The sequence below is a fragment of the Hyla sarda genome, chromosome 2 (assembly GCF_029499605.1).
Source record: "Hyla sarda isolate aHylSar1 chromosome 2, aHylSar1.hap1, whole genome shotgun sequence".
In the NCBI taxonomy this organism is placed as follows: domain Eukaryota; kingdom Metazoa; phylum Chordata; class Amphibia; order Anura; family Hylidae; genus Hyla; species Hyla sarda.
Window position 1 is genome coordinate 393538594 of NC_079190.1, and position 72089 is coordinate 393610682.

At 44.3% G+C, this 72089-nt stretch overlaps 1 protein-coding gene and 1 long non-coding RNA gene across 4 annotated transcripts; one reads left to right on the plus strand and one right to left on the minus strand.

Moving 5' to 3' along the window:
* Positions 1-490: 490 nt before the first annotated feature.
* PRPF8 (pre-mRNA processing factor 8) lies at positions 491-33771 on the minus strand. Of its 2 annotated transcripts, none has more exons than XM_056558686.1 (43): positions 33623-33771; positions 27783-27896; positions 25975-26143; positions 25690-25854; positions 24251-24469; positions 23634-23846; positions 23428-23553; positions 23239-23344; positions 20024-20214; positions 19788-19907; positions 19503-19692; positions 19173-19292; positions 18905-19039; positions 18566-18695; positions 17827-18023; positions 17522-17728; positions 17208-17371; positions 16988-17114; positions 16552-16744; positions 10922-11109; positions 10530-10768; positions 10299-10445; positions 9984-10194; positions 9783-9899; positions 9305-9552; positions 9039-9218; positions 8464-8599; positions 8211-8380; positions 7811-7940; positions 7580-7726; positions 7309-7469; positions 6675-6866; positions 6333-6570; positions 6106-6234; positions 5811-5924; positions 5538-5711; positions 4922-5115; positions 4405-4644; positions 2902-3043; positions 2206-2346; positions 1978-2117; positions 963-1165; positions 491-865 (listed from the first exon to the last, which is right to left on the minus strand). In XM_056558686.1, exons 2-43 carry the CDS (start codon positions 27883-27885, stop codon positions 711-713), a joined length of 7011 nt encoding a protein of 2336 aa, XP_056414661.1. In that variant the 5' UTR covers positions 27886-27896; positions 33623-33771; the 3' UTR covers positions 491-710. The 2 variants fall into 2 exon arrangements, with proteins under 2 accessions (XP_056414661.1, XP_056414662.1); XM_056558687.1 differs by lacking the exon at positions 33623-33771 and adding an exon at positions 33253-33275.
* Positions 33772-33798: 27 nt separating this feature from the next.
* On the plus strand, positions 33799-50392 carry LOC130356760 (uncharacterized). 2 transcript variants are annotated; one of them, XR_008888980.1, is made up of 6 exons: positions 33799-33819; positions 38357-38473; positions 42069-42158; positions 44906-45001; positions 49514-50032; positions 50126-50392. It is a non-coding gene; the product is annotated as an uncharacterized LOC130356760 (long non-coding RNA). The 2 variants fall into 2 exon arrangements; XR_008888981.1 differs by lacking the exons at positions 33799-33819; positions 38357-38473 and having other exon boundaries at positions 41893-42158; positions 44915-45001.
* The last annotated feature ends 21697 nt before the right edge of the window (positions 50393-72089 follow it).

Below are 72089 nucleotides of genomic sequence, written 5' to 3' on the forward strand. Positions count from 1 at the left end.
CAGTTTTTGCTTAGTGTTTTACCTCCTAGTGGTAGGAGTAGATCAGGGCAGGGGTCGCCCTTAATAGGGCAGGTTCCCCGATGGTCCCTGAGCGAGAAGGGATAGCACCACTATATTGAGTCTCAGGGCCTTCTAAAGCACATTATAACCTTCAAAGAACTGTAAGTAAGAATTAAGTGAATCGCCTTCTGTATCACATACTTTAACAAAAAAAGGGTGAAAATCCATTAAAATTTATAAAGATGAGCACAAAACTTTTAGTTCTATGTTGTTAGTATACAATGACATTGTATCTAAAGATATTGATACAGAATTCCAGTACTGTGTGCATCATTATGATTTGATATTGTAAAATTACATAACCGAATTCCAGGATTCCAACGTAATAGTGCCACATGCACTGACTTTTACCATCTGTATGGGGTGTAAAAAGGAACATAATGAAACTTATTTAAAAAAAAAAAAAACTTTTATTAAATCAATACGGTGAACTACATTTCACAACAATTTCCTAAGGTCTTGACAATTAAGGGGTCCATACACATTCTACAAAGTTGCAGCCAAGCTATATAACAAAGACTCAATTGTAGAAGCAAATAGACAAATAGCTGCAAGACTGAAACTGAAGGTGTAGAATTCTGAGCATGTGCATAAAAAGTCCCATGTTGAATATCAACAGCCATCAAGTTATGAGGTATATCATGTACTGACTATGCGTACAGGTCTTCACGGTCAGCAGAGTATACCTCCCCTTCCTGCAACAAGGCGAAATTCAAGAAGTGCGAGGGGCGATGAACTTCATGGTAAAATTCCTTGGGGTTAGCAAGCTGTAGTTCATACTTCATGTTGGGATCGTGTCTCACACCTAGGTGTTAAGAGACAAGAGATGAAATAAAGCAAGAACACTCAGATCATATACTTCTACATACACCTTCACTTTATTCACAAGTACAAAAACTCACCCATGAAGTTGTAGTTCCAGGATGCCTGTGCTGGTACCATGAAGAAACCAAGGAAACGATCAGACAGAAGCATCTGCACTCTTTCATAGTGAGAAGGTAGATAGCCTTTGGGGTTGTTCCCTTTATCAGTATTCTGCCTCCCCCACTCATACCCACTGGGTGTAAGTTTGTAAGCTGTTAGAGTGCAGGATCCAGGAGTGAAGCTGACGACACAAAATAATCATGTCAGACATGAAAAACCATTTCCTGGACATCCTACAGGTGCACACAATGGGTAAACATCCATTACACTGTTTGGTGGATGGCTATCCTTTATATGTGGGGTGATATTGCTCATTGGCAATGGATTAATTGTTTAATGGTTCATTATCGCTACTAACAGTTTTTCTATCTCAGGAAGGGGTTAAAGGGGTACTCCGCCCCTTGACATCTAAGCCCCTATCCAAAGGATAGGGTATAAGATGTATGATCGCGGGGGTCCTGCCGCTGGGGACCCCTGCAATCTTGGCTGCGGCACCCCAGACATCCGGTGCATGGAGAGAACTTCACTCGGTGACGGATGTCTGGCGATCTCCCTGCTGCCCCTGGCATTAGTTTAGAGCGTTGGGTGCAGTGCCGGAGGCTCGTGATGTCACGGTCACGCCCCCTCCCATAGACTTGCATAGAGGGTGCGGCCGTGACGTCATGAGCCATCATGAGTGGGCCCGGCCGTGACGTCATGAGCCTTTGGCGCTGCACCGACTCTCTAAACGAACGCCGGCTGCAGCAGGGAAATTACAGTGGTCCTTTGGATAGGGGATAAGATGTCTAGGGGCGGAGTATCCCATTAAGGATGTTAACCCAATGTGTGCTGCCTACGCACATCCAGCAAGCAAAAGTTTCAAGTAAAAAGTAATTTCCGTTAAAATAGAAAGAAAAAAAAAAAAAGAAGAAAATTCAGCTGCAAAAGGAACAAGAAACTATTTTCCCACACAAAACCTGAATAATATTGTAGAAGAAATTTGCAGCTATGTACCTGCATGTTATAATTATAGTTTTCTCTCCATCCCAGGCTGGATTGTCTGCCATGACTTTAGCATGAGTGGTGACATCTTGTGGTGACAGCTGAGGAGACTCATTTGGCTGTGTGTGAACCCATCCTAACGGCTCCATTTCCTGAAAGAAAAAGTAATTTAAAATATTCCATTAAGTAACCATACCTACAGCACTACACAACACAACACACCCTGCACCTTAAAATTACCTTAAGATACTCATGTTGAGGCAGCTGACTCGGCAAATGAACAGTCTGGTGAGTTCCCCACTGTGGCACCATGACAATGCAGCGGATTTCCTTCACTTGGGGGTTATCAGGTGGGCTCACCCCATAGAGATAGCCAGCAATCTAAGAAATACAAGGTCACAACGAAGTTCCACATTAGAAAACAATAGAGTTAAAATAGACCTTACCATCATCCCTACTGTTAAAACAAAGTGTAGATCAAAGAATGACAGACTGTAGCTGTAGTAGTCATCTATTTCAAGCAAAACCAAAATTCCTATATTTGTGTAACTTTGAACCACAAGGACATTATCAGTTACTCAGCAGTTAAACTTAAGCATAAAACGGGTCTTAAACATTACACAAGAATAGAGTCTTACACATACACAAGTTCTCTCTTTTGGATTACGTCATAATCCAAATGTGCAATATAAAAACTGGAGAGATTCTGCCCATAGCAACTGATCACAACCATCACTTAACCAGACCTTGTTAAGACAGCTGAGCGGTGACTGGTTGTTACGGGCAAAATCTCTCCAGTATTCCTCTCGTACATTTTAATAGATCAAGGCCAAGGTCTTTTAAATAACGTTAAAGACAGCAGCACATTTCCATATACCCTGAAAGACTTAAGTGAAAGGAAGTCCCTCACTTTTCTATATCAGTGGTAAAACTTACCTGAGCTCGCAGGTCAGAAATGCAGATGAATTTCTTCAACACATTCTTGGGCAAGATGTAAGTGTAACCAGTCTCCTTGATATCATCAGATGACACATAGATGTGGTTGGTTCGGAGGTGGAGGTTCGCAGCAGATATTGCTCTGGAAACACAAAATCATCATAAGAAAACCATAGATCAAATGTCACCACTGATGACATGCCCCATATTTTGGCAGGGAAGTGCCTCAATTCACCAAAGGTTTATTGTTTCTAAAAATACCATAAGCCCTGTTATGGAGCAAATCTCAAATCTTAGAAGGGGGGGAACCATTTACAATCTGTGATTTGTTCCATAATAGGGCTTCTGGCATTCAAAAATCAGATTCATATGCAATAATGTGCTCTAACCAGAACACGTGACCCAAGAGAGACAGCATAAAATCAGGGCTTGACAAATGCCAGGTGCCGGTTCGACTAGGCATTTTGTCGTGTGGCCTAGGTTTTAGTCAGCTTTTTCCAATAAGGACTGTACATTAAAAGACAAGAACAAACTGTTTTGCATCTCTGTGTTCCTGTGCTGATCCCCCATTTTTGCCTGCATTAGTCACTGCGGGGGTTACCTTGGCAGCGGACATAAGGTGTCCATCGCAGCCATTCCGTGGCCTCAGCAGTAAGTAGGCTCACATCAGCGCCAAGGCTGCTGATCAGCGGCAGCAGTCACATGACAGTGAATGGCCAACCCAATACATTAGATGATTAATACGGCTGGGTTCACACCACGTTTTTCAAATACGGTTACCGTATACGGTTTTCCGCTAAAAAACGTATGGCAAAAACCGTATGCAACCTTATACAACCATATGACTCCAAATTAAAACGTATACGGTTTTTCCCCGTACGGTTCTATCCGTTTGCATCAGTTTTTGCCTACAGTTTTGCTATTTTTTGGGAATTAGTTTTCCAGCAATTTAATAAAGTTACTATTGTTCTATTGAAATTCCAATCTGCGCATGTGTCAACTCCAAAAGCGGATTAGAAAAACTGTGTGCAACCGTATTCTGAAATTCGGTGTACGGTTCTCATAGACAACAATGTTAAAAGAACCGCATACGGTTTTCCAACCGGAGGCAAAAACGTGGTCGACAGCATTTTTGCCTACGGTTGAAAAATCAGCAAAACCGGATGCAACCGTACACAATATTTGGAATACGGTTTCCAATGCATGCTCTATGCATACGGTTTTGGATACGGTCGTATACGTTTTTTGCGGAAAACCGTATACGGTTACCGTATTTGAAAAACGTGGTGTGAACCCAGCCTACCAGAGGCAGAACAGAGGATCAGCGAATGGTGGGGAAGTAAAATGGTCCCTCCCCAAAAATGAGGGCACAGGGGAGATTAGGGGACAGAAATGACTTACACATGGAGATATGAGGGAACACTAATGACTGCTCATAGGACATCACATAATTTCCCATTGAAAGATGTATGGCATCTTGGCACCAAACCTTTATTGGTTTACCTGACACGCCACTCTGTCTTAGAAGAAAATGTCTGGGTCTCGTAGTTGCTGGTAGTGGAGGTGATGATTTCATCTCCATGCTTGTTGACTGTACGAGTCTGAGTTGCGGTGAGCTGAGATTGTTCTTTCGTCTGCTTCTCAATCTCTGCAATCTGTTGCCTCTGTTGTGATGGGGCAGATATTTCCATACCCAATATGATATCTCTGATTTCAGACTGTGTTAAAGATGCCACATTGACACTAAAGAGAGAAAAGGGACGCATTTTGGTTAAATTAGATTAAAAAAATAGACTCAAGTAGTTCATTATTTGTTTGTCTTATAATCAAGTATAATTTAAAAAGGTTCCCTTTTGATTTACCCAAACAAAGTGAATGATGAAGTTTTCTTGTAATGTCTTTCTAAATTTGGATATAAACTTTGTAGCTTACCTATGACTGTGGGAGTGCAGATTTAGAACCTTCTTATGTCTTAGATAAGGAGTAAGTAGTAATATGCGATTAAAAGTAATATTCTTACTTGTTTTTCTTGCCATAGTCTGCCAAGATCAGATCCTTTAGTTGAACCTCCACCTTAATCCATTCCTCATCGGTTAGTGTGGGCCAGATATGGTGAGGCTCAGTAATGGTAGTCTTGTCTGGCTTTAGGATCACCTTTGCACGGTCATTATTCACATGCAGGGCTCTGAGAATCAGAATCAATCGAGAGAATGCCTGCAGAACAAGAGGCAAAAATCAGATTGCTGTGGAAATGTATACCTAATCTACAATATACATACAGTATATACTCAAGTATAAGAGTTTTTCAGCACGATTCTTCGTGCTGAATACGCCCCTCTCGGCTTATACTCGAGTGAACTCTCCGCCTGTCAATTCCTTCTCAGTGGTCTTCAACCTGCGGACCTCCAGATGTTTCAAAACTAAAACACCCAGCATGCCCAGATGGCTGCCCGGGCATGCTGGGTGTTGTAGTTTTGAAACCTCTGGAGGTCCGCAGGTTGAAGACCACTGTGGTCGGCTTATACTCGAGTATATACGGAAACAGAATGTTGCTCTGCCACAATATAATTTTGTTTCCAATTACAAATTGACATGTCAGTCAATTTAATATAGGCCAACAAAGTACTCCTTTGTACCGTGTATGATGAGATAGTCTTCAGCCAATCATCATAGAGATTGAAAAGAACCATTTGTGGCTCTGTGGCCTTCAAAATCAGGTCTCCAAATTTCTCCACTTTCAGACAAGCCTGGAAAGGCAACTGCAGCTCAGATCCTTTGATGACAATGTTAGGGAAGTCCAATAAATGTACCTAGTGGGGAACAAACATCACAAGCAAACAAATAGTTAAAGCCATTTACAATATAGATTGGGGCAAAAATGTAGCTGCTTTACGAATAAAACTTTTTACCTCAAGAGGATCCAACATGCCCTTTCTGGTAACAATAATCTGTTTAGGCTGCTCCTCTACAGGCAAGGAACGAATCAAAGCAGCAACTTCTTCTGCAGTTTTCCATTTGGCCAACTACAAAGGAGAACAGTAACACAATTTTAGATTGTCATTGTTATAGAATTGGCCCTTAAGGGGAAGTGTTATTATATAGTGACAAAACCTTAAAGTAAAACAGAAAGACAAAAATAAAAAAGTGAATAAAGGAAGAGGGCCCCTTTTATGGTGTTTACTAGTTTACCATTTTGTAACATACCTGACCCAATCGCTTTTGTCCTGCCCATACCGATGTGTGGATAATTTTTAGGAAAAGCTGCCCTGTCCTTGGGTTAAATATGAAAATTGCTCCATTGATCGGTTTTGTTGTCAAGTTGCCTTCAAAGGTCTAGAACAGAATATAAAAAATGAAATTAAAAGAAAACCCTTCCATTGTTAGACTATAAAATAACTAAAAACCTTGACAAGTCAAAAACCTTGACATACCTTATGAATGGTTACTCTGTACACATTAGTATCATCCACAAACCAGATGATCTGATTGGAGAAGAGTTCACCATAGTTCTGGGAAGACAAGTATGGCTCAGTCGGCTCAGAAGAATACAACTGCAATCCCTTACGGATGCGTTCACGCAGCACATATAAGGCAGGGTTGGCTTTCATAATCTTGGCCATTGCTTGCTGTATCAAAGGCTTCCCTCCAGGGAACCAGTTTCCATAAGCACTAGCAATACAAAGAACATATTACTCTAAAATACAGCTAAAAGTTATAGTTTGTGTACAATCTTTAAAGAATAAAAAAATTAAAATGGTCAGAGAGATTGTTACCTATGGAGGTTATAGGCCAGGTCTATGGCAATCAGGACACCAGTGGGTGATGGGTAAATACTCATGTTATCAGTAGTGTAGTCCAAGAACTTTGCTCTCGCATATCGCTCGATATCATGAGAATCATAGTCCCCCCACCTCAACTGTATATCAATCCAGTACTTCTGTGTTGTGGTGCTGTCCATGACATCCCTGCAAGAGTAAACAAAAAGGTTTAAAAGGGAGTAGGCTTGTAATTCAAATGAGGTCAAAAACGTTTAAAAGGATTGTACAGGATCAGAAAAACATGGCTACTTTCGTTTAGAGCATTGGGTGCAGGCTTGTGATGTCACGGCCATGCCCCCTCAATGCAAGTCTAAGGAAGGGGGCGTGATGGCTGTCACACCCCCTCCTATAGACTTGCATTGAGGGGGCGTGGCCGTGACGCCACGATCCTCCGATGCTGCACCTGATGCTCGAAACAAACACCGGGTGCAGCAGGGAGATTGCAGGTGTCCCACAGGGGTTAAGATGTCTAGGGGTGGAGTACCCCTTTAAGTAAATGAAGTACCACGCAACCTGTGGTCAGGTATGAGCGTGCGTTTTTTTTTTGGGTATAAGAAAAAAAAATTATACAAATTAAGAAAATACATACTTTGAATCAGCAAGCAGAGATGGTCGGGACACATTCCACTTGTAGGAAGCAAAGAGCAAAATGTCTGCACAAGATGAGTTCATCTTATAAGACTTCCTAGGGTGGATTGTTTCTTTCTGGACAGTTTCAATTTCCAGAGCATCAAGCTCCTGATCAAACACCTAAAATACAATAGTAATTAATAAGGTCAGAATACTTGATGTGGTAACATTCCCAATAAAGCGTTAACCGGAATTATAGAAGAAAGCGTAAGTGCGAGTCTAACACATACCTGACACAGATCCATGACAATGCTTTCATGGATCTTCTGCCACAAGTGGGCTCTGAATATCTGAATCAGTGAGATCTTTAGTGTTGGAATCTTGCCATGCATGAAAATGCCAGTCAAATCCAATTGCACCTGGAATCCAACATATACCTAGAAAGCAGAAATTAACCATTAGTAAAACATTGAAAAGGTTATAGGTACCTAGACTTGCTAGCTTTGATGTTCTCAACATACATTGGCTCTGTTGATTGTGGGCGACCACCAAAGAGTAAATCTTCTGTTGGGGATCTGATTCAGACCAGACCGCTGAGCATTGGTCAGTTTCTTCCACTTCATGGACTCTTCAAAACCACTAGCTTTTTCCCTGGTAACAAGTATGACAAAATATTAGATGTCATAGAAATGTTTTCTCTATACACAACATTAAAAATTGACAGACTGGCAATTTGCATATTCACAATTTGTGTAAAGTAGTCTACCACAATGATAGATCAGATATTATTGAAGAGTAACTAAATACTTCTCTAGGAGACAATGCATGAAATGGCGCCTTAGTACTGAATCAAAAAATATTTCCTGTGGATCTGCATTCAGAAACTTAAAATATGTTATAAGAAAATTAAGAATTTCCTACCAGAAGAGACCCTCCCATGTAGGGAAGTAAGTGCCTTTGAATAATGTATGCTCCAGGATGCCTTCCACTCCTCCAAGGGCCTGGATCATGTCTGTACGGTAGTTGTTCAGATTCCAAAGTTTTCCATCATGTCTTTGATGTGTCCACCAGAAGGGGTTTTGTTTCAATACCTGGTAACCAAAGAAATATGGTAAAAACACGAGCACCAAGAGCAGCCAAACTCATTACATCTTACTTCATTATGCCAAATTACCTGGTATTGTTTGAAATCTGTACGGACTCTCCAGCCCTTGTCATAAGCCAAAGTGTGTCTGTCTTTCTGGAAGAGCGTGTTGATACGTGGGATACCTCTATCCCATGAATCCTCCAAGTCTTCCAGGGTAAGTCGTCTGAAATAAAAGGACATTTCTCAGCTTAAGCACACAACTATTCACTCTTGTGAGCAGATTCTTAAGTGTGGCCTATGAGATGTAGCTTGATACTGAGAACAAAGATCTATGCCACTTGCTGTATTTAAATGAATTATCCAGAATATTTTTTTTTGCTTGTTTCAAAAACAGCACAACACACCTGTAGTATTACACCTTGGCTCCTTTTACTTCAGTGGAACGGAGCTGCAATACCACACACAAACTGAGGACAGATGTGGTGCTGTTTCTTGGAGAAATCAGCTGTTTTTCTAATCCTGGATAAGCTCTTTAAGACTCAGCAACTACAGTGTTGAGACTGTGCCCATTGCAAACCCAGAGGCCATTGGAAATGTAGACAAGTGTCTTATTTAATAAACTGAAACCACAAAACCTAAGCCTATGGGAAATTATAAAGTACCTGTTCTGAGCAATAGCTTCCTGTCTCTTCAGAGCATATTCAGCCCAAACTCTTTGGGAATCAATAAACTCACTCTCCCATGGCTGGATGTAGCGATACAAGTTGGGAATCAGCTGGTCCTCTTCATGACTCATACCAGAGCGGAAATGGGTGATTCCAACATCAGTCTGTTTTGACCACCTGTAAAGAAATAGATGTCAGTTAAATGGCTACATAGCTTGAAGCAGAATAATAAGATATTTATGAGCTACTTATAACTTCATTACCTGAGGTCAGATTGTGGGATAAGCACATGCCCCATAGACAACATCCCTAAACCACCGAGCTCTTTGGGTGTGTAGAAGACCACAGGTGGGAAACGACTTGGCATTTTGGAGTTCAGACCAATCTTAATTCTGGTTTGAATTTTGTTCTCACATTTCACCAGCAGATCAAGCAACTCCTGGGTATTTACCACAGCCTCACGGAAATAAGTCATGAGACCAATCAGTGCAGTGTTCCACTTGTTCACAATCTAGAGAAAGACATTGCAGTTATTAGCAAAATAGGTACTTCATTTTGTAATTCTACTTTTAGAACGTTGGATGGTTGCCTCGGCACCCTTATCGTTCAGCAGCATTTGTGTCTCTCTCTGCATCCAATGTCAGATCAGGAACACCATCTTTAAGCTACATAGTAGAACTTATTTTTTCCCTAATCACAAGTACAGTAAGTGTGCAATATTTTATACAAATTAAAACTAACCTTGGTAAATGTGGTTGAACCTGAGGCCATGAGAATTTGACGAACTCTGTTATGGAATCTCTGCATAGATTCATCATCCACCCGCAAGAAACACTGGGCAGTTCGTTCTTTGGTCACCTACAAAGGCAAATCCTCAGTAACCTTGTTCTTAGAACAAATCAACAAAGTCTACTCATTCCTAATGAGAACTTTTTTGCATACCTCATTCTGCAGATTCCAGACACCATCTTTATGAGTGAATTCCTCATAGCTTGTACGACACTTGGGGAGAATTCGGCATTCAAAGCCACACATATTGAACAACAGATTGGGATTGTCTTTGCTGTACACAGACACAAAGCTGTTTTCCCATTGTACAGTTGTGACAGAACGAGGTAGGCGGTTTTTAATGTCCCAGAACACAGCACGACCACTAGAAGAAATCATCCAAGGTTTGGTGAATAAGTTGCAGTGGAACAAGGGAGGTGGGTGAAAAAAAAACTGCAGGGTATACTAAACGTTACACACAAAACTTACAGATTGACATCATGCTTCATGAGCCGCATCCTTGCATCTCTTGGCCAGCATTTCTTATTATTGTAGCCAACAATGTTCTCGTTGTTGGGATCAGGATGCTCTGTAAGGTATCTCTGAATGAGATCTCTGGCCTCATCGGCAGAAAATCTAGGAGCAAAGAACAGGATATACACTTAAGGTCCAGATATTGTACTGAGCTAGTTAAAAACACTAGCCAACTTTCACACTTACCGGAAAAATATATGAATACGATCAATGTATCTGCAGTACAAGCGGATAGGATGAGCACTTTCTGTAGCCACATCTTGGAAGCTAAGGAAGTCATTTGGCATCTGAGGTGGACCAGCCATCTCACTGGCTCTGTGCAAACCCAGAACTAACAGGTCCATCACCAACCCATAGTATTGCACAATGAAAGACGCAAATTGCAAGCCACGAATTATGCCATATGAGTTTGTGTGATTCATGTCCTGCGCAAAAAACAAACATTTAAAAGGTTAGTACTTCAAACATGTACCATGTATATTTCACCCAAATCTGGTTTGAGCAAAATGACCATAAAAAAAAAATTACATTACATGTCTTTTATAATATGAAATAAAATCTCAAAATTCAATACTTACTTTGTAGTTGATCACCACGTTATTTTTTGCCGTCATGTAATCAGCAATATTGTGATCCACAATGAGACGCAGCAAACGATTCAGCAATGTCAAGTCAATCTTTTCATACATCTTTTCAAACCGTGACTCCAACATCACATTGCATTCTCCTTCAGTGGTGTCCCACACATCCTGCAGGTTGTTGATACCTACAATGAAAAGCAAAAGCCATAACTTATAAGAATGAACTAAAAAAGGAGATTTTTTTGTACTCACTATAAAATCTCTCTCATAGCCTTCATTGAGGGACACCTATAGTGATGGGTATATGCTCTTGCCACTAGGAGGTGCTAACACTAGGGAAAAAAAAGTTGGCTCCTCCCTGGCAGGATACACCTGCCCCCACTGGAAGTGAGGTGATCAGTTTTGTCACAAAGCAGTAGGAGAAGGCAACAAAGAACCCTAGAAAAGAATCCCAGATAAAAAAATCCAATAACCGAAACTGAATATCCTGACCAAAAAAAAAAAATAAAAAAAAAATGAAGAAATAGGTGGGTGCAATGTCACCCAATGAAGGCTACAAGAAAGATTTTATGGCGAGTACAAAAAATAAAAAAAAAAAAACACACAATCTCCTTTGCTCGGGGTCTCTTCATTGGGGACACTATACCAATGGGACGTACCAAAGCAGTCCCCTAGGGTGGGAAGAACAACCACTAGAGAAAGGGAAGCAGTCCAGAGACTGAACCCACTCATCCGTAAGGCCTGCGGTCCATGGAGAGGATGCTAAAGAAAGGGACCGTGTTTTGTAGAGAGTCTAAACCTATGTCACATAGAGAGACAAGAAAAGGGTCTACTAGGAAGCCAGATGGGCCATCCTGGAAGGAAGCAGGAAAACAACTCCAAGGAACACAGAACCAGACAGAGAGCTAGCCCAGCTGGAAAACAAAAATGGAGAAGGGCACAACAAGAAAGAGCCCCATTCAGAGTCAACCGATTCAAGAGAACGTCAACATGGTAATAAGAAGGTAATAATGGCCAAAAAAGGAGCGGAACGTCCAGAAAGGGGCATCCCAGGACACCGGAACCTGGAGATTCCTGGGTCACCTGGAAGACTGACACGGAAGAATAAACAGCCAAAAAAAAGGAGAGGAAGACCCCGAAAAAGGAGCATCCCGGAGTGGCTGACATGGGAAAAAGTAGGTTCCTGAGTCTCCTGGAAGACTTACACCTGAAGAGTAAGCCAGATACCCAACCTATATAGTGGGAAGAGAGATGGCTCCATCTAAGCAGTAGAAAGAGCCCAGAAAAATAATCCCCCTTGTGGAGGGGAAAAGAGGGATGGTCGGGATGAAACTCAGGCACTGACCATGCCAAACCCCGATTCCCATTCCCCCATAGAAGGGAAATTGTCAAGTGCGGCAGGCACTGTAAAAGCAGGGGAAAGCCATCCTACAGCAACGGCAGTGTACTGGGCGGACACAGCCCCCAGGAACTCAGAGAACATATCGAAGAGCCAAGTTGTGTCCCCAGAGGGATCGTTATCCTGGACACTGGCTGGGCAAGATGCAAAGACGTGACTACAAATGCAAGGAAGCAGCACACACCCAGCAACCAACAGCATTGAGTGGAACACCCCAACGAAGTTAAAGCCTTGGGCCCGATGGGCGCCAACGGAGCCAGTCTGGTCATGTGTAAGGCAACAGAGCAGACACCTGAGCCACCCCGAACAGGAATCCAAGAAGATACCTGGAGGCATAAGGGGAGCGCTGAACTGATAACGCCCCACCAGGCACCAAGCCAGAACAGAGGTGTTCAACTGTTGCAGACCTGTTGACACCAAAACTAGAGTTGGCCCGAGGCACACCCACCGACAGAAAGAAGGTGGGCACTACACGTGCAGCGGGACACAGACATGGATACCTCACGATAGTGGGGGGTACAAAGACTGCAAACACGAAAGAAACCACAGACATCCAAAAGTCTGGCAGCATGGAAGACCGGCTTAGCACCCAACGGTGTGTCACAACCATGCCCCTAGCAGCCAACGTGGAACTCTTAGAAAGGGGAACAGAGTGCTGTTGTTGCTTTGAAAGGCCATGGAACCTGTAGGAAACTGTGTGTAGCCACACACCAGAACTGCAGCCGCAGATGCAAGAGATGGAGGTATGTGGGACAGGAAACAAGCAGACACAGTCTGATTGGCATAACAGGAGCAATGAATCCACCAAGACACTTTATGGAACTTCACATGGAAAGAAAGTCACCGGGCTGCAGTCGCTGGAGCGGTAGGAAAGGGGGAGGTGATCTGGTGGATTAGAAACCATGTAGACACAGTCTGGCTATATGGCATAGGGACCATGGCCCCACCGGGTCCTGCAATCAGAGCCACACATTGAAAGTGGACACCAGCCCTCAGCTATGAGAGCGGTAGGCATGTAGAGAGGGACCTGGTAAAGCAAGGAACCCTGCTGACCATTATGTGGTGAATTGTAAGGCCCAAGGAGCAACATGGGGTTACTCACTCGGAACTACAAATCGGCAGTGGGTTACCTGAACTTCCGTTCTCAGAGTGGAAAATGTATGGTAAATGACCTGACATAGCAGCAAATAATGCAGACAACCATCTGGCTGACTGGTAAAGGATTCTTGAACGCACAGGATCACTCCTTCGAACCCTCCCACAGAAAGTGGGGTACTGGAGTGCAGCCGAGCTAACGGGTGACCTGGCGGTGCCGGAGACCCAGCAGACGAAGTCTGGCTGACTGGCATCAGTCCTGTGTAACTGCGGGGACACACATCCAGATTCCTCACACAGGCAGTGAGGTACGGTAACCTGGCCATGCCCGCAGCAACCTTGAGATGGGAGACCAACGGGGCACCCACAGTGCAGACAACAGTCTGGCTGAACAAGTACACTTCCAGGCGCTGAGGAAAAGGGGGCAACAGCCAGAAAGGCGATCACTGTACCCCTGTCGCATGTGGGAGGGAGGGGAGGCGTTGGAGCTATGGATAGTATCCCCACCGACCTCAGAACGGGGGAGGCTGAGGAGTCGTGAATGGTACCCCCATCACCCCATATAGGGTCCTATAGGGTCCGTAGGACGCGCTGGGTCACACCTTCGTACACCTCACACATCAGTGAGGAACCGGAACTCCAGCCGCAGATACATCAGCTATGTGATGAATGACAGGCAGCAGAGGAAACCATGCAGACCACTGTCTGGCTTACTGGTATGGGTCCATAGTACACAACGGGTCACTCGTGTGGATACTTCGCACTAGCAGTGGAATACCGGAATCCAGCCGCGGATGCAGGAGTTGCGAGATGAGTGACAGGCGAGACTACTGTCCGGCATATTGATATCAAGTCCAGTCCCTGCCCACGAAAGGACCCTTCCACAGAGACCTTGCACTGGACGTGGGGATCCGGAGAACTAACCGCAGATGCGGCAGCCTGTGAAGGAGGGAATCATATAGTATGACACGCCAAGAACACCCCCTTGATGGGTGATCAGCGGACATGACAGAGGGGGAACTGCGAAAGCAACTAGAGCTGTCCGCCAGGCATTCGGCCAGTGCCATCCATGGTAGGGGGGCCATATCTTGTCCCATACGAGGTGACGGAAGCAAATAAATCAGCCACCATATGCCCTAGAAGGAACCCAGCAGATATTAAAGTGAGCAGGACAGATATTACAGGCCCGTAATAGTTAATGGATATCACAAGAGGGACCCATAGAAATTGAGGGCACAATTCAAAGAATTACCACAGAAGGGCACCTGAGTGACAGCAGTGGAGAGGAACTTTATTTAAGTTAACTAAATATGGCAGGGAGGAAGCGTGGAGAGCAGGTTGCCCCCGAGTAGCTTCTGCCCGCAGGAACCCCTCTGCATGAAGGGCTAGTCCCAGTAATGGCAGCGGGATGAAACTGCACGCTATAGAAAGCGCCTGCTATGCTGCTGCACAGCCCTGAGGGGACAAGAGTGGACCGGCTGGAGGAGCTTCCGCCGTGCTGCTGCTATGGGAGCAGCTAACTCAGCCACTCCATCAACAGAGTGCCGCTCTGGGAGAAGCACCAAGGTAAAAGGGAAGGACCCTTACAGCACAAGAACCTGGGGAGAAGGCGCATCCTGACCTCCCAGTTCGTGCGCTGGCTCAGGGGGAGAAGAAGGGCAGAGCTACATGCCGCCAATGCCCCCAGGACTCCCACTGGCTGAGCACCCCAGGAGCGTAGACCCGGGCAAGAGGTGAGGCGGTGGTGGCTCCCAGCATATGCTAGGAGCTAGGGGAGAGCCGTCGGGTCTGCGGCAGACCAGTTGGCATGCATGTGGCTCCGGCGCTGGCTAAAAGCGCGTAGCTGCAGCAAGAGAAGTGCTGGGACCGCCAGAAAATAGAACCTTGCCAAGAGCTGGGGATGCAGCAGAAGCTGCATAAATATAAGTGTTAACCCCTCACTGCCCGGACCCCTACCTTAGTCCCCATAAACAGGGCTGCTCGTTCGTCAGGGGTGGGGGTGCGGGTCGGGGGGAGTTTACTGTAATGGGGGGCATACTCACCTCAGTTGCCACATACTCACCCCTTGACGGCATCGGCCACGCTGCATTATACCAAACTAAGATAGTGGGGCGAGCAGGGGCAGTGGGGGACCCGGACCCAGGGTAGGCCGTTGGCGATAAGGGGCTGACGGCCCATACTCTTATGTTCCGTGCCCCTTTGTCGCATATGGGGGAACAGGTAGCGCCATGCTCCTGAACCCAAACCTGAAAAATGGAAACAAAAGGGAGATAAGAACCTAACTAAACAGCCCTTACCAGAAAATAATTTTTAAAAAGGAGCTCCCAGACCTGTGTCTTGCCGCCGACCCCTGAGGAAGTCGCCTTGGGAGCGACTGAACACGTGGGGTCTCTTGTGGCCCCATCCTCTTGCCGAGATCCTTTTACCTCGTCTTTTCCTCCAGTTTAAGATGCTTGTTTTCCATATTTGTATTCGCAAGTATACAGGGATTATGCTTTTGCTCATTTATAGCTATATATGTTGATATACTTAGATGTAATATTTTGTATAACTGTATAGCTTGTGTATTCTATTATTAACAATATTATGATTTTGATGGAGTGATATAACATCCATCAGGGAAGGACGGGTGTCTATACCTGGGAGAGGGGGTTCATGGCCCCTCCCTAGGGTTGTGTTTGGGCTAACATTTTTCAGCCCACAATTTTTAATTGGTTTTATTGTCTTTCCTCCCTACTTTCTGTGTAGTTGTCTACTAAGGCTATATCTTATTTTATAAAGAATTGTCATATTAATATTACACATTGGTGTGCTGATACATCTTTCAGTGTTCCCCTTTTTTCTGTTTGATGCATGTTGTCTGGTACACTGATCAGCACCCATACTAGTACTTTGATTGAGCCCCCATTCTTCTTTGCTTACTTATTGTCTCCTACTGACACTAGCTAAAACTGATTACCTCACTTCCAGTGGACGGGTATGTCCCACCAAGTAGGACCAGACTTTATTTTCCTAGTGTCAGCGCCTCCTAGTGGCAAGAGCATATACCCATCAGTATAGGTGTCCCCCAATGAAGAGCGACCGAGAAAGTTAATTTTACAGAATAGTTTAAACACACTAGCCTTTATCATACCTTGGCACCATTTGTACACCAGCAATGGAGGTGGTTCTGTGTCTGCAGGTTTGATCCAAGGAGGGAAGAGCCGTCTTTTGTCAGCTTCATACCAGAGATACTGATCCAGGTAAGCATCCGTGATCTTCTCAAGAGGCTCCACATCATAAACAGGAACCAAGTGGCTATAAAGATCCATAAATTCAATCCCCACCTAGAAAGAACACACTGGGTTTCAATTATGTTAAAAAAAGGATTCACTGCTGCAAAAGCACCAACTGGATGTTGTCTAGCACAGTAAGTGTGAATGTCCAGAAGTCAGAATAGAACCCGGACGTTCTCTGTAAACTCTAAAGTACTCAATTGTTTGAGTATTTGTTGTCCTGGGCAAATATACAACTTCAGGTTTTATGCTAGTATTCATTTGTGTGTCTAAGAATATTAAATTGTCCATTACCTCTTTGAATGCTCTTTGAGTGAGTAAGTGACGCTTGATCCTGGACAATGCTTCATGAGGATTGTCATAGGCCTGTTCAATTAAGCCCAACTCTTCTCTCTGGGATTGATTTAGACGGGACTTCACACTAACATGGAACAAAACAGTTATGAGATCTTAAACATAATCTATTACATATAAGAACATGTATTTTTTTTTTTATCTTTATATGGTCATTTACCTGTATGCCTCCTTCAGTCTCTCCAGGGCCAGGATGAGTAGTTTGGTATCATGCTTGTATGAGAGAGGGGGGAATGGAATAGGAGAAAACCGCCTGCTCTCTAGCCAGTGGACTGTGGTGGTGTACACAGCTACAGCCTCTTCTGCAGTGATGTATGGGCCATCCTACAAACCAGAACAATTAGCAAAAAGAAAAAAAAAAGTACAAACATTGATAAATTCCCTCTTTGTGTAAATACATTTTTTACCCCAGCTTGCCTAAACACAGGGTAAAACCAAAATGATAAATTCCACCCATTCAGGGCAAGTGCTCACCTTTAGGTAGTTGTGCTGCCTTTCTTGCTCTGCTTTTAGGTAAAGCCGTGTCAATCGGCCAAGGTTCTTTTTGCAAACTGTTTTGTCCACAGTTGCCCCACGGCGAATGCGCTCTCTGTTGTAATGGGCAGTATTAGTCCACCAGTCAGCTTTGGCCTTCACATAACGCAGAATCATATTCTCAATAGGTGTAGGCAGACCTGGAACCTAACAAAGTGTCACAGCAAAATAAAGTGTTTTTAAAATGATAAACTAATTGGGAAAAAAGCATAGGGAAAGATCTACATTAACTATTTTGCACTCACTTTCCAAGGAATGTTTGCTTTCCAGCATCTCCAAGCTTCACTCAAGTGCTGCAAGATGGTCCTAGCCTTGTTGTGTTTGATGCCTTCTGGCATCATGTCCAGGATATCATGCATGACAGCCGCTCTGAGTTCCAGATCAAAATGAGACTCTACTCTTTGTTTTGTCACAGTTTTTGCTACCCCTTTGGAATGACGACCTGAAAGAAGACCACCAGAAAAAAGTAAAAAATAAATAAAAACAAATCAAGCTGCTGCTTTTAAACAACGACAAATAGGACTCCCACCTAAATTTATAATCCACTACATTGACTAGATACTTCACAGAACTGGGCCAGACTAATGCCAGATCTCTCTTAAAACATACTGAACCATTCTTGTTTTGTCTTAGAGGGCTCGTCCAACCAATAACACTATCAAAAACTGTGTTTGCTTCATAATGGAGTGGCGCACTACCACTATATTCACTGTCTATGGCACTGCTAGAGATAGCCGAACACTGTACAGCCAAAAAACACTGTAAAGCCAAAAAAAAAATAAATAAAAAAAAAAACAGGGGTCCCAGCAGTTCGATCCCCCATGATAACACACTTATCCCCTATCTTGTTGATTTGGGTGGTGTGCTATTAGTTGGACAATCTTTTCATTTATTTGTGACCTTTAACGTCAGAGAATAGAACAATCAAATTCCTGAATGCTTGCAATTAGTTTGTCACTGATCCTAGGTAGCCTAATGACTTGCCTTCAAATTGTCTGGCCAGCAGATTTCCAAGCCATCTTTCCAGCAATGGGGTAATACCACGCATGAAGAACAGCCAGACTCTCCAGCCTGCTGCCCAAAAGCCACAACCAGGTCCTTTACCAACAGGGCCCTAAACAAACAAACAAAAATAAAAATAAAAATTAGAAAGCAATTAGAGTAAATGTTTTTTTTTTTTTTTTGTTTTTTTTTTTAAAAACAAGTCTGCTGGAGACAAATATATATATATTATATATACATACACACATACACACACATATATATACACACACAAACACATATATAATTTATTATTTTTTTAAACTTAAGTGCAGTACTCACTGTATTGAACCTGTAGTAGATGAGATGCTTCAAGTCTTTGCACATTCGGATTTGTCTCATGAGTTTATACTTGTATCTGTACATTCCAGTCAGTTGTCCAACATGGGCAAAGATGTACTGTAAACCATCTGAGAGCTGTTAACAGAAAACAAAATTAATTTCTAATCTACAATATGCTAGTTAAGGTATGTTACCTGAAGCCATTGCCAATTCAAATGGACAGCTACACAACTTGAAGTGCACAAGTGAAAATATATTACACATTTACCTGGAAAGCGTCTACATTTCCCAACCTGTACTGCACATGGCTGTCCACAACCAGTTTGGTCAGACGCAGAACTTCTCGGCACAAGTGGAACGCATTGCCAAACCGAGACTTCTTACGTTCCTAAATAGAATAACCAATAGAATTAAAACAATCCCCTGAGACTAATTAATAACTAATATATAATCTGTATAAAAAAAAAAAAAAAAAAAAAAGCCTTCTGACCAACAGTTTATAAAGCTTCAATTTCTAAATTATATGTACACAAATTATACTGCAGAGTTTTGGTTTCTAAAACTAATAAGTTCATCAGGTTACATACTGAGAACTTACTTTTGTGGTGAGTGTTTTCACAGGTTTCAGATTGAAATTGTAGTCCAAATGAAGATAATTAAGGTTCTTTCTGTGTATCAAAAGGTTTAACATGTTGTAGCCCTGTCGGCAGACCTGCAGACCAACTTCCACCCAGTCTAGTTTTGTTGACTGGAAGAACTTTGTGGCTTTGAATGAACGGAAGAGATATCTGAAAATACAATGTGTGTTAGTATTATATATTTATAAAATAAAAAACAAATTTGCTTAAACTATTAAAGCACATTAAGAAATCAATTGATATACCTCTTCTTCTGTGCTTTGGGTGGCCTGTGTTTGAGAGCGTTGAGAACATAATATTTCAGGAGTTTTTGGTAAGACACCCTAACTTTAACTGGCTGACCTGCAGGACAGTGCTCACGATACCTAACGATTAAAAAAAAAAAAAAGTAAATAAATGTATTTACACTTGCTGTAACATACTAGGTGCAATATTTTTGTTAGAACTTGAATTCAAGTCCTACACTAGATACATCACTTACCAATTCTTTACAAGCGGTATGTCAACAGCCCGCCTGGTTCTACCAGACCTGAGATTGAAAGGACGAGGAGCCCAAAGTAAAGCAATGCCATTGGCTGTATTGTCAGAATATAGAGGTGTTTCTTTGAGGAATGGCTCGACATATTCTGGCAGCTCAAACTCTTCATCATCATCTGGTAAAGGCTCTTGGCTCTAAGGAGACAAAAATATACACATCTGCGTATTTGCACATTGGTGGGGGTGCGTCGGAGAAAATAAAAATACATAACTGAAAGCCACAAAGCAAAAAGGTAAAGGCTTTTGGAGACAAGTAGACAGTAGAGCACTGGCTTGCCTTGTGGATTTGAACTTGTGCAACACAAACTAAAGCCCAGGTCTATCAGTCTGCCTGAAACCAAAACTGAAACAAATTCCAAAAACTGCAGCAAAATTCTGTACCCTCTAAACACAGCAATCTGCCGAAATTCAAGCGCCTGCGATTGCCCTCTTACGGTCGAGAGGTGTCTCAGTGATCCCGTACTTGGACGACCTCCTGGTCAAGGCCCCAACCAGAACCAAGAATCGGGAGAGCCTCCGTCTCACCCTTCAAACCTTGTTTCTTTTCGGTTGGATGGTCAATCAGGACAAGTCCAACCTAACTCCCACTCAGTCTAAAATTTTTCCTATTACCAAAAAACAGCTGCCACTGAAAACAAGATGCACTCCACTAAATTTACAACAATATCTTTATTGGTACAAAACAACAGATCAAGTTTACAAAAATATTAAAACCATTAAAAAGGCTCCTTAAGAGCCACAACACAGCCTCAGAGCAGGGCCATGACCCCCTGCTCCGGGTGAATGACCCTGTCCTACTGAAGATGTGATACTAATAAATGGTGTCGGCTCTATGTGGCTACACAATAAACATCACAATAATGTAACATAAAAACATGAAAAAACATTCTATCTAGGATGCAATGATAGCCTGTGATACTGCCCTATTGCCAGTATACAATATCACACGTGAGATGTACTCCACACGGGCCAACGACACAGATGCTGTGACAGAGGACGGGGTCACTGAACCCCACGTGTTCCGTCGCAAAGCTTACAGGCCATCCTCTGACTTTTCTTCAGGGAGTGGCCCACGTGGCCCCTCCTTTCAGGTTCCCTACACCACCTTAACTTAGTTCTTGGTACCCTGCAGGGTACTCCCTTCAAACCACTCAGGGATATTCCTCTTTGCCTCCTTTCCTGGAAGGTGACGTTCCTTATCGCTATTACCTCTATTAGGAGTTTCAGAGCTGGAGCTCTCTCCTGCCGTTCTCCCTTCATGATCATACACTAGGACAAAGTTGTCTTTCATCCGGTTCCATCCTTCTTACCAAAGGTTGTTTCTGCTTTTCATCTTAATAAAGACATCGTCCTTCCGTCCGGCTCCATCTCATACCAAGGAACGTTTGCTCCACAAACTGGATGTGGTGAGGGCTGTTCGAACCCCTCAGTCACTTCTGGTCTGGAAGGTCACCGTGAAGGACAACCCGCTTCTAAGGCCACCATTTCTCGGTGGATCCGATCTGCTATTTCAGAAAGGGAAGACTCCTCCCTTCAGGGTTTCGGCTCATTCCACTCGTTCTGTCGGGGCATCCTGGGCTCTCCGCAACAAGGCTTCGGCCTCACAGGTTTGTAGAGCGGCCACTTGGTCGTCTTTGCACACCTTCACAAAGTTCTACCAGGTTCATACTTTTGCATCTGCTGATGCTAGTCTGGGACGCAAAGTGTTGCAAGCGGCTGTGGTCCAGCCTTCCACCTGACTGTTTTACTTTGCCCACCTTAGGGACTGCTTTGGTAGGTCCCATAGTCTGTGTCCCCCAATGGAGCCGATAGAGAAAAGGAGATTTTTGCACTTACCGTAAGATCTCTCTCGGAGGATCCATTGGGAGACACAGCACCCGCCCTTATTTTCTCTGGTGTTCCTGGTTCAGTTATCTGTCCGAGGGTGTGCTCAGTTAATTTTTATTCCGTGGTTTCCTCGGACAGTTCATGGTTTTCTGACCTGTCGGGTACTCTCCTACTGCTCTGGGACTAAAAGTAATTAGCTCAGGTGCCTGTAGGCGGGTATACCCTGATGGGAGGGGCAGACTTTTCTTGTTGCCTGAGTCAAGCCTCCTAGTGACAGCAGCATATACCCATGATCTGTGTTCCCCAATGGATCCTTCGAGAAAGAGATTTTACGGTAAGTACAAAAACATTTTTTCTCTTCAGTTGTCGCACAATGATAGGTTTTTGTTTCGCCATAGATTTTTGGGTAAAATGACTGATGTCATTATAAAGTAGAATTTGTGGCGCAAAAAATAAGCCATCATATGGATTTTTAGGTGAAAAATGGAAAGGGTTGTGATTTTTAAAAAGTAAGGAGGAAAAACCCTTAAGGGGAGGGAGGGATATTATATTATATACACACATACACATATACAGTGACCCCCCCCCCCCCCCCCCCCGACCTACGATGCCCCCGACATATGATCAAATCGACATACGATGGCCTCTCAGAGGCCATCACATGTCGGTGTCCGCATCGACATACGATGCTTTTTTATGTCGGGGCCATCGCATTAAGTGCTATCCGGCAGCGCCAAATGCTTAAGCTGCTGCCGGATAGCAACTTAATGTTCCTCGTGTGGTGCGGTAAGTATTACTTACCCCTCCACGATGCTCCGGGGTGCCCTTCGGGTCCAGCACTGGTCCTCCGGTGTCTTCTCGGCCCTTTCCGGTGACGTCAATACGCTGTTGCGCACGCCGTCCCGTCATCCAATTGGAACTGCGTACGCAGCGGCGTAATGACGTCGCTACGCAGGCCCAGTAAGGCCTTGCGGAAGACCTGAGAAGACCAGGAGAGCCCAGCGGAGGCCCGGGGTCAGCATTGGGAGCAGCGGGGACACCATCGGGAGTGGCGGGACGCGGTCTGGAGCGACAGGGACAGGTGAGTACAGCTTCCTACACTTTACATTGCACGAATCCCTCAACATACGATGGATTCGACAAACGATGGCTCGTTTGGAACGAATTACCATCGTATGTTGAGGGACCACTGTATGTATGTATGAATAGATATATATGAATAGAACAAAGTAAATTAATTTTACTAACATAGGTGGCATGTTAAAAACTGAAAAAACAAAAATCAAAATGACTTGATAAGCATCAAAAACATGTATATTTGAGGTAGCTTACCTTTACAGAGTGCCTGTGTGAGATAGGGTTTATCAGGGGATCAAAGTAAAATGCTGGAAGGTCAGGATCCTCTGTTTTAATGAAAACCACATTCGGAGTGTGGTACCTGTATGATGCCAAAAGAACAAGGTCAGCGGCTTTTGCTTATCATGCAATACAACTTCACAATACACATGGATGGAGTCTTACCATGTCAAATGCACATGATGAGGAAGATTGTTGTACAGATAGGGGAATGCAATCTTATACTCTGTGCGAATTGGCTGGCGAATAATGATCTTATTGATGTCATTGAATTCATTCCAGTCTTCATCCCTGACAGTTAAGAACATAACCAGTCAATTAAACAGAAAGGCAAAGTACTAAATGATAAATAAACCAAAGCTTTCACTTACTGCAAGTTAATGTCTCTAACCAAAGGCTCAAATTTGGGCCCACCAGGAATAGCCATATTTAATGCCTTGGATGTAAAGAAGGCTTTTAAGTCAAATAGGTAAAAGTAGTTGTCATCTACTAGATCTGTGAGCAGCTGATTGGCAAGTCGGTACAGTGTAGACATCATTGGAAGAGTGAACTGCCAGCGCTGGTATGTTGTACCATTGACAAATCTGAGGAAAACAAAATAAGTTTATGAAATGAAAGTTTTCCATCAGCTTTCATTTAAGGGAGTAGTCTACCTTAGACACATGTATCCCTATGCAAAGGATAGGTGACAAGTGTCAGATCGAGGTGAACCCCCCCCCCCCCCCCCCCCCGCGCAATCTCATGCCCAGCTCTCCTCCTGCTCAGAGCTGTGTCAACGAGAGCCAGAGATATCCGAGTACAGCAATTTGGCTCTCCCACAGATGGGAGGGTGTGTGCCAACTGGGGAGCCAAGCAGAAGATGGCGGGGAGAGGGGGGAGGTTTCCCAGCGGTCAGACACCACGCAATCTGACACTTACCTCCTATCCTTTGAATAGGGGATAAGCTTTAGTAAGCTGGATAACCTCTTAAACAAGTAGTAGTTCTTACTTTCTGTTATCCCTTAGTGGCTGGTGATCATAGAACCAGTCTATGACTGAAGCATCTTCCTCATTGTCCAGCTCTAGCTGAATAGCTTCCAGGGGCTCCACATCAAGAATGTTATCAGCATAATCCAGCGGTGGCTCCTCATCATCAAAAGGAGGAAACCTCATTCTCTTGAAGTGCCGTCTGTCTCTCTTTTCTCGCCTCATCATAATCCACATTGACCTAGAAGATAACAAAAGAAATATTAACCTTTAGCATAGGATACACAAAAAAAATGCAAGGGTAGGGTACCACGTGGCAGATTCACAGCAGATTTTCTAGGCAAAAATGTGCATTGTTTGCAATTGTAGCAAAGTCTGAGCCACATGCTACGGAATACATACATAATTTGTTGGAGTTTTGCATAATTTGCTGTAGATATACAGAATAAAATAAATCACATTTTGGGATTTGATATACATTGACAAAGTTAACTAAAGGCATATGTGAAAAATCCACAGCGTGTTGCCAAACCCTAACCAGGATACCATATGTTTCTAGAGAATAAAGCTTTGAACTAACATATACAGGGTACATAATTGCGAGTTGCGAGATGTCAAAGATGAAAGCAGACACTGTTGTGCTACAGGGAAAAAAAGTTATTTTCTTACATCATTCAGATTATTCAAATGAACGTAACCTACTGCACTGTCAAGTAATTCTAATATATTGTATGTTAAGACAGGAAACTCATACACTATAGACTTCAGTGCATTCCTGCTAGTGACAAGCTTGCAACAACATCTCTTGACCCGTCTTAAAGGGGTATTCCAGGCAAAACCTTTTTTTTATATATATCAACTGGCTCCGGAAAGTTAAACAGATTTGTAAATTACTTCTATTAAAAAATCTTAATCCTTCCAATAGTTATTAGCTTCTGAAGTTTTCTGTCTAACTGCTCAATGATGATGTCACGTCCCGGGAGCTGTGCATGATGGGAAAATATCCCCATAGGAACTGCACAGCTCTCGGGACGTGAGTCATCAGAGAGCAGTTAGACAGAAAACAACAACTCAACTTCAGAAGCTAATAACTATTGGAAGGATTAAGATTTTTTAATCGAAGTAATTTAAAAATCTGTTTAACTTGATGTATAAAAAAAAAAAATAATGTTTTGGCCTGGAATACCCCTTTAAAAAAAAAAGGTAATTCATCCATACACTCTGAGCCAGCATTTCCCAACCAGGGTGCCTTCAACTGTTAAACTACAACTCCCAGCATGTCTGGACAGCTGTTGGCTATCCGGGCATGCTGGGAGTTGTAGTTTTGCAAAAGCTGGGGGCCCTCTGGTTAAATCTAAACATACAAGAACACAGTAATATAATGTAGCTTGTAGTGTGTCCACTCATTACTATTATTTCCAAGCACACAGAAGTATTGTTCAAGTCATAACAGTTTCTTACCCCCATTGTGCTATGTAGACAGGCTCAATAACCCAAGGAATCTCATTGACAAATGAAATGGCTCCTGTGATATGATACAGCACTGGCACATCTCTAATCTGCTCCCATGGCATGGGCATATTTTCCAGCAGTTTTAGCACCGCATGAGGCATGTACTTCAAAGCTCTAAAAAATAAACAGTGTATCCAACATTATTACAATGCAAGAAGCAAGTAACCTGGTCTATAGTTTTTTGTTTTTTTTTATCCAAAAAGCCATACATCCCATAATTCTCTATGTGCTTACCCAAGATAGACTCTCTTATCGTGCCGGAATTTTCTGTTGGTCATGTCGCCATGGTCACGGATAATTTTCCGAACATGTTCAGGAGGCATGTCTTCTTTCTGAGCATCCACAAAGCCAAATTTCCTTTTTTCTGCATAACGTTTGGCCTGGAGCTGCTGCCATTTCCGGGCTATAGAATTACATTAGAGAAGAAACAAAATGATTAATCCCTTAAGGACCAGAGCATTTTTTGCACATCTGACCACTGTCACTTTAAAGGGGCACTCCGGTGAATTTTTTTATTTTTTTTTAATATATAATCAACTGGTGCCAGAAAGTTAAACAGATCTGTAAATTACTTCTATTAAAGAATCTTAATCATTCCAGTACTTATTAGCTGAATACTACAGTGGAAATTATTTTCCGTTTGAAACACAGTGCTCTCTGCTGACATCTCTGTCCATTTTATGAACTGTCCAGGGTAAAAGGAAATACTCATAGCAAACATATGCTGCTCTGGACAGTTCCTAAAATGGAGAGAGATGTCAGCAGAGAGCACTGTGCTCGTGATGTCAGCAGACAGCTCTGTGTTTCAAAAAAAAAAAAAAAAAAAAAGACTTTCCGCTGTAGTATTCAGCAGCTAATAAGTACAGGAAGGATTAAGATTTTTTTAATAGAAGTAATTTACAAATCAGTTTAACTTTCTGGCACCAGTTGATTTAAAAAAAAACAAAAAAAAAAAACAGTTTTTCACCGGAGTACCCCTTTAAGCTTTAATAACTCTGGGATGAATTTGATTCAGAGAAAGTTTTTTCGTAACATATTCTACTTTAACATAAAGGTACATTTTTGTCGATACTTGCATCATTTCTTGGTGAAAAATGCCAAAATGGCAGGAAAAATGTGAAAATTTAGCATTTTTCTAAATTTGAAGCTCTCTGCTTGTAAGGAAAGTAGACATTCCAAATAAATTTTATATTGATTCACATATACAATATGTCTACTTTATGTTGGCATCATAAAGTTGACATGTTTTTACTTTTGGAAGATGGGCATGCTGGGACTTTTAGTTATGCAACCGCTGGAGGCACACTGCTACAACCCCCATGCCCTTCGTTATCCGTGCATGCTGGGGATTGTAGTTATGCAACAGCTGGAGGCATAGAAAAATGTGCCTCAGCTGTTGCATAACTACCACCCCAAGCATGCACAAACTACCAAAGGGCATGCTGGGAGTTGTAGCTGTGCCTTCTGCTGTTGCATAACAACAACTCCCAGCATGCCTTTTTGTGCATGCTGGGAGTTGTTGGTAGGCAACAGCAGGAGGCCAGCCAGCGGCCTCCTGCTGCGCTCTGTCACTCCTGCATCAGGTGAGGACTCCCATCACCTGCTCTCACCCTCCGGAACAGGGGTGGAGCGGGTTCCATTAGGGACACCCCCAAAGCAGGCGTCCTGATTGGTTGACTGGTAACGGCCGACGAATCAAGACAATCGTGAGATGGCACCAGTGCCATCTCACTCCTGCTGCTAAAGGATGATAGGTGCCTTCTTGGAAAGCACCTATCACCCATTTTTTCTGGGTCACCGGGGACCCGATTGACCTAGAATTGCCGATCTAAATTGACACACATGGTTCTCAGGACCCCCCCAGGGGTTTGCACGGGGTGCCTGCTGAATGATTTCTTAAGGGGTTGAGAAGAACAATGTCCTTAAGGGGTTGAGGAGAACAAAAAAAAAAAAAAAAAAAAAAAAAAAAAAAAACTTTTTAAGCATATCTTTCTCCCCTCAGCAGACCCAAACAGTACAACAGTTTAACAATTACTGCCCACCTTTCTCCTGCAGCTTCTCTTCTGACATGTAATCGGGTGCTAGGGGAGGGGGGCCACCAGGCATTGGGGGCACCCCTGGCCTATATGGAAACACCCCAGCCATGGTGTTTCAAGCTGAAAAACAAAAAGGCAAAGTTGAAATAAGCAGAGACTCTACTCCATACATAGAATAATGAGTAAAAACCACAACACAAAATGTAGAATTTAGAAATTCATCCACACAAATAATCTGAACTGGACAAACAATAAAAATCTGGGTGCATGAGTCAAGCAACAAAGTTTTAAGGGCACATCTGCTGTAACCAATATTTTCCAGCCCTGAAATGGGTTCACATTTAAATGAGGCTCAAAAGCCCAGGAGCGTACCCAAGCAAGGTAAAAGCCCAGGAGCGTACCCAAGCAAGGTAAAAGCCCAGGAGCGTACCCAAGCAAGGTAAAAGCCCAGGAGCGTACCCAAGCAAGGTAAAAGCCCAGGAGCGTACCCAAGCAAGGTAAAAGCCCAGGAGCGTACCCAAGCAAGGTAAAAGCCCAGGAGCGTACCCAAGCAAGGTAAAAGCCCAGGAGCGTACCCAAGCAAGGTAAAAGCCCAGGAGCGTACCCAAGCAAGGTAAAAGCCCAGGAGCGTACCCAAGCAAGGTAAAAGCCCAGGAGTGTACCCAAGCAAGGTAAAAGCCGCTTCTGAATCCACCTATCCCATTTGACTGACACTAGATAAACAAGGACAGGGACTGGACTTACATGGGCTCTTGCTGTGCTGGGAAACATCCTCTGGGCTTTGAGCCTCCTTTGCATAATGAAAAAAAAATCTTATATCTCAGCACTGAGTGTAGAGATAAAAATAAGGCGTTCCTGGAATCCTGAAGAATAGTCCTTTCTAGCAATGGGCTTATTTACACCACTATTTTCTTGCTGACAGGTCCACTTTAAGCAAACCAGCAGTATTTTATTATCCAGATTGCGGTGTCAAAAGGGATATCAGACAGATTAGCGATATCTGGCATTAGACGCGGGTCCCGGCTGCTGGGACTCCCCACGTATGAAGCGTACTCAGCAGCTGAACATGCTTTATACACTGGTAGTGGGACTAGGGTGTTCATGTATGCCTGATGTCACCAAGGGGCTGAGTTATTTAAAATTGGGAAAAAGCAGAGCAGACCTGTAGAGCACGGGGCATGATTTGAATAAAAAAGCAGCATAAAAAAAAAAAGTCTCAGCTGTGTTGTAATTTTTCAAAAAAACATATTCCCCGAAACAAAAACAAAAAAATTATTAAAGACCAGCCTGATTACAGCAACACCAGATTTGTATAGTTTGTCATGTATTACTAATTTTAAAAAATTCGGAACTTTTTCAAAATTTTTGTAGTTTCCCCTTTTTGACCCCTGCAGCTTTTTTAAAAAACATTTTTTTTTCGCATACCAGGCTGTATGAGGGCTCCTTTTTTGCCATAATCTGCTTTTTGTATTGGTACCATTTTGGTATTGATCCGATTTCTTTAATTGCTTTTTAACTTTTTTTTTCTGGGATATTATAAAAATTGCAAATCTGTGGTTTGTTTTTTTTTTTTTACATTTATGTAATTTACCATATGGGATACATAATGTTATATTTTAATAGTTTGTACAATTACGCATGCAGCGATAATAAATATGTTTATTATTATGTTTACATGTTTTTATATAGGAAAAGGGGGTGATATGAACTTTTAACATGGAAGGGGTTAATGTGTGTCTTTTAAACTTATTAAAACTTTTTTTTTTTTTTTTTTTTTTACACTTTATTAGACTTTTAGGAGGAATCATTAGATTCATCATACAGATCAATAGAGTTCTATTGAACTCCATTGATCTGTGTGCTCTGTAATCTACCCCACCAGGGACCATTCACATGTCCATTTAGACGCCGCTGTCAGCTTCGACAGCGGCGATTTAAAGGGTTAATAGCCAGCCGCGGCGATCGCCGCATGCTGGCTATTAGCGGCAGCCCCACCGGCTACTGAAAACAGCCGGGGACGGCAGAGTATGGAGTGGGCACGAGTCGGGAGGCGGTTCCATACAGACTGCTGAGCGCCGCCGCTCTTGTCAGGTCCGGCCCTGCTTGCCAGAAGCCAGGCTAAGGGCCGGAAAAATTCACCTGCTCAGCGCCCGGAACTGCGTGTCCCGGGCGTCGGGTGATAGGAATTCCACATCCCTGAACTCCACTTGAGCAGCCTATAATTATTGAAAGCATTAAGATTTTTTAATAGAAGTAATTTACTCTGTTTAACTCTCTGGAGCCAGTTGATATAAAAAAAAAATATATACATATATTTTTTCCCCCCTGGAATACCCCTTTAAGCAGGCAGTCTAGGCACATTTAAAAATAGAAAGAAAAATAAATTAAATACAAACTAAGGCTCCTTTCACACTGAGTATTCATCAGTTATTAAACATCCATTTTCTGTGTAAAAACCGATGTATAATAACAGATGCCAACGGCTGAATAACGTCCATCAAAATAACAGCATATTCATCAGTTTAGACCCGTTATAACATCTTTCACGTACAGCTGTTTTAACACCTCTGCCTACAGACTACAGCTAATCCCATTATGGAACAGACTTCTTTCCATGATGGGAGTAGTAATTCCCTGTTTGCGGGAGTCTGTCAGTGGCTGGGGAGGCTACATTAGTGTTTGTACTACTACCCCCATCATGGAACAGAGTCTGTTCCATGATGGGGGTTGTAGTACAGGGGCTGAGGGATTGATCACACCAGGTTTTACTTCTGAGACCCGATGCGATCAGAAGTTAGAAAGCAGGGGAGCAGGCGGCATGCTCCACAACCCTGTGATGTATCTTGTGTTTTTACTTTAATTTTAAATCCCCCGCAGGTTTTTAAAATGAACATTGTGAGTGGCAGAGGGGGCCATATGTATATTAAAAGCTCTAACACTTCTAATATGACCCCCGCATTTATAAATATATACCCCCCACCGGCGCATTTATAATGTGCGCCCCCTCCCCCGCAATGCATTTGCCATATTATGCCACTGCAGCGCTATATGTGAAAAGTATATCTATCAGCAGCCGACCGGATGATGCTAAAACAATACTTTTCATACATAGCGCTGCAGGGGCATATGTATATAGAAGTGCTGGGGGGGGTTTAGATACCGTATTTATCGGGGTATACCACGCACCGGCCTATAACACGCACCCTCATTTTACCAAGGATATTTGGGTAAAAAAAGTTTTTTACCCAAATATCCATGGTAAAATGAGGGTGCGTGTGTGCGCGTGTATACCCCGATATACCCCCAGGAAAGGCAGGGGGAGAGAGGCCATCGCTGCCCACTTCTCTCCCCCTGCCTTTCCTGGGGTCTAGAGCGCTGCTGTCGGCCCTTTTCACCCCCTGGTTATCGGCGCCGCTGCCCGTTCTGTCCCCCTGACTATCGGTGCCGATAGCCAGGGGAAGAGAAGCGGCGCCGACAGCCAGGGGGAGAGAGAAGGGGCAGAGGCACCCATTGCCTCCCCCCATCCCCGGTGGCATAATTACCTGAGTCGGGTCCGCGCTGCTTCAGGCCTCCGTCGTGCGTCCCCGGCGTCGTTGCTGTGCTATGCACGGCGCGGCGCACTGACGTCATGCGCCGCGCCGTTCAGCGCACAGCAACGACGCCGGGGACGCACGACGGAGGCCTGAAGCAGCGCGGACCCGACTCAGGTAATTATGCCACCGGGGATGGGGGGAGGCAACGGGGCAGCGGCGCCGGCAATGGGTGCCGCTGCCCCTTCTCTCCCCCTGGCTATCGGCGCCGGCACCGATAGTCAGGGGGACAGAACGGGCAGCGGCGCCGATAACCAGGGGGTGAGAAGGGCCGACAGCAGCGCTCTAGACCCCAGGGAAGACAGGGGGAGAGAAGCGGGCAGCGACGGCCTCTCTCCCCCTGCCTTTCCTGGGGGTGTATCGGCGTATAACACGCACACAGACTTTAGGCTAAAAATTTTAGCCTAAAAGGTGCGTGTTATATGCCGATAAATACGGTATATAGCGTCATCTGCCCCACAGCCCTTCTACATAGATATACCACCGCAGCGCTATGAATGAAAAGCATCATCATGCCAGCCAGCTGCTAATAGAAATACTTTTCACATATAGCGCTGCAGTGGCATAATATGACAAATGCGTTGCGGGTGAACATTATAAATGCGCCATGGGGGGTATTTATTAATGCGCTGCGGGTGGCATGTTATAATAGCGCTGGTGGCTAGATATATAGGCTATATGTCTGCTCGCCCTGCAGTGCTATATATGTTGCCTCCCTAGGCGCTTCTAATATACATATGGCCCCCGCTGCCACTCACAATGTTCATTTTAAGAACTCCGGGTTGGGGGGGAGAATTTAAAAATGAAAGTAAAAATATGCCGCCCGCTCCCCTGCTTTATAACATCTGATTGCATGGGGTCTCAGAAGTGAGACCCAGTGTGATCAATCCCCCAGCCCCTGTACTACAACCCCCATGATGGAGCAGTATGTTCCATGATGGGGGTAGTAGTTCAAACACTAATGTAGCCTAGCCACCGCCAGACTCCCGCAGCTGGGGAATTACTACTCCCATCATGGAAACAAGTCTGTTCCATGATGGGAGTAGTAGTAGTCCCTCAGCACTGCAGGAGTCTGCTGATGTCACCTCTTCCGAGCATGCTCAGAAGTAATAATGGATATTATAAACCGGGTGCAAACGGATTACATAAAGGCTCATCCGTTCGCCGTCAATGTTAAAAATGACGGCCGTTAATTTACCCGTTTCTTGTGACGGAAGTATAATTAGTGCATGTGCCGTTATTTCTTCCATCACAAATAATGTCTGTTATTCATGACGGACTATAACGGGTCATAACTGATAATCAAAAAATCCCATAGACTTGAATGGGATTTTGTAACGGACGTTTAACATCCGTTTTCAAAGCTTTTCTACTGGACGCTTATAATAGATCTTTTAAAACAGAACAACTTTATAGAGTGTGAAAGGGGCCTAAGCAGGATACCACCAAAATACAACAGATCAAAAGTTGTTGGTAAATGTTGGGCATTGTTTACATCTGGAGGATGGACAGGACTCATGCTACTCTCAGCTGCCATTCGGATACAACTGTATGCAGTTTAGGTAATCAACAAGCCAAGTGATCATCTGATGTTCACCAGAGCAGGTGTCCAGTGTTTCCCTAACACTGTGCCCCCAGCTGTTGCAAAACAACAACACCCAGCATGCCCGGACAGCCAAAGGCTGTCCGGGCATGCTGGGAGTTGTAGTTTTGCAACAGCTGGAGGAATACTGGTGGGTAAAAACTGTTCTAGTGTTTGATATCACCAACAGATCCACAGAATAGAGCATCAGCAAACATTTGACCACTGGCCCTTTTAGAGAGAGGGGACACAGGGTCCCAATCACGTGATGTATGTGCGCACAAGAGTTATAGATAGGTGCTACCATTACTACATAAGGCCAAGAGGAGCAAAACACCAAAAGGAAACCAAGTGCAAGTTCAACGGTAAAGAAGCCAAAGAACATGGACCAACAAAGACTGTGAGCGTGCTATAACATCACGTGATGTGCATGAAGTACGATGGGTATGTAATGACCAATAAACCCTCCAGGAACAGAAACGCGTCCGACAGCGCAAGACTAAGCACCAGAAATACCGCAAAGAAAGTAAATGCCGAAGCGGCGCCCGTCCAGTGATCTCTCCCGCACTTTAGGCCTGAAGCCTCTACACACACACGCACGTCCGACCATAAAACATGGCCGCAAAGGATAGATCACCTCAGAGTTAACCCGCAGCGTTACCCAGGACACAAACCTGACTCTCCGCCTCCTCTCCTCCGTCCTGATCGTGCGGACCCACAAACCGAACAACTACGACGGCGGAAAACGCAGCACACACGATTGGTACGGTGACCCGGAAGTAGAACAACAGGGCACTACGTCAGCACGCCAACCTCTGAACCAATAGAGTCACAGCTCTAGGGCTCGGGCCAGGAAGTAGTAAAAGCGGAAGTAGGTGTGGCCTGCGCGCTCTAGGGTTAGATTACATTGTAGGGGGCTAAAGGGTCTGCTCACTTTGTCCACCAGAAAATAGCTCCATTATAGAAGAATGCATGTGTTCTATAGGAATTAGTAATTAGAATTACAGGACTCAGGCTGCATTCACACTGCCGTCATGTCCCGGCAGCACAAGGGCCGTTGAAAAATGAGGGGACATACTAAACAGCATAGATTGATGATTGACTGCAATTCTCATAACTATCACTAGATGTCACTACACTTTTTACACTCATGGGCCGGTGTGAGGTGGTTTTTTGCGCCCCCGTGAATCCTTGCGTCGGCTCCTCCCCCAGCTCTCCGAAGATTTCCGAAGCTAGAGCTGGGGGAGGGTAGAGCAAGGGGAGAGAGAAGTACACGCCCCCTCCTTCCTCTCCCCTCCCTGAGCTCAGGACGGACGTAGATCTCTACGGGGAGAAGTACACGCCCCCTCCCTCATGTTCCTTGCTTGAGCGCTGTCTGTTTTTACTGTACACGGACTGGGGATGTACTGCAGGGACTGGGAATAAATCTCTGACTGGGGATGATTTCTATGTGAGGAGGAGGGGGTCCCTGTTATGTGTGTGTGTGTGTGCTGGGAGTTGTAGTCCCTGGTATGTGTGTGTATGCTGGGAGTTGTAGTCCCTGTTGTGTGTGTATGCTGGGAGTTGTAGTCCCTGTTGTGTGTGTATGCTGGGAGTTGTAGTCCCTGTTGTGTGTGTATGCCAGTGGTTCCCAACCAGGAAATGCTGGGAGTTGTAGTCCCTGTAAGGTGTGTGTATGCTGGGAGTTGTAGTCCCTGTTAGGTGTGTGTATGCCAGTGATTCCCAACCAGGGAATGCTGGGAGTTGTAGTCCCTGTAAGCAGTGGCGTTGCTAGGGTTGGTGTCACCCGGTGCGGTAGAAAATGGTGTCACCCCCATACCTCCCCCCTCCCCCCAGTAAGTTTTTAGCCTGTTGTGACAGACACCACTGTTGTAGCGCATTGTGAGAAATCCCAGTATAATAATCAGATATACCAGTTGCCACAGAATGGGAAAGTGTTAAAGACTTTTAAATATACAGCTCCCAGAATTACTTAAAGGGGTACTCCACTGGAAAACATTTACTTTTATATCAACTGGTGCCAGAAAGTTAAACAGATTTTTAAATTACTTCTATTTAAAATCTTAATACTTACAGTACTTATAAGCTGGTGTATGCTCCACAGGAAGCTGTGTAGTTCTTTCCAGTCTGACCACAGTGCTATTTGCTGACACCTCTGTCCATGTCAGGAACTGTCCAGAGCAGGATAGGTTTGCTATGGGGATTTGCTCCTACTATGGACAGTTCTTGACACGGACAGAGGTGTCAGCACAGAGCACTGTGGTCAGACAGAAAAGAAATTAAAAAAAAAGAAAATAACTTCCTGTAAATCGCTTATACAGCAGCTAATAAGTACTGGAAGGATTAAGATTTTTAAATAGAAGTAATTTACAAATCTGTTTAACTTTGTAGCACCAGTTGATTAAAAAAATGTTTTACAGTAGAGTACCCCTTTATGCAGTGGTAAGGTTATGCTGGGAGTTGTAGTTTCACTGACCATAAATGTAGAACTGACAAGCGACTACAGCTCTGATAGGACATAGAGAGGAGAATGTACAATGGTATCAGTGACTACAGGTGACGTCTTCTCTATAGTGAGGAGAATACACAATGATATCAGTGACTACAGGTGACGTTTTCTCTATAGTGAGGAGAATACACAATGATATCAGTGACTACAGGTGACGTCTTCTCTATAGTGAGGAGAAAACACTATGATATCAGTGACTACAGGTGACGTCTTCTCTATAGTGAGGAGAATACAAAATGATATCAGTGATTACAGGTGACGTCTTCTCTATAGTCTTCCATTATCTAATTCAGATGGTACATACCGCCAGGACTTGTTCCAGCTAAAACTTATCTCTGCAGAATGTGACGCCCAGACGTCTCCTCACTATGTCAGCGCATTCTCATCCTCTATATGAAAACAATTATTTTTATAAACCTGCCAGACACTGTATCCTCTAAATATAATACTACTATACACTACACTCTTTGATTATAAACCTTCCATACACCATGCACACTGAATATAATACTACCACACACTGTACATTCTGAATACCAACACATACTGTACACTCTGAATATAAATCAGCCACATACTGTACCCCTGAATATAATACTACCACCCACTGCGCCCTCTGAATATAATACCGCCACACACTGTACCCTCTGAATGTAATACCGCCACATACTGTACCCTCTGAATATAATACTGCCACACACTGTACCCAGTGAATATAATACCGCCACATACTGTACCCTCTGAATATAATACTACTCAGACTGCCAGCAGTAAAATAATAAATATACATACCTGCTGTCACTGCCCCGGTGCCTCCAGTAACCCGCTCTGGCCTCCGCCCCGATCCTTTTCCTGGTTGTCGGTGGTCGGTGAGTCACACTGCCGCTCAGCCTATCGCCGGCCGAGTGCAGTATGACTCACCGACCACCGACAACAAGGAAAAGGATCGGGGCGGAGGCCAGAGCGGGTTACTGGAGGCACCGGGGGAGTGACAGCAGGTATGTATATTTATTATTTTACTGCTGACAGTCTGAATGGCAATTTTTGCATCCTGGAGTACTCCTTTAAGTTAGAGAAATATATATTGTGAAAACCCCTCTTATCATAAATCATCCTGTACAGATTAACATTAGGGTAGAGTTACATGTAACAGATCTGCAGCGTATTTTACGCTGCGGATTCACCGATGACTTGACTCTATAGAGTGCCTCCTGCTGTTTTCCCCCCTGTGTGCTGCTCACAACAGCAATCTGCCACTAACAAGCAGCCACACAGGGACCTGCGAGTCACTGCGGGCACATGCTGTGTACTCGGAAACATCATGGAGCTGCTCGTAGTGGCGGATTGCTGCTGTAAGCAGTACACGGGGGAAAACAGCTGGAGGCACACTATAGGTTCAAGTTATTGATGGATCAGCAGAGTAACATACACTACTGATCTGTTACATGTGACCCTATCCTAAGGGTGCATTCACATGTGCATATTTTTGCTGCAGATTTGCTTCAGCAGATTTTGCTACCCATTGACTTCAATGGGTAGCAAAATCTACCACAGCAAATCTGCAGCAGAAAATGTATTGAATCTGTGGGGGGAGGCGGGGGGCGATTTGTGGGCTGCACACGTTCAGCCATCCTGAATAATGGTATCTGCTTGTTCATGAGGTGACCATAGAATTTGGGGTCCGGAGGCAGCGTGTGTATGTATGGTGTGCATGTATGTACTGTATGTATGATGTATGAATGATGTGTGTGTATAAATAATGTGTGGGTATGTACTGTATCTTTGATGTATGAATGATGTGTGTGTGTATGTACTGTATGTATGATGTATGAATGATGTGTGTGTATGTACTGTATGTATGATGTATGAATGATTGATGTGTGTAAACAAGATGTATGTATGATGTGTGGAGATATATTATGCGGGGGGGATCTGGAGGTGGCGGGTGTATGTATGATATGTGTATGCATGATGTGTATGTATGATGTGTATGTATGTATGCATTATGCATGTGTGGGGTGGGGGGCGGAGGCGGCGTGTCTATTATGTGTGTGTATGTACTATATGTATGAATGGTGTGTGTGTATGTACTGTATGTGGCAGGATTATATTCAGGGGGTACATTGGGTGGCAGGATTATATTCAGGGGGTACATTGGGTGGCAGGATTATATTCAGGGGGTACAGTGTGTGGCAGGATTATATTCAGGGGTACAGTGGGTGGCAGGATTATATTCAGGGGGTACAGTAGGTGGCAGGATTATATTCAGGGGGTACAGTAGGAGGCAGTATTATATTCAGGGGGTACAGTGGGTGGCAGTATTATATTCAAGGGGTACATTGGGTGGCAGGATTATATTCAGGGGGTACAGTAGGTGGCAGGATAATATTCAGGGGGTACAGTGGGTGGCAGGATTATATTCAGGGGGTACAGTAGGTGGCAGGATTATATTCAGGGGGTACAGTAGGAGGCAGTATTATATTCAGGGGGTACAGTGGGTGGCAGTATTATATTCAGGGGGTACAGTGGGTGGCAGTATTATATTTGGGGGGTACAGTGGTTGGTAGTATATGCAGGAGGTACAGTGGATGGTAGTTTTATATTCAGGGGGTACAGTAGGTGGCAGGATTATATTCAGGGGGTACAGTGGGTGGCAGGATTATATTCAGGGGGTACAGTAGGTGGCAGGATTATTTTCAGGGGGAACAGTAGGAGGCAGGATTATATTCAGGGGGTACAGTTGGTGGCAGTATTATATTCAGGGGGTACAGTGGGTGGCAGTATTATATTTGGGGGGTACAGTGGTTGGTAGTATATGCAGGAGGTACAGTGGATGGTAATTATATATACAGGGGGTACAGTATTTAGCAGAATAATAATGATTATTGTCTTCATACAGAGGATGAGGAGCCTATGATGTCCGGGCATCAGATTCTGCAGAGAAGATGGAGCTGGAAGACATCCTGACGTCTGAACCAGATGAAGAAGAAAAGACAACAGAGAAGACATCACTCAGGTCACTGATATCATTGTGTTTTCTCCTGACTGTCCTCAGCTGGAGTCACTTGTAAGTTCCACAGTGATTATGGGTGATGCTGTACCCTAATCTGGGCCTCTCCAGCTGTTGCAAAACTACAACTCCTATAATGCCGGAGGCTCTCCAGACATGATGGGAGTTATAGCTTTATAACAGCTGGAGAGCAAATGGAACCAGGATGATTGGGTGATTGGTGGGGGTCCCAGCAGTTGGACCCCCACTAGAAAAATGTGCTGCTTATTCTTAAATTCCTGTTTTGTCTGTCTGGCCCTGCCTGTTAGTCACTTATATTGTTGTGTATTCTCCTGACTGTGTCCCATCAGTGCTGTAGTCACTGATATGTTTGTGCGGCCGAGTAAGTGGTCGTCCGAGATTGGGGAAGCGGGTCGTCAGGTGGTAGGGGGGCCCAAGTCAATTTTTCGCACCAAGTGGGTGCTCTGCTCCTGGAGATAGGACTCAGTATCCCTCGGTAATCAAATCCAAATGAAAGAAGAAGCCGCACTCCAAAATAGCTTCAAAAGCTGTGGTTTATTCACCCATCATGTGAATGGTGCTACGTTTCGGTCTCCACAATGAGACCTTTCTCAAGCCAATTAAACAGCATACCTCACTTCCTTTTATATGCAGTCCACTAGTGACATCAGTGTACATAACATATTTAGCGTCATATAACACGCACTTTTTAGGCTAAAATTTTTAGCCTAAAGTCTACCTGAGTGTTATATGCCGATAAGCCGCTGCAGTTCAATTATTTAAAGCGGGCGCTTTAAATCAATGAACTGCAGCGGCTTTGCAGGTGCAGAGACCGCCAGCACTGCCGGCTTCTCTGCCCCTGTCTGTCCTGGGGTCTAGAGCCCTGCTGCCGGCCCTTCTCTCCCCCTGGCTATCGGCGCCGCTGCCCGTTCTCTCCCCCTGACTATCGGTGCCGGCGCCCCATTGCCACTCGTCATTGCGCCGCGCCGTGCAGTGCATAGCAACGACGAATGGGACGCACACCGGAGGCCTGAAGCAGTGCGGACCCGACCCCGGCCACAGGTAATTATGCAACCGGGGATGGGGGAGGCAACGGGGCAGCGGCGCCGGCAATGGGTGCCGCTGCCCCTTCTCTCCCCCTGGCTATCGGCGCCGCTGCCCCATTGCCTGCGCCGCTTCTCTCCCCCTGGCTATTGGCGCTGGCAATGGGGCACGCCACCGATAGTCAGGGGGAGAGAACGGGCAGCGGCACCGATAGCCAGGGGGAGAGAAGGGCCGGCAGCAGCTCTCTAGACCCCAGGACAGGCAGGGGGAGAGAAGCGGGCAGCGATGGCCTCTCTCCCCCTGCATTTCCTGGGGGTGTATCGGTGTATACGCATGCACACACACGCATGCTCATTTTACCAAGGATATTTGGGTAAAAAACTTTTTTTACCCAAATATCCTTGGTAAAATGAGGGTGCGTGTTATAGGCCGGTGCGTGGTATACCCCGATAAATACGGTAATTTACATAATATATTCATATAAACAAAGAAAAAAAAGTGACATTTGTGTCATTAGTTGTCAGTGATCATACACGCCCCTCTCTTCTCTTCAGCACGTTGCCTCCGTATGTAAACAAATGGAGAGCGCAGAACCGGAAGTCGTAATCGCTCCATCTGCGCTCTCGCGATGTTAAACTCATGGTGATTGGTCCTCTTCCTCCTGAGTTTAACATCGCGAGAGCTCTCCATTTGTTTTGCAAACGGAGCTCTCCCTTTGTTTTGCAAACGGAGGAAACGTTCTGAAGAGAAGAGAGGGGCGTGTATGATCACTGACAACTAATGGGTGAGTCACAACCCACTTTTCCGATTAATTATGAATATCTTGGATGAAATAATGAAGGTATTGAAGATCGGGTCATGATGATACCTTCTGTTATGTATTGTTGCACATTGGATGTTATTACACTGAATGCAATATGACACATTGTACACGAATGTCACTTTTTTTCTTTGTTTATATGAATATATTATGTAAATTATGTACACTGATGTCACTAGTGGACTGCATATAAAAGGAAGTGAGGTATGCTGTTTAATTGGCTTGAGAAAGGTCTCATTGTGGAGACCGAAACATAGCACCATTCACATGATGGGTGAATAAACCACAGCTTTTGAAGCTAATTTGGAGTGCCGCTTCTTCTTTCATTTGGATTTAATCCGCTATGTGTGATACTGTCTGCTGAGCCTGTGTATCTAAATCTGTTATGTGTGATACTGTCTGCTGAGCCTGTGTACCTAATCTGTTATGTGTGATACTGTGTGCTGAGCCTGTGTATCTAATCCGTTATGTGTGATACTGTCTGTTGAGACTGTGTACCTAATCCGTTATGTGTGATACTGTCTGTTGAGCCTGTGTACCTAATTCATTATGTGTGATACTGTCTGTTGAGCCTGTGTACCTAATCCGTTATGTGTGATACTGTCTGCTGAGCCTGTGTATCTAAACGCGTTATGTCTGATACTGTCTGCTGAGCCTGTGTATCTAATCCTATCATGTGTCTTACTACTGCTGAGCCTGTGTATCTAATCCTATCATGTGTCATACTACTGCTGAGCTTGGGGCTGGACTGGCCATTAAGAAACAGAGGCCATGTGAGAGGCCACAATAAGGGGCCATGAGCGGAGGAAGAGGGAGCAGAGGAGTCAGGAGGGTTTAGGGGTATGATAGGGACAGAGGGGTCTGGAGGAGGACACAGTGGTCTTGGGACAGAGGGATCTGGAGGAGGACACAGTGGTCTCGGGACAGAGGGGTCTGGAGGAGGACACAGTGGTCTCGGGACAGAGGGGTCTGGAGGAGGACACAGTGGTCTCGGGACAGAGGGGTCTGGAGGAGGACACACTGGTCTCGGGACAGAGGGGTCTAGAGGAGGACACAGTGGTCTCGGGACAGAGGGGTCTGGAGGAGGACACAGTGGTCTCGGGACAGAGGGGTCTAGAGGAGGACACAGTGGTCTCGGGACAGAGGGGTCTGGAGGAGGACACAGTGGTCTCAGGACAGAGGGGTCTGGAGGAGGACACAGTGGTCTCAGGACAGAGGGGTCTGGAGGAGGACACAGTGGTCTCGGGACAGAGGGGTCTGGAGGAGGACACAGTGGTCTTGGGACAGAGGGGTCTGGAGGAGGACACAGTGGTCTCGGGACAGAGGGGTCTGGAGGAGGACACAGTGGTCTCGGGACAGAGGGATCTGGAGGAGGACACAGTGGTTTTGGGACAGAGGTGTCTGGAGAAGGACACAGTGGTCTCGGGACAGAGGGGTCTGGAGGAGGACACAGTGGTCTCGGGACAGAGGGGTCTGGAGGAGGGCACAGTGGTCTCGGGACAGAGGGGTCTGGAGGAGGGCACAGTGGTCTCGGGACAGAGGGGTCTGGAGGAGGACACAGTGGTCTGGGGGGATAGAGAGGTCTGAAGGAGGATTTAGGGGTGCAGAGAACAGATGGGTCTGTAAGGGATATATTTAGGGGGCACAGTATCTGGCAGGGTTATAATGATTATTGTCTTCTTATGGAGGATGAGGATCTGTGGACAAAGTGACTAACGTATGATGTGCTTGTGTCAGACTCTGCAGAGAAGATGGAGCTGGAAGAAGTCCTGGCATCTGGACCAGATAAAGAAGAAGAGAAAAGACAACAGAGAAGACGTCACTCAGGTCACTGATATCATTGTGTGTTCTGTCTGACTGTCCCATCAGCTGGAGTCTATTGTAAGTTCTGCAGGGATGATGGGCGATAATGTATTCCAACCTGTGGTTCTGCAGATATTACAAAACTACAACTCCCATCATGCCTAGGGCTCTCCAGCATAGTCCAAAATGATGGGAGTTGAGAGGTCAGGCAGGCACACTGGGTGGGCACAATCCTTTGTAGTGGACACTATTATGTGTTAAGGGCAGGACCGCCATCAGAAATTTTGGGGCCCCTTACACGGATCAAGACCAAGGCTCCCCCACCCCCGGGTCCCACCTCTGATTCCCCCCACTAGGGCCAGTCCCAACCCTTGGACCTATATATTTTTTGAACTACAAAGAAAGTAAAGCTTTAGTATGAATTGGATACCATTTTAATCATATGGACCCCCAAAAGTTGCAAAATGATGGTTTTATTCAATTTTACCCCACCAAAAATTTTTGGGGGGAGGTTTCCATACATTTAAAATTAGTGTCATTACAAAGTACAATTGGTGGTGCAAAAAAGCCTTATATGGGTCTGTAAGGCTCTTAGAAGGCAAGGAGGAAAAAACAAAAATGCTTAATATATTAATTTAAAAAATCTCCTCTGTGGCACCCAGTCATTTGGCGCAGGGAGCAAATTCTGCTCCGTGGCCAATGACTGTTGATGCGGCCGCCGCACCCCCTCCATTCGTTTCTATGGGAGGAGACTTGATGGCTACGTCTTAGCCGTTACGCCTCCTCCCATTGACATGAATGGAGGGGGTGTGCCGTGATGTTTTGAATGCGGAAGCTGCAAGTTCCTAATGTCGCCGCTACCGGCACAGGGATCGCCGCCCCAAACATAAGATGTTAGATCGTGGGGGTCCTCAGCGGCGGGACCCCCACGATCTAACATCTTATGTTTGGGGCGGAGTACCTTTAAGTGGTTAAGTGTGTTAAATTATAAAGGTCCATACAATTACAATGATACCCAATTTATAGATTGCTTTAGTTTACTACTTAACTCTTTAATTTTTCTGTATACAGGGATGTATGAGGGGCATTTTTTTGTGCTCATGGGACTTTTTGACCACTTTCCATTTTTTTCTTCTAGTAGCAGTGTTTCCCAGGGTGCCTCCAGCTGTTGCAAAGGCAAAGCCAATGGTAGTCCGGGCATGCTGGGAGTTGTAGTTTTGCAACAGCTGGAGGAACCCTGGTTGGGAAACACTGCTGTACACTCAAAGTATAGGAGTTGGTTCATATAGTCTAGGTAGGCCCCACTGGTAATAGATGCCCCCCTATAGTTGTTGTAGGCCCCTCTCAGAGGGCAATATACCTGGGGACTGAGACCTACAACTACATTGGAGCAACTGTCAGCAAAGAGGGGCCCTACAACAACTATTCCCCCATATTGTTTTTGTAGGCCCCTCTTTGCTAACAGTTGCCCCCATATAATTGCAGATCTCAGTCCCTCCCCCCAGGCAGCAGGTTCCAGCTGCCTGCCACTGTCATTCCATATTTACGCCAACACACCACTACAACCCACCCTACCTCCGTCCCCCTGGCCCCCGGTCCCCAGCCAAGCTTTTAGCTTTTTTTTTTACTACCAAGTACCCTCATGGCCGGCCGGGTGCCTTCAGCTCAGGGCAGGCTCTCCTCCAAGGTCCCCAGGTCTCTTCATCCTGTACACTTCAGCTCCTCCCCAGGAGGCAGCGCTACTGAGATGATCAGCGTGCAGATTATAGCGCAGCGGACGTGCCTGCGCACGGCACCTTCATTATGCTACCTCCTGATGGCGACTCTCTTAAAGTTGCAGCTCCCGCTAGAGAGGTATGTGTGGCTGCTGGCCCGGGGGTGACAGTGTGACTGACTGACTGTACAGAGTACAGTCTGTCAGTGTATAATGGCTGCTCCACTGGAGCCATAAAAAAAAAAAAAAGTCCCGGACTCCCGGATTGGATACGGTAGCGGTGAGTGGGTGAGTGCGTACTGCATTTCTTCTGTTGTTTCTATATGATACTGTTCAGCTTTGTATGCACCCTGCAGGCCGTCACATCTACAAGGACCCGTTCATCCCTGCTCTATTGTTTAAGCTTTCGTCATCTTGTCTTGTGTCCATTACCAGTTTACTACGTCAGTGTGCCCTCCCCATTCACAGCTCTCAGTGATTTTTAAAAATAAAAAAGTGTCGGGCACGGCTGGGCTCCCTGGGGATCCGGGCCCCTTACTAGGGTACCGGTTGTACCCCCCTGATGGCGGCCCTGGTTAAGGGTCTCTTGTATGGTACAGCTATGCACTGAGCACACAGTCTATGTACTACTATACTATGTCATGGCACACAGTGGGTGGCACTAGTATACCCTAGCGGCACAGTGTGTGACATTATTATATCCTGGCAGCACAGTGTGTGACATTATTATATCCACAATAGGCGGAGGTCGGCACTTCCCTAATTTGGTGGTGCACGTCGATGGATCAGGCCCAGAACATAGTAGAGAAGTAATCCCAGCACTCACCATATGTTCAATGATATGCAATAAACTACATTGAATATATGGTGAGTGCTGGATTTACTTCTCTTCTATGATTATATCCATGCAGCACAGTGTGGGGCACTGTTAAAGCCTGGTGGCACAGTGTGCAGCATTGGTATATCTAGGAGGCACAATGTGCGGCACTGTTAAGTCCTGGTGGCAGATATTATGTAGCATTTCATAATTCCCCCCCCCCCCCCTTCTTTTTGCTAGGGATGTTAGGGACCCGCTAAATACAGATGGCCATGACGTGGCTAGCGGGCTTGTACTTCATGATCATCAAGTACAGTAACGACCCATTAGTGTAATGTAAGTATAATATTTTGTGTGTAGGGGTGAGACATGAGGAGGGATTTGGGTGGAATGGGGGCGTGGCCAGGGCGGAGTCTTGCCGGCGGCCTTTGCTTTATTTGGTCCGGGGGCCCTGAGTGTTGTCAGTCCGCCCCTGCGTGTGGTTGAGTTTTATCAAAATTTGTGCAGAGTATAAGTGGACCTGTTGCCCATAGCAACCAATCAGATGGCTTGTTTCGTTTTTTAAAGGATTTTTCAAAAATTAAGGAGGGATCTTATTGGTTGCTATGGGCTACAGGTTAACTTTGTCTCAGCTCACGTTTTGATAAATATCCCCCTCAGATCTTATTTTGTTTCCTGAAAAATTTTGATTAATCTAAATCCGAGCATTTTGGGACTCGATTAGGGTGGCCCTCTATGTCAATTAAGTTGGGCACCACTGAAAGTACATATGGGGGGGAGGGGGGTTCCTGTTCCCATCAGGCACCTTAGAACCCAACAACCAATTCCAGCATATTGACCATCAGCAAATTTAATAACATTCGCCCATGTTAAACCCCGACATATACCCCTTACTGTAAAACCATATAGTGGTATATAACGGCCATTTTTTTTGCAGTGGCAAAGAGCTCGTACATACGAACCTTAAATAGACAAGACCCGGACATTTAGGGTGCGTTCACGTTAGAGTATTTTCTTTCAAACTTGAAAGTTTGAAATGGGCGAGCTCTCCACGGAAAATCCACCGCAGACCCCATTACATTCACTAGGGTCTGCGGTGGATTTTTAACAGCGGAGATTCTGCTGTCAAAAATCTGCTGGGTGCGTTCATATGAGCGTATTTCCTTTCAAACTCGCAGCATGTTTTCAATGGGGTCTGCGGCGGATTTTCTGCAGCGGAAATTCAGCTGCCAAAAATTTGCCACTGACAGCTGGTGGAGAGCCCGCCCCCGTTCAAACTTTCAAGTATGAAAGAAAGTACGCTGGTGTGAACACACCCTTAAAGAGGATGTCCAGAAATAAAGGCAGCGCCACCTCTGTTCTCAGGTTGTTCATCTTATTACAACTTGTCTCCATTAACTTCAATGGAACTGAGCTGCAATACCACACACAAGCTGAGGACAGGTGTGGTGCTGTTTTTTGGAAGAAATCAGCTTAGTTTTTCTAACCTTTGATATATTGGTATATGTCAGCGTGGTTATAGGATGCAACTGGGTAAAGTATAGCTGACTCAGGTTTACTTATTGTAACATGTTCATGTAATGATCTGTGAAGGGACAGCGCCCGGTCACTTACCTGGTAATTGTAGAAAACTAGGCTAAGAGAATGGAGTCATGTAATGCGAGGTGGTGAGTTCATACAGCGAGTCCTATTATGGTGTGATGTAATACCTCTGTCTGTCTCAGGAACTATCCAGAGCAGGAGAGGTTTGCTATGGGGATTTGCTCCTGCTCTTGACAGTTCCTGACATGGACAGAGGTGTCAGTAGAGAGCAGTGTGGTCAGACAGATAGGAAATTCAAAATGAAAAGAACTTCCTCTGGAGCATACAGCAGCTAATAAGTACTATAGGAAGGACTAATATTTTTAAATAGAAGTATTTTACATACCTGCTTAACGTTCTGGCACCAGTTGACTTAAAAAATAGTTTTTCACTTGAGTACCCCTTTAAAATGCATATGATTGACTGAAGAAATGAGGGGGGGGCTTGTAGGGGAAAATCAATTAAAATGTATATGGCAGGGGATCGGGGGGGGGGGTTCATTAAAATGGCACAGGGGGATCAGTTGAAATGACACAGGGGGATCAACTAAAATAGCATTGGAGGATTGGGGGGACTGAAATGGCCCAACGTCCCAATATCATTTCAATCCCCCCCTTTGTTCCCTCCCCCCTGATTTTCCCATGTAATTTCAATTGTCCCCTTTAACCCCCTTTGCAATTTTAATCCCCTTCTGATCCCCCTGTACCATTTCAATTCCCCCATCTGATCCCCCTGTACCATTTAAATCCCCCCTACTCTGATCCCCCCATTTGATCCCCCCCATGCCATTTTAATCCCTTTTTGTTCCACTTTTCCATTTTTATTCTCCCCTTTTGATCCCCCTGTGCCATTTTAATCCCCCTCCTCTTATCCCCCCCTCCCATGCCATTTCAATTGTCAATCTCTGATCCCCCTGTGACATTTTAATTGCCCTCCTCTGATCCCACTGTGGCATTTCAGTTGCCCCCCTCTGATACCCCCATGCCATTTTAATCCCCTTCTAATCCTTCTGTGCCATTACATGACGTGTATAGGTGGAGCTATAAATAAATAATTAATTATGCAAATTATCATTGCCAGTATTTTTTTGCAATAAAGGTGGCAACCCTAATTGTATCATGACTTTATATTCACAAATCCTTCATATCCCAAACTTTATATCCCACCCTCATATTCTGACTAAAGGACCACTGTAGTGCTAGACTTTTAAATATCCCTGTGCCCGGGCCTCAAAAATAAACAAAATAAACTTTAACTCACCTTCCTACGAGCCCCCGTTGGTCCGACACAGGCCTCACGGTCCATCGGTGCGAACCTCGTTCAACTCCCTGGGGACGGGGACGCCGCAGAGTCGTCGGCTTATCACCAGCCACAGCGATGTCCCACCCCGGCCGGTGATAGGCTGAGCCCACTGTCATGTAAGGAGCTCTGGCCGGCTTGTGAAATGACAGTGGGCTCAGCCTATCACCGGCCGGGGTGGGACATCGCTGCGGCTGGTGATAAGCCGACGACTCTGCGGCGTTCCCATCCCCAGGAAGTTGAACGAGGTTCACCCCGCTGGACAGTGAGGCCTGTGCCGGACCAACGAGGGCTCGTAGGAAGGTGAGTTAAAGTTTATTTTTGAGGCCCAGGCACAAGAATATATAAAAGTCTAGCACTACAGTTGTCCTTTAAATCCTTTCCTCATATCCCGACTTCTTACTTTGTCCTCATATCCCGACCTCATATCTCGTCCTCATATCCTGACCTCATATCCCATCCTCATACCCCAATCTCATATCCCATCCTCATATGGGGCTGGTTTGTGATAAAGAGATTGTAGGCCGAAAAAATTAATTGGGCCTTGCTTTGTGATGGGATGGCTTGTGGGAGGGGTTGTGGCTCTATAGTCGGATTGGCACATTCACCCGGAGATGTGGAGGTTGTGGAGTAAGATGGGGCTGGGCTGTGATATAGACATTGGGGGAGATTTATCAAAAACTGTGCAGAGGAAGTGCGGTGCAGTTGCCAATGGCAACCAATCAGATCGCTTTTTTCATTTCTAAAGAGACCTCTGAAAAATTAAAGAAGCAATCTAATTGGTTGCCATGGGCAACTGCACAACTCTTCCTTTACACAGGTTTTGATAAATCTCCCCCATTGTGTTGAAGAGCCTGTGATGTGGTTGTATGGTGCGAAAATGGTGTTTTGGTGCCTTGAGCTGTTAAAAAAGGGCTGAAAATAGAAGAGTTGTAGATTGCTGGAGGGGCAGGATTTACAGGAGGGGTGTGGTTTGCAAGCTGGACTGACACACTCACCCGGGGATGCAGAGTGGAGCTGTAGGAGTCCCATAGACTTGCAAGGGACTTTAGTCAAAAACCCAGACCCTCGCAAATGGGTGTAAGTTAGGGTAAATTTAAGTCTACTATATTTTTAGTTGACATAAGTAACATGTGACCAAGTTTCATAGAAATATTTTCAGGCATTTGAAATTATGCTGGAATATAGACACATAGGGGGAGATTTATCAAACCCTGTGCAGAGGAAAAGTTGCCCAGCTGCCCATAGCAACCAACCAGATTGCTTCTTTCATTTCTAAAGAGGCTTGTGAAAAATGAAAGAAGTGATCTGATTGGTTGCTAGGGGCAACTCTTCCTCTGAACAGGTTTTGATAACTCTTCCCCATAAATACATTTGTACACACTCATGCGTTACGGGAGATTTATTAAAACCTGTGAAGAGGAAGAGTGGTGCAGTTGCCCATAGCAACCAATCAGATTGCTTCTTTATTTTGAAAAAGGAAAGAAGCAATCTGATTGGTTGCTATAGGCAACTGCACCACTCTTCCTCTACATGTGAAGTGATGAATCTCCCCCATTGAGATATATATATATATATATATATATATATATATATATATATATACATACATATATATATAATTGTGCAGCTCACAGCCACACGTACATGGTTGTCGGCCTGTTTGGCTCAGATACTGTATAAGTAACCGGTCTGCAGTGACACTGATTAAAGTCATATACATTGTACCATCATTTCCCCAGGATTGGCCAAAATCGGTAATGTTTACGAAAGAAGCTTCCAAAGAAATGTATTTGCAGTGTTATTGAGTAACGCTTGGTATTTCTCAGATTTTATTCTTGATCTGAATATATTGGAAAATGTATAAAAAAAAAAAAAGAAATGTATGTTTCTACACAACATGAAATCTTCTGTAGTTCTGTATTAATATAGCAATTGGAGGTCACATGTATAATCTGTATAATGTAGATACTAAGCCCAGTGCAGATACACATGATACTAAGGATGATATTATCTGTGTGTGGTGTGGCCACGCCCACTGATGTCACACATGTGATGTCATAAATCTATAGAATCTTGGGGCTAACAAAAACGGCTGCAGCCCTGACTTTGTTGAGGGAGTTGTATCACAGCAGTGATGGCGAGCAGTGGAAAGCGAACGGGAAAGCGCAAGTTTGACCAGGTGACCAAGGACACCACCAAACCGGCTATAACATTCCAGCCAACACCGGCCAAAAGATCTCCGCCCGCTTTGGCTCCCAGATCAATCCCGGCTTTAACATCTCAGCCGGAGGACATGGAGGTGGAGGGGAGACAATTCCCTGAGGATATCGACATGTATGATCTGGAGCCAAAGACGAGGAATTACACCTATGATGCGGATGGATCTTGTGTCATGGCCGATATGAGCTGGATTTGGAAGAGAAGGCGTTAGATCTACTTCTCCAGGAACATCATCTATAACATCTATTGGGGAACTCTCTTGAGGTAAGAACTTTACTGCAATGATCTCCTCTTCTCATACTCTTCTACTATTGCTCAAATACTAAATATTTCTTTATTTCTTTGCTTTCTATGTAGTTTCCCAATAACATCTATAACATTTGAGACTCTCCTGAAGACTCATCCAGTGAGGAGACCTCAGTGTAGTAGATTAGCAGCAGCCGGCACATCTGATACAGCGCCTTCCAGCCTCGCCATAGAGAAGACATCACTGTGCTACGATCTCAGAACATTTGAAGATACTGCGCCCTCCAGCCTCTACGCAGAGATGACATCACTGTGCTTAAATCTCACAACATGTTACATTTTGAGATTTAATAGTAAAAAAATATATATTTTTTATCATATGTTATTGTGTTTTATTGCATTATTACCAAGTCTTATACTCAGGGGACAATGTATCATGGCATAGAAAAGGGAAATATATTTGCACAAGGCTTGTTTTAAGTGAAAATGTGCAACCTTACCAACTTTTTGTGCAGCTAGAATTGCCACCTGGCTGGTATTTTAGACTCCCTGCTGGTATGTTTTCTATATAAAGACAGGCTATGCAATGGCCGGTATTTTTCTAAGCCCTCTGCGCTGTAAAGGAAGAGGAGAGAGCTAACCCTGCCCCCTCCCTTTGCCAGCTGAGCTCTTATTGGTGGAGACTTCTGCCAGCTGAGCTGTGATTGGTGGAGATTTCTCCCTCTCACACAGGCCTGTCATCTGCCTGCACGGAGCTCAGGACACTCAGTAAAGGAGAAGATTAACCCCCTCCTGGCCTCCCTGATCCTACAATAAGTGACTGCAGCCCCTGTAAGTACTCACACAGTGTCTGATAAGGGGAGGGGGTGGCAGAGCAGCAGACTGATGAGAACATTAAAGGGGTACTCCGCTGCGCAGCATTTGGAACAAACTTCTGAACGCTGGAGCCAGCGCCGGGAGTTTGTGACATCATAGCCCCGCCCCCTCAATTCAAGTCTATGGGAGAGGGGGAGAGGGCGTAACGGCAGTTTGTTCCAAATGCTGAGCAGCGGAGTACCCCTTTTAGGGAGGAGGATTGTTTTGTTTTTTCCTTCAGGATATTCTTCAACTTTAGAACTGCAACTCCCATTGTGATCTGTCTGTTCAGCCTGTGCTTCCTCCAACCTTGTGCCTTAGGGGGGCACAGACAGAGCACATTATGAGTTGTAGTACTTTTATAATTTTTACAGTCCCCTATGACTCTGCAGCTTCTGTAGACTTATGAGGCTCAGCTTTGGGGTCAGTTCACGCATCTAATTATGCTGCAGATTTTGGGGCCTATTGAATTCAATGGGCAGCAAAATCTGCCACAGAAAATGCTCACCTGTGAACTATCCCTTAGGCTGTGTTCACACGAGCAGATTTGTTTTAAAACCGTACCGTGTTTCCCGCTGTGAGTGTGAATAGGGACGAGCTCTCCACAGCAGATTTTCTGTAGCAGAATGTCCTCTGTGGAAAATCCACAACAGACCCTATTGACCCCATTCAAACTCCCAGCGGGAAACATGTTATGAGTTTGAAAACAAATCCACCCATGTGAACACATATTTTGCTGCCGTTTGCTGATTTTCTGCAGCTGATTTAGCTGCTGTTTAATTTCAATGGGTATGAAAATTAGCAGCAAAACACAGTAAAATATGTACGTATCAATGTACCCATATGCAAAATGATGGCTTGTATGGCGGTACTGTTCAGTCATGGTATGGCGGTGTTATCCAGTCTTGATATGGTGGTATCGCTCCGTCCTGGTATGGCAGTGTTGTGATATCCATTCTTGGTATGGTGGTATTGTTCAGCTGTTATGGCGGTGTTATCCAGTCATGGTGTGGGGATATTCAGTTACAGTATTATTTAAGGTAGGGTAAATCTTTGTATACAGATTGGGGAACTGGGGCACAGTTCACATTAATGACCACCAGGAGTGGGTTGTGCACTAATATGTGGTATATATATTTATCAATCATGCTGACGAAAAGAATATTGTGTAAACTCATATATGGTGTCAGTATATATTATAACTTCATGTATGGGGTCAGTATACAGTGACCCCCCCGACCTACGATGGCCCCGACATATGATAATTTCAACATGCGATGGCCTCTCAGAGGCCATCGCATGTTTAATGCGGCATCAACATACGATGCTTTTGTATGTCGGGGCCATCGCATAAACGGCTATCCGTCAGCGCAGACTGCTTCAGCTGCCACCGGACAGCCGTTTACGGTGCCCCCTGTTCTCCGGTGATGGTCTCCTACCTGTCCTTGGGGCTCCGGAGCATCCTCTTCGGCATTCCCTGCATCGCTGGCGCTCTCCATCGTCGTCATCACGTCGCCGCACACAGTCGCGTCATCCAATAAGAGTGGCGTGCATAGTGACGTGATGGCGTCGACTTGAGAGCGACGATCCCGGAGAAGCAGAGACGTCAGGAGCCTCGGGGACACCACGGGGACGCGGCGACAGCGATGGAGGGCGACATCAAGGGCAGCGGTGACGGTCCGGAGCGGCGGGGACAGGTGAGTACAACTTCCTATACTTTACATTGCATGGATCCCTCAACATACGATGGTTTCAACAAACGATGGTTCATTTGGAACGGATTACCATCGTATGTTGAGGGACCACTGTATAGTATTAATTCATATATGGGGATAGCATGTAGTATAAATTGATAAATGGGGGTCAGTTTATAGTATAACTTCATATATGGGGTCAGTATATAGTATTAATTCATATATGGGGATCAATATATAGTATTAATTCATATATGGGGGTCAGTATATAGTATAAATTCAGTTGTGGGGACCAGTAAGGGACCAGTATTTAGTAAATAGAAACATAGAATGTGTGGGCAGCTAAGAACCATTTTGCCCTTCTAGTCTGACCAATAATCTGAATCCTATCAATAGTCCCTGGCCCTATCTTAAATGAAGGATAGCCTTAGGCTAGGTTCAGACTATGGAATCTCTGGGCAGAAAATTTCCACCCGGAGATTCCGAATATGGCCAGTGCAGACTGAATCAGTCGGCACTAGAACTGCGCGGACACTCCCGTCTCCAATAGACTGCAATGTGTTCCGCGAGTATTTCTGCCTGAAGAATGGAAAGAACCTAAGAGAGAGTTGTCCTTCCCAGAGAGTTCAAAAATCGTTTTCTCTTTGATGAAAAAGACACAGAATTGTGGAATGAGATCCCAAAAGATGGATGTTCAAGTTACTAAGGTTGTGAAAAAATTATCATTACCATTCGAGGATTCTTCTCAATTAAGAGATTCTATGGATCGTAAAGTAGATGTTCTCTTACGGAAAATCTGGGAGGCATCGTCGGCTACGCTTAATCCAAATATTGCGGCTACAAGTGTAGCTAGGGCCTTGTATGTAGGGTTATCTCATCTGGAAGATCATATTGAGAATAAGACCCCTAGGGAAGACCTTCTCTAATCTATTCCCTTGCTGAAACTTGGAAGGAAAAAATTGGAAGGGAGTTAATACTTCTAAATCTAAACTTTGGGCTATTCCCTGCATAGGAAAAGTGGTGTTTGGTCCTTTTATAAATGACATTCTGGAAAAGGCGGCAGACAGGAAAAAGGTTTTCAGGAAGTAAAAACAAAGAAACATCAGAAAACTTTTCGTCCCCAAGGGAACAGGGTCACAAGTTTCAGAGGTAAAGGAAAATCCTCGAGATGGAGTTACCCTAAAGGGGGTAAAGGAAAGGAGTTTATCCTTAACCCCAATCAGACCCGAATAAAACAATGATTGGAGACCGGTAGGAAGGAGACTGAAGTTCTTTCTCTCCCAGTGGAGAGAAATTACTTCAAATGCCTGGATCTTGACCTGATAAATTTCGGATACAAGATAGAATTTTCTTCTCTCCCCCCTCCAAAATATCTAATTACAAGACAGGCATCGCCCATGCTTCAACACAAAATGTTGGAAGGTATTCAGAGTCTCCTGCAATTGGAAGCAATGTCTTGGGTTCCAGAGATGGAGCAAGGTCAGTGTCATTATTCTTCCCTGTTCATGGTACCGAAGCCAAACGGCTCATTCCGCATGACAATAAACTTGAAGCCTCTAAACAAGTTTATTGTATTCAAGAAATTCAAAATGGAATCCTTGAAATCAACAATTCCAATGATTGCAGCGGGGGCTTATTTCCACATCCCCCATTCATTTGGATTTTCAGAAATATCTCAGATTTGCCATTTGTCACAATGGGGAGATCCTGCATTTTAAATTTATAGCTCTAGCTCGTCCATTCAGGTTTGCATCTGCCCCCAGACTCTTCACGAAGTTGATGGTCGAAGTAGTGGCATTTCTGAGGTTACCGAACATTGTAATAATTCCATATCTAGACAATCTTATCTCAGCAGAATCAAAGGATCTCTCAGAGTTCATCAAAATCAGGTGATTTCTTGCTTACAGAATCTAGGTTGGAAAATCAATCTTGAGAAATCAGATTTGATTTCCAGCCACAGGAAGATATTTCTAGGCTTAATCCTGGATTCAAGGAAGATGTCCATGTTCCTTCCAAAAGAAAAGATAATATCAATTCAAGAGAAATGTTCAAGCTTCCAAAGGAAAAGGTTGGTGTCCGTGAGGGAAGCAATGTTGGTATTAGGGTCATGAGCAACAAGAGACAGGAGCCGGCACATACGTAACTAAGCGACACTGTAAGCGAGCATTGCACACAGGACGGGATCCAATCAAAGCCTGCAGTGGAGCTGCGTGGCCAAAGCAGAAAGAACAACACAAGAGCAAAGAAAGACAAAGGCCGCACTCACCAGTCAGGTCTTTTTATTCTATCCAGCCAGCATAGCGGTGTTACAGGCGGGGGAGCGAGGTTGCAGTGGATGCAAGAACTCTAGCAAAGATCAGGGACTGCAATCAGTAATATTTGTAGCCCCCTTTTGGCCAACGAGGGGTTAGTTTTGTCTCCTGAAGAGCCTTGTAATAGATGACCCATTTCATCTTCCATTGAGGCACGATCATCTTCTCCAGGGCTCAGTATTTCATCAAGGCATCCAAAATTTACAGCTCATGGCATGGATCCTGAGGAGCTTCTCTTACATCAAAGGCGACTATCTAAGAAAGTAAAAGTCTACACCCAAAATCTATTTAAAAATCTGGAAGAAGTTTATGAACTGGATTGCTCCAAAATAAATTGATATTTCTAAACCTGATATACCCTGTATTCAGTAAGTACCCTTAAGGTACAGGGGACAGCCTTGGGTGCAGTGTTTGTTTGATAAACCAATTATGGATCACCATATTCTTCAAGAGGGGAACAAGTCCCAAAAGGATTAAAGGCCCATTCTACCAGGGCCATGTCTGCTTCTTGGGCAGAAAGATCTGCTGCCTCCATTGACTAGATTTGCAAGGCCGCCACCTGGTCCAGCTCTAATACATTTTTCAGATATTATAGAGTTGACTTATCAGATTCTCAAGCCCTTTCCTTTGTTAGAAAGGTGCTACATGCTATTGTCCCTCCCTAAATTATTTACTTGGTATTTCTCCGGTGGCTGTCATGATAAATGATTAATAAAGACAGAATTATGACTTACCGATAATTTTTTTTTTTTTTTAGTCCACCATGACAGCCCCTTAATTCCCTCCCTTATATTTTATTATGTTGTGTATTCTTTTGGATCTCCTGTCCCTATGGGTAATTTGAAATACACTGAGGAGGAGTGGGAGGGAAGGGGCTTTTAACCTCTCTGTTTCCTGTTCCTATTAGGTCCTAGGGGACCATCTCTCCGGTGGCTGTCATGGTGTACTCAAAAAAAACAAATTATCAGTAAGTCATAATTTTTTTACTTTTTGGCCAGTATTGGCTTCTAGGCCCAAAGCCAAATATAAGTCAGAAATGGCAGCTGAAAATATCATAAATGGTGATAAATGCGCAACATCAGGTAGGCGAATGCATTCCACTTCTTTGTATTTGTTTCATCGGGGCCAAGTCCTGCAGCGTGTCCTGAGCCGTATTCAGCAGGGCAGGCTTCTCTATAGTTTCATTCCCTCCTTTACTAGAATTTTCTCTGGGATTATTTCCTCTGTGCTGGATCTGTGACCCCGGAACAGTGAGCGGATTTATGGGATGGACACGAGTCACATGACACGTTTATAGAGCAGGAGGAACCCCACTGTGATGGTGAGAGGCCATATAGAGCGCCACAGCGGTTAGAGACATTACTGATGATCCTCCGTCACATTAAGAGAGGGGTCCACATCCTTGGAAGGGTCTTCCCTCCAATAGGGAAACAATCAGCAGGATCATTCTTAACTATCAACTAAACTGTCCCTAATCCCCCCTCCCCATCTGTCCCTGACTCTATCCCTGTCTTCATTTGTACCGTAAACGGCCTTTAAATACCTTTTTTTTTTTCATCCCCTGTGGCTGCTCAAATTCCTGCCGTGAGCTATGGAGGGGGGGGGCGGGCATGACCAGGCAGGTGCGACGCCATCTGATGCTTGCCGGGGTGCACTTCCGCTCCTTCTTTAGGATATATGAATGATGTGGTGCTGACCACTATTCTCGGTTAGGTCTCCCAATATTAAAATTGAGAAAAAACGAAAAATAAGGGAACCTTTAAAAATTCACTTTTATTTTGTCTTCATAAAAACTTTAGGTTCAGTACATAAATAGAAAAATATGAAACTATTGACCACCACCAGTGTAATGAATCCTCTTATCTTCAATAGTGCTGTGATCACCGTCTTCTGTTCACTTTCACAAAGTCTCTGTTAGGGTGCATTCACACCACGTTTTGTACATACGGGTGCTGGATCCGGCGGGGGGGGGAGGGGCTAACCGAGTGCTACCGTATCCCGGCCGGATCAGCCCGTGACTCCATTTACTTTAACCCCTTAAGGACCAAGCCCATTTTCACCTTAAGGACCAGAGCGTTTTTTGCATATCTGACCACTGTCACTTTAAGCATTAATAATTCTGGGATGCTTTTACTCATGAATTTGATTCCGAGATTGTTTTTTCATGACATATTCTACTTTAACATAGCGGTAAAATTTCGTCGATACTTGCATCCTTTCTTGGTGGAAAATTCCAAAATTTCATGAAAAATTGGAAAATTTTGCAATTTTCAAACTTTGAAGCTCTCTGCTTGTAAGGAAAATAGGCATTCCAAATAAATGATATTTTGATTCACATATACAATATGTCTACTTTATGCTTGCATCATTAAGTTGACATGTTTTTACTTTTGGAAGACATCAGAGGGCTTCAAAGTATAGCAGCAATTTTCTAATTTTTCACAAAATTTTCTAAATCTGAATTTTTCAGGGACCAGTTCAGTTTTGAAGTGGATTTGAAGGGCCTTCCTATTAGAAATACCCCTTAAATTACCCCATTATAAAAACTGCACCCCTCAACGTATTCAAAATGACAATCAGTAAGGAAGTTAACCCTTTAGGTATTTCACAGGAATAGCAGCAAAGTGAAGGAGAAAATTCAAAATCTGCATTTTTTACACTCGTATGTTCTTGTAGACCCAGTTTTTGAATCTTTATAAGGGGTAAAAGTAGAGAAATCCCCCCAAAATGTGTAACCCAATTGCTCTCGAGTAAGGAAATACCTCATATGTGGATGTCAAGTGTTCGGCGGGCGCAGTAGAGGGCTCAGAAGGGAAGGAGCGACTATGGGATTTTGGAGAGTAAATTTTTCTAAAATGGTTTTTGGGGGGGCATGTCACATTTAGGAAGCCCCTATGGTGCCAGAACAGCAAAAAAACCTCATATGGCATACTATTTTGGAAACTACACCCCTCAAGGAACATAACAAGGGGTCCAGTGAGCCTTAACACCCCACAGATGTTTGATGACTTTTCGTTAAAATCGGATGTGTAAATGAAAAAAAAAATTTTTTCACTGAAATGCATTCCCCCCCCCCAAACTTACCATTTTACAAGAGGTAATAGGAGACAATGCCCCCCAAAATTTGTAACCCCATTTCTTCTGTGTATGTAAATCCCCATATGTGGATGTAAAGTGCTCTGTGGGCGAACTGCAATGCTCAGAAGAGAAGGTGCGCCATTGGGATTTTGGAGAGAGAATTTGTTTGGAATGAAGGTCGGGGGTCATGTGCTTTACAAAGCCCCCGTGGTGCCAGAACAGTGGACCGCCCCCCCACATGTGACCCTATTTCGGAAACTACACCCTTCAAGGAATGTAATAGGGGTGCAGTGAGCATTTACACCCCACTGGCCTTTGACAGATCTTTGGAACAGTGGGCTGTGCAAATGAAAAATTAGATTTTTCATTTTTGCGGACAACTGTTCAAAAAATTCGTCAGACACCTGTGGGGCGTAAATGCTCACTGTACCCCTTATTACATTACGTGAGGGGTGTAGTTTTCAAAATGGGGTCACATATGGGTGTTTTTTTTTTGTGTTTATGTCAGAACCGCTGTAACGATCAGCCCCCCCTGTGCAAATCACCTCAAATGTACATGGCGCTCTCACTCCTGAGCCTTGTTGTGCGCCCGCAGTGCATTTTATGTCCACATATGGGGTATTTACATACTCAGGAGAAATTGCGTTACAAATTTTGGGGGTCTTTTTTTCCTTTTACCTCTTGTGAAAATCAAAAGTATAGGGCAACCCCAGCATGTTAGTGTAAAAAATGTAAAAATTTTTTTACAATGACAGCTGGTATAGACCCCAACTTCACCTTTTCATTAGGGGTAAAAGGAGAAAAAGCCCCCCAAAATTTGTTAGGCAATTTCTCCTGAGTACGAAAATACCCCATATGTGGCCCTAAACTGTTTCCTTGAAATACGACAGGGCTCCAAAGTGAGTGAGCGCCATGCGCATTTGAGGACTAAATAAGGGATTTGCATGAGGACGGAACCGGATGCAAGAATTACACTTGCCTCCGATACCAAAAATACCCTATGGCAGGGTTTCCCAAACAGGGTGCCTCCAGCTGTTGCAAAACTTCCAGCATGCCTAGAAAGTCAATCGCTGTCCGGCAATACTGCAAGTTGTCTTGCAACAGCTGGATTCTCCGTTTTGGAAACGGTGTCATACGAGAAATTATGTATTCTTATTTGGGGGGGGGGTGAAGGGGGGCTGTGTAGGCGTATGTGTATGTAGCGTTTTACTTTTTATTTTGTGTAATGTAGTATAGTGTGGTGTTTTTAGTGAACACTCACACGGCTGGGGTCTACAGCGAGCTTTCCGCTGAGAGTTTGAGCTGCGGCGGAAAACTTGCTGCATCTCAAACTTGTATCATGAAGTTCGCTGTAGACCCCCACCCGTGTGAATGTACCCTGTACATTCACATGGGGGGGGGGGGGGGGGTGTCAAACCTCCAGCTGTTGCAAAACTACCACTACCAGCATGCCCTTTGGCTGTCCGTGCATGCTGAGGATTGAAGTTATGCAACAGCTGAAGGCACACTGGTTGCAAAACCCAGTATGTTACTTAACTCAGTGTTTCGCAACCAGTGTGCCTCCAGCTGTTGCAGAACTACAACTCCCTGCATGTACAGTCTATCAGTGCATGCTGGGAGTTGTAGTTTGAAACAGCTGGAGACACACTGGTTGCGAAACACTGAGTTGGGTAACAAACTTCGCAACCAGTAATCCTTCAGCCATTGCAAAAACTACAACTCTCAGCATGCAGTGACAACTGAGGGCATGCTGGGACTTGTAGTTATGCAACAGCTGGAGGCATACTACTAACACTCCCAGCATGCCCTCTGGCTGTCCGTGCATGCTGGGGGTTGTAGTTATGCAACAGCTGGAGGCACACTGGTTGCAAAACACTGAGTTTGTTACTTTACTCAGTGTTTCCCAAAAAGGGTGCCTCCAGCTGTTGCAAAACTACAACTCCCAGCATGCCCAGACCGCCGAAAGGCATGTTGGGAGTTAGTTTTGCAATATCTGGAGGGTCACAGTTTGGTGCAGTGGTATCCAAGCTGTAGCCCTCCAAATGTTGCAAAACTTCAACTCCAAGCATGCCCAGACTGTCCAGGCATGCTGGGAGTTGTAGTGCTGCAAAATCTGAAGGGCCACATGTTACAGAACTACAACTCCCAGCATGCCTGGACTGTCTGGGCATGCTGGGAGTTGTAGTTTTGCAACATCTGTAAGAGCACAGTTTGGACACAACTGCGCAGTGGTCTCCAAACTGTGGGACTCCAGATGTTGCAAAACTACAACTCCCAGCATGCCCAGACAGCCTTTGGCTGATCTTCTGATCTGATCTGATCTTCACAGCTCTGTCCGCCGCTGCCTCCGCCGGTACCGCCGCGGGTCCCGCTGCGATCGCTGGCCCCGGGACACGATCGCTGGTCACGGGACCCTCCACCATCTTCCTTCCGCTCTGCCCCGACATTCAGGGGCGAGGATTTCACCTTTAACCCCCTGCCCCCTCCTGCCATTGGTCACTAGTCCTAACGACCAATGGCAGGGGTTTAGGAGCGAGGTGGCAGCTGTCACCTCGGCCCTATGCCTTCAGGATGATCGGAGCAGTCTCTGACTGCTCCGATCATCGTTATTTTCCGGGCGATCGGGTCACCAGAGACCCGATCAGCCCGGAACCCCGCAAGTCCTTGTCATTAGTCAGTCACTAACTGACTGACTAATGACACTGATCTGCAGCAGGGGACCAGTCTGATTGGTCCCCAGCTGCATAGTGTCATCGGTCAGCTGTCCAGGACAGCTGAGATGACGTTTCTATCACCATGCCAACGGACATGGTGATAGAAAATGTATTGGACGTGTATACACGTCCATTTGCGTTAAGTGACAGAAAAAATGGACGTGTATACACGTCCATTTGCGGGAAGGGGTTAATGATCCGACCGGAGTCAAACGGTGACTCCGGTCGGCTCAGTTTTGACCCGTATGCGGTTTTGTACCGGACCTAAAACCGTAGTATACGGGTCAAAACTGAGTCGACCGGAGTCACCATTTGACTCCGGTCGGATCATTAAAGTAAATGGAGTTACGGGCTAATCCGGCTGGGGTACGGGAGCGCCCCTCCCCCGCCGGATCTGGCACCCATATGTACAAAACGTGGTGTTAATGCACCCTTAGATGATGATGTTCAAACCCTTGTTGTTTCAGTTCTGATAACTAGTCCTTCTTCCAGATTTATGGACCAATTCACATTGATAGTTGTTGTAAATGCGTTTTTCCAGATTTGTAGTAGTTGTGCGTCTTTTATAATCACATAAATACATGTATACACGGTGCTTTTATCTTACTTTGTCCATGAATACTTTTCCAGATTTATATTGATAATGCTTCTTTCTTTTATAGTCACATAGATGCATGTATACACGGTGCTTTTATTTTCCTTTATCCATAATTAAATACCTCGATGATGCTATCCAATATATTAAAAACTATGTCCCGATATTGGTGGAAGGATTTTAGTCGTAGTATTCACACTGATTCACTTGTATACATACGTTAATTAAATAGTGGGCATTTTTTCGGTTTTCCGCTGGGCTGGATGAATATCCTTAATGTACAAGAGGGGAATTCACCTTGTTTCACCAACTGGTATTGTTCACACTAGGTCAGAAAACCAATATGTTTATATAAACCATTCCTTGTTCGTCTCTGACTGTATCTCCTTGCACTTTGTGTTCCTATTGCTGTTCTGCATTGTTCATGTAGACTGCATCATATTTAAATTAACCATTTGATAGATTGTTTTGCACCTCACTGGTGATATACTTGCTCAATGTCCACCAGTATATACTAGTATACACTTAAGCTCTATATAGATAGTACTACTACAGTCCGTATTACAAGGATGTTGTTTCAATAAACCATCTTATCTAGTACAGTGGTCCCTCAACATACGATGGTAATTTGTTCCAAACGACCCATCGTTTGTCAAATCCATCGTATGTTGAGGGATCCGTGCAATGTAAAGTATAGGAAGTTACACTCACCTGTCCCCGCCGCTCCGGACCACGTCCTCACCGCTCCCGATGCTGTCCCAGGGGCTCCGGCTGCTGTCCCGCTGCTCCGGTGTCTTCTTCGGGATCCTCCGTCTTCTTCCGCATCTTCTGCAGGGTGTTATTGTTATACACTTATATTCATTGCAACTGCGTTATTGGTATATATGTGTGTGTATATATATACATACATTCAACATCTTCATTGCTGATATGTTGTTATGTACATGTATGTTACACATATTGTTTACACCACCATATTTTGTTATTTGTAGACATGGCCCAATACACATACTATTCATGCAGGTTGTCCGGTGTGACATAAAAAGTTGTGCAGTGAGTTATAGAATTTGAGTGACCATTAATTCACTATTGTAGTTATTTAAATACGACTGTGCATAGCTTGCAATTGTGTAGACTACTATTAATTAGTATATTGATATATCTTATTGTTACTTCACATACTAATAACATTACTGTGTAAAATTCCTTTGGTATATTTCATTATTTATGTCCACATGTCCACATGTTCACTCACTCTTTTTATTTACCCACGTGCAGACTTTCATGTAGTTTTTAAATGTTTCAGATACCATACATATATTAGTCCATTTTACACACTTAGTTGTGCTATGCTCTCAATGTCATTTCTATAAATTGTAAATGTTCATGTGATAGCATTCAATTATAGATATTTGTTAGTATAAAGCAAAACCTGATATTGATCATAGGGGCAGTTCATATTGTCCGGTTCGACGCGTTTCTTTTGCCAGTTCTTCAGGAACCTTTTTCAGTCTGTTTTCCCAAGTTGTAAGTCCATGATGAGTTATTGATGTTCGACACTGATGGCGGTGAGCATCAAATGCCGCTATTGCAACTTCCTTATATAAGACGTCATTTCCACTCTCCACCTTAACCTACCAGGTTCTACCTATCCCTTCTTCTAACGTCAGTTCTCTGGCGTGTCTATGTACAAGGATGGTCCATATTAAGCCCGGGTATGGATAGAAGTGGATTCAGAGATAGGTTAGGGTAAAATTAATAACGTGTTCTAACCATTCTATCAGTATTTTTTGTATGGATTTTTTTGATTGGACTTCATAAGGAATACACTAAAGCGAACGATGTTTCATTATAAAAGGCTACATATTATTATAATTATGACAGTATGATGTGCTAAATTTATTTCATTGGGGGGCATTACCTAAGATTACCATGAGGATTAGGAGGTATTATTTTTCATATTTGTTTTGCATTTATTTTTTGTGTTGTTGTTTTTAATCATACTTGTTTGTTTTTTTATATTATGTATATATGGAAATTTATTTCTACATGTTGTTTATTACCTTTTATCTAGAAAAAATCTAGATATATTTATGTCAAATTTAAAGAGAACTTTTACATTTTAATGCACTATATGACTTTTGGGGGGGACACTAGAACATACCATATTTTGGAGATTGAACATTTATATAAAACTTGAATACGCTATAAATTCATTTTATCCCTTGGGCTTGTCTGAGTCCATCCAAAATATCCATTTGGCTTCCACTTGTAAGAGAATCTTATCCCAGTTACCTCCTCTGACTGGGGGACTGACCACTTCTAACAAATTCATTCCCTAGGGTTTGCATCATGGTTTTGGGAAAAGTGCTTTCCCACAGGAGTATCTTTCTGATGCCTTATATTGGCTAAATGCTCTTGTATCCTACTTTTAAGTGTCCTGAATGTTTTTTCCACATAATTCACCGGGCAGGGGCAGCTCAGTACATACACCACCCCTTTCGTGTTACAGTTCGCCCAGTGTTTCAAAGGGAATATCTTATGTGTACTAGCACTTTCACATCGGTTACCCTTTTTGATGTGTGAGCACACAATGCACCCACTACAAGGGTAGGTGCCTTTTAGCCCCCGTTCTTAACCATGTCTCCTGATTTTTTTTTTTCCAGTTCAAAGTTACTCCTTGTGAGCCTATCTTTCAGATTTTTCCTCCTTCGATTTGTTATGGAGGGACTTTGTGATAGAACTGTTGACAACATTTTGTCTGTTCTCAGTATTTCCCAATATCTTCAGAAGATTTCTTTCACTTCCTGGGATTTATCATCAAAGTTACTTATTATTCAGATAACTTCATCTTCCTCCTGTCTCAGTTTTGGGCTTAGCAGTTGGGCCCTCGGACTTTGTAGGGCCCTATGATAGGCTTTCTTCAGTACCTTATTGGGATACCCCCTTTCTCTCAGTCGTTGCCTCAATTCTTTGGCTTTCATTTCAAATTCTGTGAGGCTCGAACAATTTCGCCTCACCCTTAAATACTGTCCTGTCGGTATACCTTTCTTAATGGGGAGGGGGTTGTAACTCTCCCACTGAAGAAGGGTATTAGTAGCTGTGTCTTTTCTATGGAGTGTAGTCTCAATCGTATGGTCTTACTTTGATGTCCAAAAATTCAATTCCGTGCTGGCTGATTGTATGCGTAAATTTGAGGTTAAGTGCATTGTCATTCAGAATTTGTACAAATTGTTCAAATTAGTTTTTTGATGATGTCCAAATCAATAGGACATCATCTATGAATCGTACCCATAAACTGATGTGCTGCGTCCATTCATTCATTTCATCTCCGAAAACGGTTTGGTCCTCCCACCAGCCTAAGTATAAATTAGCGTAACTGGGGGCACAAGGGCTCCCCATGGCTGTTCCACGCTGCTGGTGGAAGGACCTCCCCTTGAAGACGAAATAATTTCTTGTGAGAACAAATGATAATAAACGGATAACAAATTAATTATGTGAGGTGTATTGTAGTCCCCTTGTTTATAAGAAGGACTCTGTCGCTTTAAGCCCCAGGTCATGTGGAATACTGGAGTACAACGCCTCCACATCCAAAGATGCCAAGTAAGACCCTTCTTCAAGTTCTAGACCTTCCAGTCTCCTCAGCACATCCATTGTGTCTCACACAAATGACAGCAGCGAGTACACAAAGGGCCTTAACCCCTTCATGACCCAGCCCATTTTCACCTTCATGACCTGGGCATTTTTTGAAAATCTGACCACTGTCACTTTAAACATTAATAACTTTGGAATGCTTTTACTTATTCTGATTCCGAGATTGTTTTTTCGTGACATATTCTACTTTATGTTATCGGTAAAATTTCACTGATATTTGTATCCTTTCTTGGTAAAAAATCTAAAAATTTCATGAAAATTTTGAAAATTTAGCATTTTTCTAACTTTGAAAGTCTCTGCTTCAAAGGAAAATGGATATTCCAAATAAATTACATATTGATTCACATATACAATATGTCTACTTTGTGTTTGCATTAAAAAATTGACAAGTTTTTACTTTTGGAAGACACCAGAGGGCTTCAAAGTTCCGCAGCAATTTTCCAATTTTTCTCAAGATTTTCAAAATCGTAATTTTTCAGGGCCCAGTTCAGGTTGGAAGTGGATTTTAAGGATCTTCATATTAGAAATACCCCATAAATGACCCCATTATAAAAACTGCACCCCCCAAAGTATTCAAAATGACATTCAGTAAGTGTTTTAACCCTTTAGGTGTTTCACAGGAATAGCAGCAAAGTGAAGGAGAAAATTCTAAATCTTCATTTTTTACACTCGCATTTTCTTGTAGACCCAATTTTTGAATTTTTACAAGGGGTAAAAGGAGAGAAATCACCCTAAAATTGGTAACCCAATTTCTCTTGAGTAAGGAAATACCTCATATGCATATGTAAAGTGTTCGGCGGGCGCAGTAGAGGGCTCAGAAGGGAAGGAGCGACAATGGGATTTTGGAGAGTGAGTTTTTCTGAAAGGGTTTTTGGGGGGCATGTCCCATTTAGGAAGCCCCTATGGTGCCAGAACAGTGGACCCCCCCAAATGTGACCCCATTTTGGAAACTATACCCCTCATGGAATTTAATAAGGGGTGCAGTGAGCATTTACACCCCACTGGCGTTTGACAGATATTTGAAACAGTGGACTGTGCAAATCAAAAATTTTATTTTTCATTTTCACAGACCACTGTTCCAAAAATCTGTCAGACACCTGTGGGGTGTAAATGCTCACTGCACCCCTTATTACATTCCGTGAGGGGTGTAGTTTACAAAATGGGGTCACATGTGGATATTTATTGTTTTGCGTTTGTCAGAACTGCTGTAACAATCAGCCACCCCTGTGCAAATCGCCTCAAATGTACATGGTGGACTCTCCCTTCTGGGCCTTGTTGTGCGCCCCCAGAGCACTTTGCGCCCACATATGGGGTATCTCCGTACTCAGGAGAAATTGCGTTACAAATTTAGAGGGTCTTTTTTCCCTTTTACCTCTTGTGAAAATGAAAAGTATAGGGCAACACCAGCATGTCAGTGTAAAAAATGTATTTTTTTACACTAACATGCTGGTGTAGACCCCAACTTCACCTTTTCATAAGGGGTTAAAGAAGAAAAAGCCCCCCAAAATTTGTAAGGCAATTTCTCCCGAGTACGGCGATACCCCATATGTGTCCCAAAACTGTTGCCCTGAAATACGACAGGGCTCCAAAGTGAGAGAGCGCCATGCGCATTTGAGGCCTGAATTAGGGATTTGCATAGGGGTGGACATAGGGGTATTCTACGCCAGTGATTCCCAAACAGGGTGCCTCCAGCTGTTGCAAAACTCCCAGCATGCCTGGACAGTCAATGGCTGTCCGGCAATACTGGGAGTTATTATTTTGCAACAGCTGGAGGCTCCGTTTTGGAAACAGTAGCGTACCAGACGTTTTTCATTTTTTGGGGGGAGGTGGGCTGTGTAGGGGTATGTGTATATGTAGTGTTTTTTACTTTTTATTTTAGGTTAGTGTCAGTGTAGTGTAGTGTTTTTAGGGTACAGTCACATGGGCAGAGGTTCACAGCAAGTTTGCCGCTGGAAGTTTGAGCTGCAGCGCAAAATTTGCGCCATCTCAAACTTGCAGCACTCACTGTAAACCTCCGCCCATGTGAGTGTACCCTGTACATTCACATTGGGGGGAGGGGGCAAACATCCAGCTGTTGCAAACTCCGAGCATGCCCTTTGGCTGTCCGTGCATGCTGGGAGTTGTAGTTTTGCAACAGCTGGAGGAACACTGGTTTGGAAACACTAAGTAAAGTAATAAACTTTCAAGTGTTTTGCAACCAAACTTAGTGTTTCCAAACCAGTGTGCCTCCAGCTGTTGCAAAACTACAACTCCCAGCATGCATGGTCTGTCAGTGCATGCTGGGAGTTATAGTTTTGCAACAATTGCAACAGCTGGAGGCACTGAGGTAGGAAACGGACAATGTTTCCCAACTAGTGTGCCTCCAGTTGTTGCAAAACTACAACTCCCAGCATGCCCAGACTGCCAAGGCATGCTGGAAGTTGTAGTTCGGCAATATCTGAAGGATCAGATGTTGCCGAACTACAACTTCCAGCATGCTTGGGCAGTCTGGGCATGCTGGGAGTTGTAGTTTTGCAACATCTGGAGGTCCACAGTTTGGAGACCACTGTATAATGGTCTCCAATCTGTGCTCTTCCAGATGTTAGAGAACTACAACTCCCAGCATGCCTGGACAGACTGAGCATGCTGAGATTTGTAGTTTTGCAACATCTGGAAGAGCACAGATTGGAGACCATTATACAGTGGTCTCCAAACTGTGGACCTCCAGATGTTGCAAAACTACAACTCCCAGCATGCCCAGAAAGCCAAAGGCTGTCTGGGCATGCTGGGAGTTGCAGTTTTGAAACTCCCAGAGGCAGCAGTGAGATCGCTTTACGGCGATCTCACTGCTGCCAATGAAGATGCCGCACTGCTACCGGAAACTCACCTCCGGGACGCAGCGCAGCCGGGACCGCACGGAGGACTCCGGGACCGCATGGAGGACGCCGGGACCGCTCGGGACACCACTCCGACGGGTAAATGACGCCGGGGGACGGGTCATGGACACTTAGCAGAGCGGTGTGTGTCCCGATCCCTGTGATCGGGACTCACACACCGCGCTGCTAAGTATTCTGATAGCGAAACGCTGCTATCAGCTAGTCAGATTTGACCAGCTGATAGCAGCGATCGCTGGGGGGGGGGTGGGGGACGAAACCCCCCGTGGTCGCACGGTAAGATGGCTGGCTATCAGTGATAGCCACCATCTTTCCGGGCGCTGCGGGATGCCGCGAGTAGCGGCAGTAATGTCCATGACGTACCTGTATGTCATGGGTCGGGAACACCTTGCCACCCATGACGTACAGGTATGTCATAGGTCGGGAAGGGGTTAATACCTGGTCCACATATTGACTTGGGGCTTCCATCAAATTGTCTACCCCCGACACAATGGGTCGACCCCTTTATGGGGGATACCCCTTGTGTATCTTTGGGATCGCATAAAAACATGCTGTTGTTGGCATATCGGGTTTCAAATATTCAAATTCCACCTCAACTGATCATCTTTGCACTTTTAGCCTCATTTAGAATCTGTAGTAACTCAACACTAAATTTTTTGGTTGGATTTTCTGTCATACGTGTGTAACATTGTCTGTCATTAAGTAGACTAATACACATCTTTTTATATTCCTCCCTGGCCATCAATACAATGTTTCCCCCTTTGTCCAAGGGTTTGATGACCAGGGAGGAATCTTTTTTAAGAGTTGTCAATGCCTGTCTTTCAGCTCTAGTAAGATTTTGGGGTCTACTCAGCCGAGTGTCCAAAGATCTAAGGGCTTTTGTCACTACATCTGTTAAGACATCTATATTACTATACTCTCCAATAGGGGCCAGTCTCGTGCTTTTTTTATGTAATTGGGTGAAGGGGAGGTAACTGGGATAAGATTCTCCTACAAGTGGAAGCCAAATGGACATATTGGATAGATTCAGTCAAGCCCAAGGGATTAAATGAATTTATAGCGTATTCAAGTTTTATATAAATGTTCAATCTCCAAAATATGTTCTAGTGTCCCCCCAAAAGTCATATGGTGCATTAAAATGTAAAGGTTCTCTTTAAATTTGACATAAATATATATAGTCTTTTTCTAGATAAAAGTAATAAATAACTTGTAGAAATACATTTCCATATATACATAATATAAAAACAAACAAGTATGATGAAAAAAAAAAAGCAAAACAAATATTACAAATAATACCTAATACTGTCATACTTATAATAATATGTAGCGTTTTATAATGAAACATCGTTAGCTTTAGTGTATTTCTTATGCAGTCCAATCAAAAAAAATCCATACAAAAAAATACTGATAGAATGGTTAGAACACGTTATTAATTTTACCCTAACCTATATCTGAATCCTATATCCTATCCATACCCGGGCTTAATATAGACCATCCTTGTACACAGACACGCCAGGGAACTGACGTTAGAAGAAGGGATAGGTAGAACCTGGTAGGTTAAGGTGGAGAGTGGACATAACGTCTTATATAAGGAAGTTGCAATAGCGGCATTTGATGCTCACCGCCATCAGTGTCGAACATCAAAAACTCATTGTGGACTTACAACCTAGGAAAACAGCCTGAAAAAGGTTCCTGAAGAACTGGCATAAGAAACGCGTCGAACCGGACAATATGAACTGCACCTGTGATCAATATCAGGTCTTGCTTTATACTAACAAATATCTATAATTGAATGCTATCACATGAACATTTACAATTTATATAAATGACATTGAGAGCATAGCACAACTAAGTGTGTAAAATGGACTAATATACGTATGGTATCTGAAACATTTAAAAACTACATAAAAGTCTGCACGTGGGTTTTCTGACTTAGGCTAGAATTCCACTGAAATTTTTGCCCTGCGATTTTTTTGGCTTAAAAACGCCAGAAAAACTGCTACAGTTTTTCCCTGCGTTTTTTATTTCTTTTAATTTTTTTTTTGCGTTTTTACCTTTGTGTGGAATTTGCCTTTTTTGGCCTCTTTGGCATTTTTTTTTACAAAATAGTTGGGTACCAAAAAAAAAAAAGGATGCAGTAAATGTAAAAAATGTATTTAACTACATGTTTATTTTTTTTTATAACAAATTTTTAATAAATTTATTTATAAAGTGTGTGTGTATATAACTTTTTTTTCCCTCCTTTTTTTCTCCATTTTTTATGTAGTACTACTACTCCCAGCATGGAACACACTGTTCCATGATGGTAGTAGTAGTACCTGTACTATAGACATATCGCCCCAGGTGTCAGTCTGACACCCAATGCGATCGTCCATAATATAGCAGAGATGCGGCTCTATACAGCGCTCGTATCTCTGCACTGTACTCCGGCCAGTGATGTGAATAGAACATCATTCATATTTTCCGCCTAGAGCTGTGATTGGCCGGATGGTTGCAGCCAATAACAGCTCTGAGGAAAATATCAATGAGTGAGTGGCCGGCGTACAATGCAGAGATGCGAGCGCTGTATACAGCCGCTCTGCATCTCTGCTATAGATAGGACTATCGCAGCGGGTGTCAGTAGTTATACTCGCTGTGATCTGTTCTTAACTGCAGGTACTTCTACTCCCAACATGGAGCACACTCTGCTCCATGCTGGGAGCTGTAGTACCTGCATTAATAGACAGATCCCAGCGAGTGTAATTTTTGGCACATGATGCGATCTGTCTACTAATGCAGGTACTACAGCTCCTAGCATTAAGCAGAGTGTGCTCCATGTTGGGAGTAGTAGTACTTGTAGTTAAGTAAAGACAGCGGATTTCACTATTGACATTCACTTGGATCCTCCTGTATAATGTAGAGATGCGGCTGGAACCATCTGGCCAATCACAGCTCTCTGCAGGAAATATGAATATGTGTATATATATGTAAGTGCAGGGGACCATAGAAGAGCGGCTCGCCGCAACTATAAATTATACTGGAGGATCGCAACTGGCGACCTGTCTGTTAGTACAGGTACTACTACTCCCATCATGTTACAGTGTGTTCCATGCTGGGAGTAGTAGTACTACCTAAAAAAAAAAAAAGTGAAAAACACACACACAACATTTTTATTATAGTCGGAAAAATTTTTAGTGCTTTACCCTCCCACATACCGTATATACTCGAGTATAAGCCGAGTTTTTCAGCACGATTTTTCGTGCTGAAAACACCCCTCCCTCGGCTTATACTCGAGTGAACTCTCGACCCGCAGTGGTCTTCAACCTGCGGACCTCCAGAGGTTTCAAAACTACAACTCCCAGCAAGCCCGGGCAGCCATCGGCTGTCCGGGCTTGCTGGGAGTTGTAGTTTTGAAACCTCCGGAGGTCCGCAGGTTGAAGACCACTGCGGCCTTCGACATCATCCAGCCCCCTCTCACCCCCCTTTAGTTCTGTACAGTACTCACCTCCGCTCGGCGCTGGTCCGGTCCTGCAGGGCTGTCCGGTGAGTAGGTCGTCCGGTGGGATAGTGGTTCCGGGCTGCTATCTTCACCGGGGAGGCCTCTTCTAAGCGCTTCGGGCCCGGCCCCAGAATAGTCACGTTGCCTTGACAACGACGCAGAGGTACGTTCATTGCCAACGTACTTCTGCGTCATTGTCAAGGCAACGCCTCTATTCCAGGCCGGAAGCGTGGAGAAGAGGTGCCCCCAGTGAAGATAGCAGCCCGGAACCACTATCCCACCGGACGACCTACTCACCGGACAGCCCTGCAGCACCGGACCAGCGCCGAGCGGAGGTGAGTACTGTACAGAACTAAAGGGGGGTGAGAGGGGGCTGGATGATGTCGAAGGCCGCAGTGGTCTTCAACCTGCGGACCTCCGGAGGTTTCAAAACTACAACTCCCAGCAAGCCCGGACAGCCGATGGCTGCCCGGGCTTGCTGGGAGTTGTAGTTTTGAAACCTCTGGAGGTCCGCAGGTTGAAGACCACTGAGGGCGGATGATGAGAAGAGGATGATGAAGGGGGGGTGTGGGATGATGACAAGAGGATGATGAAGGGGGGGGATGATGAAGGGGGGTGGGGATGATGACAAGGGGATGATGAAGGGGGGGGTGTGGGATGATTACAAGGGGATGATGAAGGGGGTGGGGATGATGACAAGGGGATGATGAAGGGGGGTGGGGATGATGACAAGGGGATGATGAAGGGGGGATGTGTGGGATGATGACAAGGGGATGATGACAGGTGATGATGATGAGGGTCTGGATGATGACAGACGGTGAT

Bases quoted from the DNA above. Each gene is read 5' to 3' on its own strand.
- PRPF8 (XM_056558686.1), bottom strand. From the start codon at position 27,885: ATGGCTGGGGTGTTTCCATATAGGCCAGGGGTGCCCCCAATGCCTGGT. The intron at 9,900-9,983 runs GTATGCAAAAAA...TTGCCTTTGTAG, and splicing joins TCTGGAATCTGCAGAATGAG to GTGACCAAAGAACGAACTGC. The intron at 5,116-5,537 runs GTACAAAGGAGT...CTTGTTCTGCAG, and splicing joins AGACTATCTCATCATACACG to GCATTCTCTCGATTGATTCT.